Source organism: Hakea prostrata, chromosome 2 (genome assembly GCF_041222555.1).
Source record: "Hakea prostrata isolate BN-2017 chromosome 2, UWA_Hpros_2, whole genome shotgun sequence".
Taxonomy (NCBI): domain Eukaryota; kingdom Viridiplantae; phylum Streptophyta; class Magnoliopsida; order Proteales; family Proteaceae; genus Hakea; species Hakea prostrata.
In genome coordinates this window covers 20,876,008-20,948,096 of record NC_142601.1, presented here as the reverse complement: position 1 = coordinate 20,948,096, position 72,089 = coordinate 20,876,008, and the positions used below count along the sequence as shown (strand labels likewise).

At 39.0% G+C, this 72,089-nt stretch overlaps 2 protein-coding genes across 2 annotated transcripts; one reads left to right on the top strand and one right to left on the bottom strand.

The window, feature by feature from the left end:
- Nucleotides 1-44,665: 44,665 nt before the first annotated feature.
- LOC149024007 (uncharacterized) lies at nucleotides 44,666-47,059 on the top strand. Its single transcript, XM_089144413.1, has 3 exons — nucleotides 44,666-45,912; nucleotides 46,594-46,766; nucleotides 46,859-47,059. The coding sequence occupies exons 1-3, from the start codon at nucleotides 45,058-45,060 to the stop codon at nucleotides 46,962-46,964; spliced, it is 1,134 nt and encodes a 377-aa protein (XP_089000539.1). The 5' UTR covers nucleotides 44,666-45,057; the 3' UTR covers nucleotides 46,965-47,059.
- On the bottom strand, nucleotides 46,993-63,382 carry LOC149024006 (Nuclear transport factor 2 (NTF2) family protein with RNA binding (RRM-RBD-RNP motifs) domain-containing protein). Its single transcript, XM_089144412.1, has 10 exons — nucleotides 63,230-63,382; nucleotides 62,922-63,064; nucleotides 62,702-62,836; nucleotides 59,844-60,150; nucleotides 58,862-59,124; nucleotides 58,503-58,749; nucleotides 56,166-56,287; nucleotides 55,999-56,064; nucleotides 49,848-49,929; nucleotides 46,993-47,721 (listed from the first exon to the last, which is right to left on the bottom strand). Exons 2-10 carry the CDS (start codon nucleotides 62,958-62,960, stop codon nucleotides 47,534-47,536), a joined length of 1,449 nt encoding a protein of 482 aa, XP_089000538.1. The 5' UTR covers nucleotides 62,961-63,064; nucleotides 63,230-63,382; the 3' UTR covers nucleotides 46,993-47,533.
- Between the last annotated feature and the right edge of the window lie 8,707 nt (nucleotides 63,383-72,089).

The following is a 72,089-nucleotide window of genomic DNA, read 5'->3' as shown; positions in this document are numbered from 1 at the left end:
GTCCAAGAACCCAAAGTATCGGAAGAAGACACTTTGGTCTATCCGAGTCGAGGCTGTGGATTCGGTGTCACATCCCCCCAAGTGGTATCCATTTACCCGAGCACCCTAGGGTGTGATCCACAGCCCCATAAATCATGTTTAAAACAATCACCAACCATTCCACACAATAGTCCAATCATAAGTAAGAAAAAATCAATGTAATAATATTAATAAATAAATAAATCAAGTATTAAGGATCTCAAAAGGTTCTCAAAATAGAATCAGAAGGCAGAAGTGATGTCAAATCTAAAGTAATCAATTGGAAAGGAATAAAGATAAGTCAAAACATCTAGTGTTTTGCCTTCTTCTCTGAATGCTTGTATACTAGCAACTTAGGACCAATTTCCAACTCGTAGTCCCACTAGCGAATGAGGCATCTCCTATCATTATAGACTAGAGTCATAATAATACTCAATTTCGATACAGGGGTCATACCACGAGCTACAGTCAGCTCCCATTGTTTCCTCAACTGAGTAATATAGGGAAGTGTCTTCAAACCGGAGCTCAGGATCTCTTATTCGCCTGCATAATCATCTAAAACAACAATTTCCCGAAGGGTTAGCTCAAAAGAACTCAGCGAATAGGTCACAAACAAATAACCAATATCATAGTCCAAATCAATACAACACATGGTGCAATATGACATGAGGCAAAATGCAAGTGATGAGCACATTTATGTGTGACATCTTAGGGCATAAAGTATGCATTTTACACACTTAGAGTGCAACGACCTTGGGTTTTATGTTGTTTTTACAGATTTTAGGACTTTTCAATATTTAAGCAAATATTTGGAGTTTTGAGTATGAATCATGCAAATTTACACGTCAAGAGATCCATTCAAATTCTCAAATGCGAAAATGGGCCTGATCTGGAGCATGATGGGCTAGAGATGTGATTATGGGCCAACTCCAAAATATTTAAGAGATAAAGAAGGCAAATTTGATCTACAGCTAAGATTAAAATTATCAATCAAATCTACAGACATATTATTGAGAGAGTCCAAATAGAGAAAAGAGTCCTTGCATACCTCAATATCTTATTTCATATTTGTGATTTGATTAAAGAAAGAGAAAGAGGAAGATAAGGAAGAAGGAAAAATCCCGTTTTTGAATGTCTCTGTTCAATTTCGATCAAGCCCTTCATCAAACGATCATCCGGTGTCCGATCGAGTTGATTTTTGGAGGGGAGCTTCACGACTTCTTGATCCTCAAATCCAACGGTGGAATTGTGAATTTGATCTCTCTAAGTCAGTGCAATTAGTACGTCAAAATCTTAATTGGTTGAGTCAGATAGAAACCCTGAGTTTGATTCAAATTCTGTCGACATTCTTATCCCATGTAAACTCTATAAAAAGAGAGCATACTCCATCAAGGGAAGAACGTGTTTTAAAGCTTAGCAGAAGCACTCTTTCTTCTCTCTTTAGTTTATTTAGGCTTTCTCTAGTTTTTTTTCTTGCATTTGTGAGATTTAAATTTCTAGATTGAATGTTTAGGTTTAATTTTTCTATGTAATGCAATTCAAGTTCAAGTTTCAAGTTTTAAGATTTATTTTTCTCTGTGTCTAGCAATTGCAGATCTAGATCATTCTAGATCTAGATTTAGTTGTTTGGGTTGGTTGAGACTCGAATCGTTTGTTCAATTCGCAAGTAAGTACCTTCTTCAATAATCTTCTCTCCTCCCTCCATTCCCGCTTCTATCTACCCCTCCATATTCTTAATTTAGGATTTACTTTCAGCATTTATTTATTGTTCACCCCTTCCCCTGGGTCCTTGATTAGAGATGCCTATAGTTGTGCATCTCTTTGGTTAAGGTTTCCCTTTCATTTTATTACTCTTTTATTTACTTTCTACAATTTACTTTCAACATTTATTTATTGTTCTCCCTTCCCCTGGGTCCTTGATCAGAGATGCCTACAATCATGTCTCTCTTTGGTTAAGGTTTCCCTTTCCTTTTATTGCTTTAATTATTTCTTTTCTGCAATTTCTTTTTCTCTAATATTTGTTCACCCGATCGGTGGACTGTAAGCTACGGCAAAGGGTCCACGGACAAAATCATTATAATTATACTCCCCTTCCCTAGATCCAGAGCTGACACTCAGATCACTTCCCTTTTATTTTTATTTATTTATTATTCGGATTTTTTCTGCCTTTATTAATTATGCGTTGATTATGTTTGCTTTAATTTTTGTTTCAATTTGATCGCATTAGATGTACGGATTAGGACCGTTCGCAATAGATTTGTTAGATATTAATTCTTTATGTAATAGTTTTTATTATTTATAATATATTATCTCTCCTTAGTCCAAAAAAAATCAATATTTTATTGAACTAAAAATGACTTTGTTAGAAAAATAAAAATTACCTTATAAATAATATAAAAAGTGAATTTATAGTCTAATATGATCAAAGTGACTAAATGTCAAAATCAAGACTAATATCAATGTTAGTATGAAGATCAGGGTAAAAATCTAGTACTGTAGTACATGATCATCGTCAAATTAATATTAAGATTAGAGCCAAAATTAGGGTCAGGATCAGGGCCAAAATCAAATAGATGCTTATTACATTGGTAATAAGGTTATAATTTATTTTTATTAATTTTCTACAAAACATGATCATGTTTCTAAAATTTGACACGTGTCAAGTATCCACCCATATGTATTACAATTAATTCCTCTCCATGTGGGTGGAGGGTCCTGAGTCTTTAGACTCAAATCAGGGCCAAGATCAGGGTCAAGATCAGGGCTAATATCAAGGCCAAGATCAGGGCCAGGATCAGGGCCAAAATTAGGTCCAGGATCAGGGCCAAGATCAGGGCCAAAAAGGGCCAAAAATCAAGGACGGGTAGGGATGGGCTGGGTGGGCCAGAGAGTAATCACAGGCCCGCCCTTGGCCCTAGTTCAGGGCCATAATATTTTGTCCCTAACCCGCCCTTAGGGCCAAAATCTTTAGCCCAAGCCCTATTTTGGCTCGGGCGGGTCCGGGGCCTCCAGGGCTAAACTTGCACCCTACCCCTGACTAACTCTTGCGGTACTGCAGAAGCCTTGCTGATAACTTCCACAAGCAAGTGGAATCAGCCTTTCGGCTTAGTAGCTTAAGTAGTGATCTTTCCCGGCTTCAAGAAAAATCCAAAGCTAAAGATGCTGAGATCGCTCGCCTTCGGGACAATCTTTGGGCCAAGATCGAGCGGCTTTCTTCGGATTTGGATGGTGTTAAGGAGCGCATCCGTAAGCTGGAGTGGGAAGTTGAGAGGCTTTCGGGAGAGCTGAAGGGATCCGGAGCAAAAGCTCATACGCCTCAAAGGCAAGCCATTACTTCTTTGCCCGAAACTCTCCCGACTGATGTTCGCAGGGCTTGCATCTTCAAATACTTGCAGATAAGCCATTTGTTGATATGCTGAATACCTATAATTTGCAGGCTTATCGAGACGGTGAGAACGAGGTCTGGAGTCGATCTTGAAAAGGAATCCTTACTTCAACACGGCTCCCCACCGTCAAAGTTGTCATCCCGAAGTGTTTGAAAAGCTGTGACTTCCTCTTCCTGCTTGGGCTAGAGATGTGGTGGATCAACCCGTTCCAGATCTGGATATAATTCATTATCTTGATAACTCTCTTCCCTTGTCCCCCCTCATAGGATTTAGCTATGAAGAGCTTGCCTTGAGTGCAGGTCTAACTAAAGGCCAGGCTTCTTCATCGGTCCAAAAGGGTTAGGAATCTTAGAGTTCCTTATTTTTCCCTGGAAAAGCCCAACAAAGGGTATGAAATTGCAGAGGATTTTGCCCTGTAGGTGGGAGCTTACGGAACTCTTCGCAATCGCCGAGGATAAGTGGGGTCGGTCAAATGATGAGGGGACCTATGTCTCCACGGCCAGCAGTTGAACTATGTCTTTCTGACTCTGTTTTAACATCTGGGAGCTGCTTCAATTTTTCTTCTTGACTCTACGCTGACAAAGGAAAGTTTACGGAACTCTTCGCAATCACCGATGATGATTGTCACATCCACCCAAGGGGTACCCTATCTGGATTACCCGGGGTAGTGATTCACGGTCCCGCCGATCAAGTTTAGGAACGATCATAGCCACTTAGCACAATAATATAATCAAAAGCAAGAACAAATCTTTGTATTCAATTAATTTAATAATACAAGTCAAGAAAGGATCTCATAAGGATCACAAAGGACATCAGAGTGCGAAAATGATACAAATAGGATAAATAGTCAAAGTGTGAAAAGGAGGGGGAAACCCATCGTATAATAATAGCAGAAGGTAGATCGACTAAAATAAGGGTTACAACCGGTTCCCAAAATGACAAGGGAACAAACTAAACTACAGTCTCAACGAATCAAATAAAAGGTTAAAAAAAGGGAATGAGACAATATCCCATCTCTAGCACACAAGTGCAAAATCGATCTGCTCCAGATAAGTCTCAATCTCGAACTGCTAGTCTTTATCAACGTGTTCACCGTAACTAGTGTGGTACGAATCATCAACTTGGTCTTCAGAGTGTTGACTGGCATAGTCAACAGTAGTAATACCTGCACTAGAGTCTAACAAAAGATGTTGCAAATGGAGTGAGTTCAAAAGAACTCAGCAAGGCAATTATTCCATAAAACATAAGTCATATGATACAAGCCATAACACGATGCAATATGATATGAAACACATGATGCAAGTATGATTCTAACTCTATGAATGCTAGTCTTTAAGGTAGACATGCTTTAAGTCATAGCACCATACTTCTGTAGGTAAGTCTCAGTCACTCAACACCGGGGGGGATTGGGTCCTGCATCCCTCTCGGACAATCCATGGCTGGGGTTTTGGTCACTGCTCTCTCACATCGCCATTTGGTCTAAGTATTGGCGCATGTCAAGGTAAAGCCTAGCCCAATGCAAATCATCTACTCAGCCATATCATGTCAGATCCAGATACGTCAATTCCTCCCATCCCGGGATCCTTTTAAGTATCCTTCACACTAGAGTCACGGATATTACCCACTGGACTCACCAACCCTATTGGTCATCCACAAATAGTAGACGGGAAGCTCTCACGTCCTCTCACGGATATGACCCACCGATCTTCGAGCGCCCATGAGCCCAAGTCTAGCTATTTGCAACCCTACCAATAAATGGCCCCTTTCAGATGGCCCCTTTCGGGTATCCGTAGTATGGTTTATGTCCTCTCACGGGTTGGTTACCGGTCTTGAGTGCCCATCAAACCATACCCTACCATAGGTCATTCGGTCTCAGTGCCCTTCCGATTCGGGTCTGATACGACAGGGACATCCTAGCCAAACACCACTAGACAAGCCCTATATATGTCATCCAATAATCCGGGAAAGCGTCAATGGGCATCTTCGGAGATCATCCCATACTATTCCCTCTGATGTCCAAGGACAGAAGTACCAGTAGGGCACTCCCCAATCCCAAATTATACCTAAGCAATCACATGCTCAAGTCCATCATACCATATACAAATGATAAATCATCATAATAGAAGTTAAGTCATAACATCGCAATGATTCATCATATATAAGTAACAAGAACGACTAAACATTATAACAAGAATATATATAAACACAATATTATTGTTCTAAAGCATGTACAATAGTCCTATGATATTCAAAAGTAATAAAGAAACTATATTCACTAAGTTATGAACATCAAGACATAATCACATAGCCTATGTGTTTATGGCGATAACCGTCCTTACCTTAAGTTGAGTTGATGATGATCCAAGAGTCACAAAAGAATGATCCAGTAATAGTGTTAAGACCCTAAACAAACATAAATAAAATATTAGAGAAGAAATCAAGAAAATCGAAAGTCGAATGGGTCAAAACTGGGTGAAGTTGCAATCAGCAACATGTTTGGTCGATGGCATCGACCAAAGAGGATCGACCAAGACAGTCTCGGGGCTGCATAGTGGATTTTGGGATTTTGGTCCGAAATCGGTCTTCCGGGGCTCAGATCGATCCGGAACTTAGAGGGATGATTAATAACAATATAAGAACACTATAAATCAAGAAATTAACACAATCTAAAGGTCTAATTAGAAAGCCCCAAATTGTACTACTAAGTTCTATAGACAAGAATCAAAGCATGGCTTGAAATCAAATGCATTTGCATTGGAAATGTATGAATTAGCTAGGGGAACTAATAGGAATTGGGTAAGAATCATATGTTAGCAATAAACATAAACATAACACACTATATACCTCAGTTTAGAACAAGAATGTATGAAGTTCAGAAGAGAATCAAAGGAATGCATATGCAAGGCTTGAAATGAAAGCGAAGCATCAATGGAGATGGAAGAGGATCATAGGTTAAGCAAGAGTGAACACTTGGAGTGATGGTTGCAAGGTTGCAGCATCAACTCCAAGGTTGCAACAGCAAAAAAAGGAATAGAAAAGAATAGAATAGAGAGTGAGAGTGATGAATCATACCTTGTAGATGATGATTAGAGAAGAGAGACAATGATTGCAATGATTGGGGGCAAGAATCCTTCACAAATACCAAGAGAGTGCCTTGGGAAGCTCCACTCTAGTTCTCAATGGCTTAGATGAGTGTAATAGGGTTCAAAACACGAAGCTAGCATATATAGATGAGAGAATATTCCAAAAAGCATATTTTACTCGAATCTGGGCAGCCTTGGTGGATGCTCCTTGGTCGATTGGATTGACCAAAGAGGATCGACCAAACAAGTTTTAGCAGAAAAATCAGCAATAGTTCAGCAACTTCGGACAGGGATTCGGAGGGCTATACGGGGTCAAATTGAGTGGGGTTTTCTCCTACAAGTCAATCAAGAAGTATAGTTTCGAGAAATACCTTCAGATTGAGTACGGGAGTTCATTTGGTACTTCAACTAATTCAACCCTCTTCGATGCGCAGAATTTCACTAAACACTGACAATGTACTCAATTAAGGGGCATCATCGTCAATGTCCATGGGTTTCGGGTCAAACACCATGTCTTCCATAAAGAGGGCCCACAAGGACTTCTTCCTTCACATCGGGACATGGATCTACACTAAGGGAAAGATCGGACATAACTTCCTAAGGCTTTCAAGGATAATAACACTGAAATCAAGGTCCAACTTCAAGGTCTAACATCAAACAAGTCTTTCCTAGCTAGGTTTAGGCTGGATTTCACAATGATACTTAGAATTCGCTGTTTTTCAACCGAATGAAGATTTAACCTCAACATGTGTTATCTTACATGTATTTTTTCTGAGAACTTTTTGATGTTGTAAAGGTTGGCCCCTTCTGGTCGTTTACAAAAATAAAGAATTAACTTTATCCTTATGCTTTGTCGACGAAGATATTTATTTATTCATCAAAGTCTTCTCCTGAGCAATTCCCTAGGAAGCCTTTACTTAGATATTTCCGGAGAATTCTTCTAAGCTTTTTCGGAGGTCCCACTCGGGTTTTAAACTGATGCCTCTATGACTACTAAGAGTTTCCTTAAAAATTCATCAAGCTTTCAAAGGTCTCACTTGAGTTTTAAACCAATGCCTTTACTTAGAGATTTCCGAAGAATTCTTCTAAGCTTTTTCGGAGGTCCCACTCGGGTTTTAAACCGATGCCTCTATGACTACTTAAGAATTTCCTTAGAAATTCATTAAGCTTTCGAAGGTTTCACTCAGGTTTTAAACCAATGCCTTTACTTAGAGATTTCCGAAGAATTCTTCTAAGCTTTTTCGGAGGTCCCACTCGGGTTTTAAACCGATGCCTCTATGACTACTTATGAATTTCTTTAGAAATTCATTAAGCTTTCGAAGGTCTCACTCGGGTTTTAAACCAATGCCTTTACTTAGAGATTTCCGAAGAATTCTTCTAAGCTGTCGGAGGTCCCACTCGGGTTTTAAACCAATGCCTCTATGACTACTTAAGAATTTCCTTAGAAATTCATTAAGCTTTCGAAGGTCTCACTCGGGTTTTAAACCAATGCCTTTACTTAGAGATTTACGAAGAATTCTTCTAAGCTGTTTCGGAGGTCCCATTCGGGTTTTAAACCGATGCCTCTATGACTACTTAAGAGTTTCCTTAGAAATTCATTAAGCTGTCAAAGGTCTCACTCAAGTTTTAAACCAATGCCTTTTGATTTTTCCTACTTTTGCTGGATGATGCGTGTAGCCCCCAATCAAAAGATATGGTGTTGAAAACCGGAAATTGCATTGATTGAGCTGAATTCTCTACATCGGGAATGAAAATTATAAACTTCTAGGGATAGTATTTCTTCAGGTGTCTTGCATTCCATGAACGATCCAGCTCTCGTTCCATTGCAATGTTCTTTAGCTTATACGCCCCCTTGCCGACTGGCTTAATTACTATATATGGTCCTTCCCATGAAGAATCTAGTTTCTTCTGATTATGTGGATCTGAAGCTAAAGTGTCCCTTAGAACCAGGTCTCCCAATCGGTATTGGCGATGCTTTACTCGGGAATTGTAGCGTGATGCTATCCTTCGCTGGTAATGTTGAGTTTGGGCAATTGCCTTCGTTTGAACTTCATCTAGTAGCTCAAGGCTATCTAGTAATCCTTGCTCGTTTGCTTTTTCCTCAAACTCTCTTTCTCGAAGTGTTCCATCCATTACTTTGACAGGTGCCAATGCTTCGGATCCATAGGCTAATTTAAATGGATTTTCTCCTGTGGGAGTCCGAACCGTAGTTCGATAAGCCCATAGAACATTGTGCAACTCTTCAACCCATAAGGCTTTGTCAAACTCGAGTCTTTTCTTTATTCCATCAAGTAGTGTTCGGTTCGTAACCTCCACTTGCCCGTTGCTCTGTGGGTATGCTACTGATGATATTCGATGTTCAATCAGGTAAGTGTTGCAGAACTACTCGAACTGTGGGTTGTCGAATTGTGTACCATGGTCAATTACAAGGATTTTTGGCATCCCGAACCGATAGATGATAGATTCCAACATGAATTTCTCCACCCTTCTTTCGGTGATGGTCGCCAGAGCTGTAGCTTCTACCCATTTCGTGAAGTAATCGATTGTTACGATGAGATACTGCCATCCGTCGGTGGTCTTGGTGAATTTTCCCATAATATCAATTTCCCACATTGCAAAGGGGATGGGGTCGAGAATTGAAGTTAGGGTTTCAGCTGGCCTTTTGGAGATTATGGCATGAATTTGACAGTTTTTGCAATGACGAACGTATTCCCTTGTTGTCTCTTGAAGTTTTGGCCAATATAAACCGAGTCTTAGGATTTTGTGGGCTAGAGCACGACCACTCATATGCGCCCCACAAATCCCTTCATGAACCTCTGCCAAAGCCGTATTCGATCCTTCGGGACCCAAGCATCTTAAGAGGGGTCCGGCATAAGACCTTCGGTACAATCTTCCATTCTGCATTATAAACCTTAATGCCCACACCTTTATTACTCTTGCCTCCTTTGGATCCTCTGGTAGCTTTTCATCTCTGAGATATTCTATGATTGGGTCCATCTAGTAATGTTCGGGTTCAATATAGGATATCTCATTTCCTTGAATGCTTGGGAGTGTTAATTCCTCAATGTAGACCGAAGGGTCGAGCGTCTTCTCCTTGGCGTTAGCCAATCTTGAAAGTTCATCTGCCATCGCATTTTCTTTTCTTGGAATTTGACATACTTTCATATTCTAGAATTCTTTCTGCAAAGCTTGCACGATTTCTTGATATTTCTGCAATCGGGGCTCCTTGATAGCATACTCCCCTTGCACTTGATTGACAATAAGCTATGAATCACTAAAGATAGTTACCTCCGCTACCGCCAAGGCCTTTGACAGGTGAAGTCCAACTATTAAGGCATCATATTCCGCCTCATTGTTGCTTGCTTCAAATGTGAACCTCAAAGCGTAGCGAATAATGAATCCTTCTGGGCTTTTCAAAAGGATCCCAGCGCTAGCTCCTTGCTTATTGCTCAAGCCATCCACTTATACCTCCCACATAGTTGGAATAATAGGTTCGGTCTCTTCTTTGGTTGGGGTAGCCGGGGTAGTGGTTTCTACCACGAAATCGGCCAATGCTTGGGCCTTGACTGCTATGCGTGGCTTAAAGCTCACATGGAACTCAACAAGCTAGACCGACCATGCCACCATTCGTCTAGACAAATCAGGTTTATGAAGGACTTTATTCAGAGGAAAAGTAGTCAATACCTCTATCGGATGTGCCTGAAAGTACGGCCTTAGCTTCCTGGCCGTCGTCATAAGAGCCAGGGCCTGCTTCTCGATCTAGGAATATCGCGTCTCTGCGTCAAGGGAGCACGTGACATAATAGATTGACCATTGCTTCTTTTCTTTTTCCCAAACAAGTACCGCACTTACCGCCGAAAGAGATGTTGCTAAATAAACTTGCAAAACTTCTCCCTTCTCTGGTCGGGATAAAAGTGGTGGCTTGCCGAGTGTTTCCTTCAAATTTTTGAACGCCTTTTGGCATTCTTCTAACCATCGAGCCTCCCTTCTACCCCTCAAATCCTTGAGTGCTTTTAAGAAAGGGAGGCATTTTTCTCCCGACTGCGAGATAAATCGGTTCAGCGCAACTACTCTTCCCATTAGGCATTGCACATCCCGAACGGTTCTGGGAGGTTCCATGTTAATCAAAGCCTATATTTTTGCCAGGTTTTCCTTGATACCTCTTTGAGATACCATGAAACCTAAGAATTTCCCTGATGATACCCCGAAGGCACATTTTTCTGGGTTTAGCCTCATCTGGTATTTTTGGAGCACCGAAAATACTTCTGCCAAATCTTCGACATGCTTTGTCCTTGATGTGCTTTTTATTAGCATATTGTCGACGTATGCTTCCATGTTTTTCCCAATCAGATCTCTGAATATTTTGTTTACTGCCCTCTGGTAAGTAGCTCCTGCGTTCTTCAGGCCAAACGGCATGACTTTGTAGTAGAAACTTTCATGATCGGTCATGAAAGTAGTTTTCTTTTCATCCTCTTGATTCATGAGGATCTGGTTGTACCCCGAGTATGCATCCATGAAACTTAACGTTTCGTATCCAGCGGTGGCATCTATTAAAAGATCAATCTGGGGCAACGGATAGCAGTCTTTCGGGTAGGCCTTGTTGAGAATCTTGAGATCCATGTAATCTATACACATTCTCCTTTTTCCATTCGCCTTCTTTACCATCACCACATTGGCCAGCCAGGTTGGGCATTCAATGGGTTCAATGAACCCTGAATTCTTCAGCTTTTCAACTTCACCCCTGATGGCCTCGTGCTTTTAGATCGAGAAGTTTCTCCTCTTCTAGATAATTGGTTTTACCTTTGGATCTATCCAAAGCTTGTGCCCCACTACTTGACGATCTATTCTCGGCATATCCTCTGCAAACCATGCGAACACATCTCTGTTTTCCCAAAGGAATAGCTTCAATTCTGTTTTGAACTCTTCCATTTGCTTGGATCCGATATGAGTAGTTCTTTTTTCATTGTCGGATCCAGCTGGATTTGTTTCAACTTTTCTACCGGCTCGGGTCTCTACATTTCTGCCTCATTCCAATCATCACGTACTTCTATTGGCAAGGCCGTGGCCTTCTTCGGGCCTCCTTTGTCTTTTAGATATGCCACGTAGCATTGTCAGGAGATTTCTTGGTCAGAGGAAACCTGACCGATTCCCATACTAGTTGGGGATTTTATCTTCAAGTGCTTAGTCGAAACTACAGCACCTAACTTTGTTAAAGACGACCTGCCAAGAATGACGTTATAAGCCGGAAGTTCCCGAACCACCAGGAAGCTCACCCGAATTGTAGCATCTTTGGGGAAGTTTCCAACTGATAGATCCAGTTGTACTGATCCTTCAGCTATAGCCGACGACTAGGCAAAACCATAAAGATGTGTGGATGAAAGGTCTGCAACAAATTCTGTGTCAACTAGCACTCTGTGTACTTCCCGACAGGCAATCTCCACCTTAATGACTATGGTGTCATCATGAGGCATATAGACGCCTCTTTCATCTTCTTCATTGAAGGTGATCAAACCCTCACCATTCGGTCTTTTTTGCTTCTGCGTTTCTTCAGTTCCAATGAAGTTAGATTTGGCCTTTAGCTTTCGGAGCGACTCAGGCTCGGGTCCCCCGAATATCGTCAATATTGGTGATCGGGTGGCATCGATCACTTCCTTGCCCTTCTTAGACTTAGGAGCTTCGGTTCACCGCTCCCGACTTACCGAACGCTCCCTTTTCTCTCCAATTGCTCGCGATTCTCCTTGTCTTCTCTTGATGAAACTGGAAAGCTGACCTTGAGATATCAATCTCTCGATATCGGCCTTCAGATGTCTACAATCATTGGTATAGTGATCTTAATCTTTATGAAAACGGCAATACCTTTCCATATTTCGCTCCCTAGGTTTTGTTGGAACCTTTGGTGACCATTTTAGGATTTTCCTTTTATGACATTCAAGATCTCTGACCGGGGGGTATTCAAGGGTGTATACTCGCTTTGATCAGGAGACCTGTGAAACCCAGCCCTAACCTTGACCCGGAAACCCTGTTGTTTGTAGGTCCGACAACCCGAAGTAAAGCAAGAAGTCAGCTTTGGGCCATCCCAGTGGAGGACTTGGTGTCTGGCTTTGAATCCATGAGTGTTGATGACAATGTGCTATTTATGGAAACTGAATCTTGATGAAGATCAGATTAGTTGATGGACTTGGAGTGCTCTCTATCATAGTTCGAAGGCATTTCTACCTATTAGGTAAGTCACTTGGTGTGTGTGCAAAACCCCTTTATGTTTGGATTTGTTCTGAGCCTTCAATTCCCTGTTTTGAACTTGCTGAACTAATTGGTCGACTCATTGGTCGACTAGACTAGTCGACCAATCCACTCGACCAATGGGTTCTGTCTTTGGTAATTAGGTCTTGCTTGCTCTATTTAAGTCCAATCTCGAGTCTACTTCGTATTTTCTGCCTCCAAACTCTTTGGAACGAACCAAAGACCTCTGCAAGTCATCTCCCTTGCGTCCTTGGTGTTTATCTTGGCGGATCTTCGTCAAAACTCGTGTTCTTACACAAAAAGGTATGTTTACACTCTCTTCTTCTTCTTCATCCTTGTTTTCTTTCCTTTTTGAGTTGAGACAGTAGAGGAGATGCTGCATTCTCTGTTGCAAACATCTGTGAACTTATCTCTCATGATCTTCCTAAGGATTAAAGGCTAAAGCAATGTCCGTAATCATGATCATTGCAAGCTTTTGAAGGAATCATGATCTAAATCATGATCTCGTCTTCGTTTATCTTTGATTTAAATTCTGATGTTCTTAGATCTATTATATTGATCATATTAGTAGTCGATCGCTGTGTTTTCTTTACATAATCCATGATCTATCAATCTCTAGTTGTTACTCCTCTATCATACCATGCTTTCTTCAAGAATCATGACTGATACATCTATGGTAAGTTTTGTTTCCTTATTTAGATTCATGTTCTTAGATCTATTTTCTTGAAGATCTAAGTATGCCTTCCATGATATCTTTATCAAAATCAATGATTCATTCTCCTATTGTTCTTGTCTATGATTTGTATCTTGAATTCTTCAAGAACCATGATTGATCTAATTATGGTAACTTTTTGTTTCCTAATTTGTAACTTGAAAACTTGATTCAATTAGTGTTTTGAGGTCCTCTATATGTTAGGATACTACTATTGTAGTTTACCCCTTGTTTAGTACCATTTTGAACCACCAAATTCGGTTCTTTATTCTTAAAACTCTGATTTTGTAGGCCACTGTCTCCATTGGTCGACTGAAACAGTAGACCAATCCAATCGACCAATGAGTACAGCAACTCCAGATTTGGTCTATTTTGGATGTTTTGATATCTTTTCTGTTAGGGATCTTTCCTAATATATTGTATACACTTGTTTAGGACCTTCTTCTCAAGTTTGTCAAGATCTTACTTGATTTCTTAAGATTCCTTTGCAAGTTATAAAAGGTAAGGATGGTTACTTCCTTAACAACATAAATTGCATATCTTAGTTTCTATATTTGAATCTTGCTAATTTATTTCTTTAATTAGATTCTTACAATGTTATACTACTGTGGTACTGTCTTGATATCAGTAGCATTACTTGTTTATATTAAATTGACTCATGTATGATTTACTTACCAGTTATACACAAGTTGAATGTAATTATTGATTTCTTTCCATATATGAAGTTACCATATATGTGATGTTATGGATTGATGCTTGTGTATGCTTAAGTATGGTTTGGAAAGGAGAGGTGTTCCTTTTGACACTTCTGTCCTAGGACTACTACGGGAATATTATGGGATGTTTCCGGAGATGCCCTTTGGACACCTTCCTAAACTGTTGGATGACATATTTAGGACTGTCTAGTAGTGTTTGGCTAGGATGTCCCGTTATGTCAGACCCTAATCGGAGGGGTATTGAGACCGAACGACCCGTGGTAGCAATGGGGATTCATGGGAGCTCAAGACCGGTAACCAACTCGTGAGAGGACAGGAATCACATTGTGGGGACCATTTATTGGTAGGGTTGCATATGGTTAGACTTGGGCTCACGGGCGCTTAAGACCGGTAACCAACCCGTGAGAGGACGTGAGAGCTTCCCGTTTACCATATGTGGATAACCAATAGGGTTGATGAGTCCTTAGTCAGGGACTATGAGGACTCTAGTGTGAAGGATACCGGAAAGGATCACCAGGGGCTAGGAATGGACGTATCTAGATCTGACTTGATGTAGCTGAGTAGAAGACTTGCATTTGGCTAGGCTTTAACCCTGACATGCGCCGATACTTAGACCAATGGTGATGTGAGAGAGTGGTGACCTATACCCCCAGCCATGGAATATCCTGAGGGATGAAGGACCCATTACCAACTGATGATGAGTGAATGAGACTTTCCTAAAGAAGTACGGTGCTATGACTTAAAGCATGTCTGCCAATAGAGACCAGCATACATAGAGTTAGATTCATACATTCATTGTTTGTCTCATACCATATTGCATTTATGTTTGTTTTGTAATCCTGCCATTTATGTTATTATGGATTTAACTGCCTTATTGAGTTTCTTTGAAACTCATTCCTTTTGTACAATGTTTGTTAGACTACTCTCTGAGTTCCGAGTATCATGATTGCTCGTATGAAGAAGCACAAGGAGAAGAGGCATATCTCCAGGAAAGTGATTGCGGTTACGACAATTACACTGAAGATTCCGCGAGTGGTTATGCTCCGTACGATGCTTAGTCCGACCATAGAGTGGAAGCGCCCTTGTGCCATTTATGAGATTTATACTTATAGGGATATTGTCTATAAGATTGAGAACAATTTAGTTACCTATTGTACCTGCTATTGGGATTAGATTTCATTCTGTTTCTTCTCTTTTAGAACTACATTTCCACTGGTTGTAGAGTGGGATTTCGCCTCACTTTACTTATTTGATTTAGACACTCTGATTATATTTAGTACTCTGATTTATATATGATTCATTCTTTCCTTATTTGGATCTATGGTTTATCTTTCGCACATCAATTATTATTGTTCATGATTATGTTATTGTTTATGTGGGAGGTTGATTACTCGATACCTGATCTTCGGGGCTGTGGATCACACTCTCGGGTATGCCAGTTAGGGTACCGGCTGGGAGGATGTGACAAGACCTTTGTCGCCACGCTGTACGAGGCCTTCCAACTCTATCTCGAGCTTGTTGTTTGGGCTTTTGCTTTTTCTCAGGAGCTTTTTGCTCTTTTGTAGAGGCCTTCATGTCTCCCTGACACGCATCCAGAATTTCTGTTACCTCTGCCTGCTTCTGACACCTTTGTACCAGTTCAGCATAGGTGGTAGGCATATCTTGGAGTAATAACTCCAAGAGTCTCCGGTTGGTGAGTCCAGTGAACAAAGCAGTTTTAGCTACCTTTTCATCTAAATTCTTGATTTCCATCGTGACCCTGTTGAATCTTTTTAGGTATTCCCGAATCGATTTGCTTTTCCCTTGCCTAATGGTAAACAAGGTTTCCTCGGTCTTCTTGATCTGAATTCCGCTTTGGAATCGACCGATGAATTTTCGCGCCAACTCCTCAAAATCTATGATTCTTCTCGAGGGAAGATTCGAGAACCATTTTTGTGTTGCTCCGGTTAATGATGAGCCGAACACCCTGCAAAGGATTTCATCTAAGTTACCAGCCACAGCCATTGTTTGCTGGTAGTAACTTATGTGAGCGATTGGATCTCCCGAACAGTCGAACGAAGAAAAAGTAGGTAACCGGAAATTTTGAGGAAATTGATATCCGGCTATTGCTTCAGAAAATGGGGTCTTCCTAATGACCAAATATATATCATCAGTCATTTTTCCTCTAGCCAGTTGCCCGAGCCTCTGATTAATATTAGCCAACTCTTGGCCAATACGCAGCGATTGTCCACCGGTGATACGGGCATTGTCCCGAACCGTACACTTGGAGGTTGGTGAATGAGTCCGCACTCCAACACCCAACCTTGTTGTTGAATGAGTTGTGCTTCCTTGCAGTCGTACAACTCGATCAGCTCTTCTGGGGAGTTCCCCAGTTCTTCTTGGTTCTCCACCTTGCCTCCAAGCGTCTTCCTGGAAATTCTAGCCAACATTCTGGCCTTCCGGTAACCTTCTTTCCCTCCTTGGGGAATGTCCTGGTGGAAGCGAGGCAAATATTTCCTCACCTTCTCTCACACGCCTTCTCGCTTCTCACTAATCAGGAGCCTGTGGCGCCACCACTTGCCTAACCAACGCACTAAGCGTCTGGTTCATCTCTAGAAATTGGAGCTGCATTTGATCCAACTGTTGTTGGAGAGGATTGGGAGGATGTTGTTGATCATTACCCCCTTGTCCTGCATCTTCTTGTACTTCATGAGCTCAACTTCCTTCAGGGATATCATTCGAGTTTTTTCCTTCAGGAACTGGAACGTCTGCGTCTCACTGAGCCGCAGTAGCCGCTACTGCTAACCTTGTCACATCCACCCAGCCAGTACGCTACCTGGCATACCCGAATGTGTGATCCACAGCCCCGATGATCAGGTATCGAGGTAATCAACCTCCCACATAGACAATAACATAATCATGAACATAAATAATCAATGTACAAAGTATAATCAAAAGATCCAAATAAGGGAAGAATAAATCACATATCATCAGAGTACGAAAGACAATCAAAATGTCTAAATCATAAAGTAAAGTGAGGCGGAATCTCACTCTACAGACAGCGGAAAAATAGTTCTAAAAAGAAAAGGAAAAGGGTTGAAAACTAATCCCAGTAGCAAGTACAATAAGTAACTAAATTGTTCTCAATCTTATAGATGACATACATCTCTATAAGTATAAATCTCAAAAATGGCACAAGGGCGCTTCCACTCTATGGTCGGACTAAGCATCGTACGCAGCATAACCACCCGCGGAATCTTCAGTGTAATTGTTGTAACCGCAATCACCTTCCTAGAGATATGTCTTCTCCTTGCGCTTCTTCATACGAGCAGTCATGATACTCAAAACCTGTAGAGAAATCTAACAATACATTGCACAAAAGGAATGAGTTTCAAAGAAACCCAGTAAGGCAGTTAATGCATAACAACATAAATGGCAGGATTTCAAAGCAGAGTAAAATGCTATATGATATGAAACACATGATGCAATATGATTCTAACTCTATGTATACTGGTCTCTATTGGCAGACATGCTTTAAGTCATAGCACCGTACTTCTTTAGGAAGGTCTCATCATACAACGCCTTTTGGTAGTGGGTCCGGCATCCCTCGGGACATTCCATGGCTGGGGGTCAAGTCACCGCTCTCTCACATCACCATTTGTCTAAGTACTGGCACATGTCAAGGTCAAAGCCTAGCCAAATTCAAGTCTCCTACTTAGTTACATCAAGTCAGATCCAGATACGTACATTCCTCGCCCCTGGCGATCCTTTCTGGTATCCGTCACACTAGAGTCCTCATAGTCCCTGACTACGGACTCATCAACCCTATTGGTTATCCACATATGGTAAATGGGAAGCTCTCACATCCTCTCACGAGTTGGTTACAGGTCTTAAGCGCCCATGAGCCCAAGTCTATCCATATGCAACCCTACCAACAAATGGCCTCTTTCGACTATCCACAATGTGATCCATGTCCTCTCACGAATTGGTTACCAGTCTTGAGCACCCATGAGTCCCCATTGCTACCACAGGTCGTTCGGTCTCAATACCCCTCCGATTAGGGTCTGACATAACAGGACATCCTAGCCAAACACTACTAGACAGCCCTAAATATGTCATCCAACAGTTTAGGAAGGTGTCCAAAGGGCATCTCCGGAAACATCCCATAATATTCCCGTAGTTGTCCAAGGACAGAAGTGTCAAAAGGACACATCTCCTTTCCAAACCATACTTAATCATTCACAAACATAAATCCATCATATCACATATATGGTAACTTCTTATATGGAAAGAAATCAATAACAACATCCAACTTGCATATAATTGGTAAGTAAATCATACATGAATTAATTAGCATAAACAAGTAATGCTACTGTAATCAAGGTAGTTGCATCAGTAGTATATCAATATAAGAATCTAATTAAAGAAAGTAAATCAAAGAGATTCAAAAATAGAAACTAGATCATACAATCTATATAATTAAGGAAATAACCATCCTTACCTTATATAACTCGCAAAGGATCTTGGGGAATCAAGTAAGATCTTGTCTAAACTTGGAAAGAAAGTCCTAAACAAATATATATATATATATATATATATATATATAACATATTAGGAAAGATACCTAAAAGGAAAGAAATCAAATCATCCAAAACAGACCAAGTATGAGGTTGCTGTCCTCATTGGTCGATTGATTGGTCTACTGCCTCAGTCGACCAATGAGTCGACCAGTGGCCTACAAAATCAGGAATTTTTTAATACAAAACCAAAATTGGTGGTTCAAAAGGGTACCAAACAAGAGGGAAACTACAAGGATAGTATGCTAGTATATAGAGGACTTCAAAACTCTAATCATATCAAGTCTTCAAGTTACAAATTAAGAAACAAGAACTTACCATAGTTAGATCAATCATGGTTCTTGAAGAATTCATAGCAAAATTCATGGACGAGAAACTATAGGATGATGGATTACTAATCTACTAAAGAATTCATGAAAAGCATGCATAGATTCTCTAGAAAAATAGATCTAAGACTGTAGAACATCAATCTAAATAAGGAAAGAGAATAGATACATGTTTTCCTTCAAAAGCGAGTGATGATCTTGATGAAGATCATCCACCAAGCATTAGATCCTTAGGAAAAGAGAGGGAATGAGTAAAGTGATAGTTGCAATAGGGATGCAACATCATCTCTACTATCCTCAATCAGAAAAGGAAAGAAAAGTAATGGAGAATCAACGACGAATCATAGAAGAGGATGATCACATACCTTTTTGTGTAAATGCAAGAGATTTGACGAAGATCCGTCAAGAGAATCACCAAGGATGCAGAGGGGATGACTTGCAGAGGGCTCTGGTTCGTACCAAAGAGTTTGGAGGCAGAAAATACGAAGTAGACTCAAAATTGGACTTAAATAGAGCAAGCAAAGACCTAATCAGCAAATCAGATCTCATTGGTCGATTGATTGGTCGACTGGCCCAGTCGACCAATGAGTCGACCAATCGAACAACAAGTCCAAAACAGGGAAATGAAGGCTCAGATCAAATCCAAACATAAAGGGGTTTTGCACACACACCAAGTGACTTACCTAGTAGGTAGAAATGCCTTCGAACCAAGTCAGTGAGTACTCCAAGTCCATCAACTAATTCATTCTTCATCAGGGTGCAGTTTCCATGTATGGAACATTGTCATCAACACTCATGGATTCTAAGCCAAACACCAAGTCTTCCACTGGGATGGCCCATAGTTGACTTCTTGCTTTACTTCGGGTTGTCGGACCTACAAACAACAGGCTTTCCGGGTCAAGGTTAGGGTTGGGTTTCACAAACCTAGTAACCATGACTTTCTGAAGCGTTTCCCACAAACGACGCCAGATGATGCGTCCAAAATCTGCTCAGCCCTTAGATCACTGAAGAATGACCTGCAAAAACAATCGTCAGATGTGGCTCAACAGTGGGGGTCGGGAGTCCACCTCCGAAGGCTAAGTTAGTTGATGAATTGATCACAAAGGCTCTGCTTGAGTACATAGCAAAAGTATGAATACGAATAATGGGAATACGATTCAGTTACCTATCTTGTACGTAGCTCATGTATTATATAGTGTTTACCTTCTAATCTCCTTCATTGGATTTATTTGAGCCTTCTTTGGATGACCGTCCGATCATAACGATTAGATCCGTTGGGGATAGATCCGTTTGTTGATGGGATAATGGATAACTTCCTTTGTTAGCATCATAGCTCGACAGTTATCCGAGTAAGCACGATCATTTGTCCTGTAAATGCCGTTAACCGTCTCCTTGACGATTCGTCCACTCCGAAGATTACGGATTCGGGCGTGCTTGTTGACTGAGTCAAGTTTCTTCCTCAACAAGTTATCTTTAAACCGGCTCGCTCAGATGCGAGTCGGTCCGTTTCTTCCCGATCGGGGTCGAAGGTTGAACCAAGGGCGGACCCGATTCGACAACAGTTTTTCCCGTATCAAATACCATTATAATAAATCAAAAAGTAGAGTGATGCAGAATATCACTCCACATATTATAGCGGAAATGTAGCTTGGAACTAAAAGAAAAGATTACAATTGATTCCCAAAATAAAGGAAAGAAAGAAGTAATCAAACTAAACTAGAGTTTCTATTTTATAAAGAACGTCTTCATAAACATAAACTTCAGAAATTAAGCACGGCCGCTTCCACTCCAAGGTGGGGCTAATCCTGGTACGTAGCATGATCACACGAGGAATTATCACCGAAATCTTCGTAACTGCTAGCACCCTGAGTGAAGTATGCTTTATCAGTTTGCGCTTCCTTGTACTGGCCATCATAGTCATCAACACCTGTAGAATAATCTAACAAAAGATATTTGCACGAAAGGAGTGAGTTCAAGAGAACTCAGCAAAGCAAGTTATTCCATAACAACATAAATAACATGATAGCAGAAACATAGCATGATGCAAAAGGATATGAGATAAACAATGCATGTACGACTCTAACTCTATGTATGCTGGTCTCTATAGGCAGACATGCTTTAAGTCATAGCACCACACTTCTTTGGGAAGGTCGTTCACTCTCCCTCAACCATCTTGGTATCCTTGGCTCTGCCAGTGGTAGTTGGGTCCTACATCCCTCGAAACATTCCATGGCTGGGGTTTAGGTCACCGCTCTCTCACATCACCATTGGTCTAAGTATTGGTGCATGTCAAGGTAAAGCCTAGCCAAATGCAAGTCATCTACTTGGCTATATCAACTTAGATCCAGATACGTCCACTCCTCGCCACGCGCGATCCTTTCTGGTATCCTTCACACTAGAGTCAGCGTATCATATGGCTACAACCAACTCGGACTACAGACTCATTAACCCTATTGGTCATCCATAAATATTAGACGAGAAACTCTCATGGCTACCAGTCTTGAGCGCCCATGAGCCCAAGTCTACTAAATGCGACCCTACCAATGAATGGCCTCTCACGAGTATCCACAATGTGATTCATGTCCTCTCACGGATATAAGTCACCAGTCTTGAGTGCCCATAAATCCCCATTGCTACCATGGGTTACTTGGTCTCAATGCCCTTCCGAATCGGGTCTGATATAATAAGGACATCCTAGCCAAACACTACTAGACAAGTCCTAGGTATGACAACCAATAATACAGGAAAGCGTCAAGGGCACTATCGAAAATATCACATACTCTTCCCACTGATGTCCAAGGACAGAAACATTCCCCAATCCCAAATCATACCTAATCAATCACAATCCCAATTTAGTCATAACGTACACAACTAATATCTCATCATATGAAAGAATACATAAAGACGAGATCAATTGGATATGCAACATATGTGAGTAAGAGTCCATACATGATCAAGTACATAAAGGAAATATAAAAGTAAAATCCTACTATACTTACAACAATCATATCATAATTAGAAACTACGATATCAGTAGTAAATCTATGTGTTTCCCAATTTAGAAACTAGGATTCACGCAATCTATGTTAATATGGAAACAACTGTCCTTACCTTAAATAGATTCGAAGATATTCCGGAAGAACAAGAGAATGGATCCAAAGTTAGCAAACAAACCCTAAACAAGCATTAAAGAATCATTAGGAAGCAATCCTAAAAGAATAGACATCAAACCGGATCAAGACGGACAAAGAAATCCCTTGCTGTCATGCTGGGAAGACTGGCTGGGTCGATTGGTCCAGTCGACCCAATGAATAGTACGCATCCAAAATCTAATTTTTTATCCGAAACCTATTCTACAAGATTCAAAACGCTACGAAACTTGGAGGGAAGCTCTAAAACTCACTAGTATAGATTAGACATCAAACAACGATTAAACCAATACTTACTAATTTAGAATCATAACTTTCTAATTTGATAAAATCATAGTTTTCAATGAAAACAAGCTATGAACTCAAAAGGAGAACTAAAGATGATGAGATCTCATTCTAGTAGATTAACACAGTAAATCAAGGATCTGAATAATCATGAAGATGCATCATGCTAGAGAAATCAAATCAAGAGTATGATCATAGTTTCATGAAGAAATCACAAGGATCATGGTTAAGATCAATATGAAGATCATAGCATATAAGAATGAATGGAGATTGAAGAAGAGATGATTGCAAAGATGCAACATCTTCTTCATAATCTCAGTAAAGAGATAGATCATAGTAAGAGTAGATCAATACCAAGTAAGAGAGATTAATAACCTTTGATTGAAGGAACAAAAAAGGAAACTTAAGAATTTGCAAGAGTTCTTCACCAACACCAAGGAGAGGCTTTGAGAGGAGTTCTCCACGTTCTCTAGGGGTTTTAGAAACAAAGGAGGCTAAGAAACACAAAGTTCTATTATATAGAGCATCATAAACCTAAATAGAGGATCTTGCACAGATTCTGTCTCTATGGGTCGATTGGCCCAGTCGACCCAAGCTGTCAGCATAGCCTGAACTAGGGAATTGAAGGTCCAACTCTTATCAAAATAAAATGGGCTTCTCACAACACATCCTACAACTCACCTGGCATGGAGGAATGCCTTCAAATCATGTCCAACCAAGCTCTAAGATCATCAACCATGCTTCTCTTCATCAAGGCGTAGTCTCTTTTCCAATTCCATCAAGGTCTCCAAGTATGGGGCATCATCATCAATCTCCATGGGTTCGGAGTCGAACACCATGTCTTCCACTGATATGGCCCATAGTTGACTTCCACTTCTACTTCGGGTCTTCAAACCTACAAACCACAGAGTTTTCGGGTTAAGGTTAGGGCCGGGTTTCACATAGCCAGTCCATAAGGAATAACATTCCTAGGTGGAGAAGGATATGCAGACCAACAGGGCACTAGGCATGAGGGAAGGTATTTGAACCACATGTAATGTGAAATGTATATGACCTTGCATTGGGCTAGACGTATTCCTGACACAAGCCAGTACTCATACCAATAGTATGGTAAGAGAGTGGTGATGTGAAATCCCATAGAATTCTAGTTCGATTAACTTTCATTTCAGATCCACAAACCCAGAGTGCCAGTAGAAAATAGATGTGGGCCATTCAAGTTGAGGTCATGGGTCCAAAAGTTGAACTAATTAACACAGATAACAAAGAAGATGATAAGGCCACCATAATTGATTTTGGAAGGAGAGAGAAAACCAACCTGGATGAATTAAAATGGTAATTTTGGCATTAGGGGTGTCAATTTGCAACCCGAACCGTTAAACCAAACCGAACCGGCCCGTTATAGCTCGAACCAGCCCAAACCAATCCTTAATGGGCCGTAATTGGGCTGAGGGTGGCAGAACCTACACCAACCCGAACCCAAACCACCACCCGTTATAACCCGTTATATAATTTAACATTAAATATTATTTGAATAATCATATTACCATTAGGTAGTTGATATAGACTATCTGAAAAATTGAGCATAAATTCAAAGATCAAATAGTCATTCTACTACTTGTAACAGACAATTAGAAGGATTAAGTATGAATGTCCAATTGAATGTACAAAGTTTGTTTAAATTAAGTAAATATTTTTCTTGCATATCATAAATTATTAGCCCAAACCATTAGTCAACCCAAGTATAAACTGTTAGGCCAAACTGTTAGTTAGCCTGAACCCAAACTGCACCAAACTGAAACCGGCCCAAAACCGTTATTTTGCTAACGGGGCTGTGTTTGGGCTAAGTGTTTTTTAACCCGAAACCGTTAGGCCCCCGCCCCAAACCGCCCCGTTGACATCCCTATTTGGCATGGATAGAAACTAAGGCTAGAAGATCCCCCCCCCCCCCCAATGCCAAGGTAAATGTTTGCAAAATAAAAGTAATTGCAAGTGCACAATATTGTGTAGCTAACGGGTCAATCTCAAGGAGATAAGTCACTTTAGAATTTAACCTCTTAATGTAACGGGAGAGTGCAATGATTCAAAATTTTTAACTAATTAATTAAACTAAATGAAGGGTCCTAACACATATATCTAATGCGATTGAATTGAGACTTAAAAAAAACAAACATAGCCTAACCATTTATCATCTAATAAATAAATAAATAATGCATAAATAAAAGGCAAGACTAAAACAAATGCCAACAATAAATAAAAGGGAAGTGATCTGAGTGTCAGCTCTAGATCTAGGGAAGGGGAGTATAATTATGATGACTTTGACCGTGGACTCTCTATCGTAACTTACAGTCCACCGATCAAGGGAACGGATACTAAAGAAAAAATATGCAGAAGGTAAATACCAAAACAAATAACAAAGCAATAAAAGGGAAAGGGAAACCTTAACCAAAAAGAGGCATGACTATAGGCATCTTTGATCAAGGACCAGGGGGAAAGGAAAATAATAAATAAATGTCGTGAAATAAATCCTAAGTTAAGAATATGGAGGGGTAGACAGAAGGGGGAGAGAAGATTATTGATGAAGCCTACTTACTTACATCTTTGAATCTTGAATGAAAAATATAATCCTTGAACAATAGATTCGAATCTCAACCAACCCTAACAACCAGATCTAGAATGATCCAAATCTGCAATTGCTATACCTAGAGAAAAACGAATCCTCTTAAAAATTGAAACTCGAAACTTGAAGCTTGAACTCTGTTGATACGGAATCTCGCTCGTCCTTCCCTGTCACGAACCTGCAAGATACGAGCTCGACCTAGGGGGGTCGAGGTACATCTCCGACAAACAAGTCAGTACCAATAATATGATCTCAACTACTCAATGGAGAATTCAAGTAATTGATCACACAACGTATGAATACCTACCTCATAGTGTTTACCTGAGGTCTTTATATAGTGTATGGTAATGGAGTTATATTCGGAATATGACTCTAATATGAGTTGCTTTAGGAGAGTAACTCTTTAGGAGAGTTCTTTTACCTAGCTGACTCTCTTCTCCAGTTGTTAGTCGGTAGGACTCTACCTTGTGAGGTTTCGTCATTCTGCTAGGCAGATGCTGTTTATCACTATGGTCGGTCCTACCTTGAACCGCTTGGTCGAACATACTAGGTATCGAACCTGGTCAGATCATACAACTTCTGGTTCAGACCAGGAGATATAGAATGACCATTTTAGTCATTAACATAAGCCCCCTAGTCCATTGTGGTCGAGCAGTGTATGCTCAATTCAAGGGAGTATATTATTCCCGCCCATGGAGTCCTTGGTCGGAACGATCAAAACCCTCTATCTCGAAATCTGTAATGTCCCACTCATGAGTAGCTGCCGATTTTGTGCACGAAGATCAATGCACATCCTTCGAGGCTCGTACGTGGTTGACACGTGTCATTGCTGTCACTTCTCAATAAATGCTCGTCATCATGATGAAGAGACTTTTCATCTCCTACCATCCAGCTATGCATTGCCTTAGCCGTTGGATGTGGATATTTGAAACTGGTGAAGAGACTCTTTATCTTCCTTGAATTTGCACCGTTGATGAGGCATTTATTCCAGCCTTTAGATTGGCATCTAAAGCTTTATATATATCATCCTTATGTTTTCTCTTCTTCTCATTTCTGTTCCTAAATATCACTTTGTCTCTACGAATTTTTCCTCTGTTGGGGACTCATTGCTTTCGTTTTCAAGCTTTGGTTTTTCTTTGGAGGAGGGCTATCAAGCTTATTCCCTCTTCATCGTACGATCACTAACAAGTAAGTCCTTTGTCCTCTATTTTTGTTTTATTTTCTTCAGATGTTATGTCTAGCCTTTCAACAAAAACCTTATAAGTTTTTCTGTCTCTGTCTTCTTTGTTTTTCTCTGTTTGTTTTTCCTTGTCTTTGTCTACACTTTCCGTCCTATTTTTTCTTTTTTAGAAAAATATGGTAATAGTGAAGAAAAGGGGTGTTGTAAAACATAGGAAAAACTTAGAAGAGGATCCTTCAGTCTCTGTTACGAGTGAAAATCCCGAACAGAGTCCAGATGGTAGGTCCGAAGCCACTGGTAATGATAATGAGGTAGAGTCCCGACCAAGGACAGTAGGCCAAAGTGCCCGAGCTCGCTTCAAAGCTGAGAGGCAACGTTGGAAAGATAGTTTATCCCTAGCAGAATATACCCTGGAGAAGAACAAGGACCTTACTCCCGATCATATAGATTATGATCCTTATTCATCCGGTCCTGACTTTCTTCCTTCATTGATGACTGAGGATAGGTTAGAGTACTTGCACTAGAAGTATGAAATACCGTCCAACCATGTTCTCCGCGTTCCGAGCCCCAACGAGAGGGCTAACTCTCCTCGGCCCAGGGAGTTTGCCTTTTATGAAGATGCATTAAAAAGTGGCTTTCACTTTCCCATTCACCCCCTTTTTAGGGATATTATGATCCATTTTGGGATGTGTCCTGGCATGTTTGTCCCGAATAGTTGGAGGAATGTGATCTGTTTCTGGGGTTTTTGTCAGGATAAAAAGGTAAATGTCCTACCATCCCTTGCCCTTTTTCTTACATTTTTTATGGCGAAGAAGCAAGAACAAGATGGATGGTTCTATTTATCCAAGAGAACCGTAACTCAGTGTGGTTGGGATGGGAATTTTGTCGGGACTGGTGCTCTCCCGTCCAACACTAGAGGTTGGCACCCAAAACATTTTTTTGTCCGTCCTCCTTCCAAGCCTTCCTTCCCTATTTACTGGGTCCAAGGACCAATTCAGGGGTCAAATGACTTCCCCTCACTAACTGATGCCGAGGAGCGTGCTAGGGAGAAGATTTGTCATCTTTCTTCCGAGGACAGAAATATGTTTGCCGTTCATGGATACTGTCCGGAATATCCCAATGTTCTGCGGCATTGGGGATTCCTTCTTGGTAAGTTATCTTTCTATTTTCCTGATTTATAGAAAGTTACTTTGTCCGGGATTAACAATGTGTTGTTGTTGGTGCAGTGAAGCTTAATCCAAAAGATACCGAGCAGGCTGTTGAAGTTGATGCTGCAGATGCCGAAGGAAGGGTTCCGACCAAATCTGACCGGATTCGTTCCAAAGGCAAGCAGGGCTCTGTTTCTGCAGCTCAAAAGAGGCCTACTAGTTCTACCGAACTTCCTCCTTGGGCAAACAAAAAGAAAGGTCCCATGTCTTTTATAGCTGGGTTGTTGGAGGAGAATATATTACCTTCTACTCCTCTTCCTGATTCTTCAGTCGGCCCCTCTTCGGTGCTTATACCTTCGTGGTCGTTGAACTCTTCTTCACACATCATCAGTAATAAAGTAGACGGGACTGAGGTGTCGAAGGAGTGGTTATCATGAGTAACTCTTCCTGCCGATCAGAAGTTTTTGTTGGAAATTGGCTCTTCTCGTACACAGGAAATGATGACGAGGTAAACTCTTTCCCGAGTATTTTAGCACTTATCTTTATTGATTTTGTGGTTTTTTGATTGCTCTGTTTTTCATTAGGTTGGTGTGTGCCCTAACACAAGCTTGGGCTGGCAATTTGGAGGTTGCTCGGCGAGATGTGTCCACCATCCATATGTTGGAAGATAAGGTCAAAAATCTGAGTCTTCAGGTGGATAAATTGGCCGGTGAGAAGGTTGAAGCAAATGCTCAGGTTATGTCAGCTGAACAGCAGGTGTCTTCCTACAAATCCGAGGTTGATAACCTGAAAGCTTCTTTGGAAAGTAAAGATCTATGTCTAGCATCCACCGAGCAAGAAAAGCTTGAGAATGATCAGTTTATTAAGGATTTGACTGTCCAACTGGCTCAGTCCTCCCCGGCCACATTTCAAGATTTGTCAAATGAACTGCGTCATGAAGTAATCCGTAGATGGGTCCGGACCAAGGGTTGTTAGCAATTTGTAGCCAAGGTTGCTGCTCCCGGGTTTAGATATGGTCGGCGTGCTGCTTTTTTAAGCATTATTGGAGAATTTCGGAATCTTGATCTTCAAAAGTTTGAGAAGTACGTCGATCCAAGCATATACGTTGATTTGAAGATCCCTCGGGCGGCCTGGGCTGTAGGGAAAGAATCCTTTGGGCTGCCTAAAGATGTAGCCATCCAGGATTTTCTTGATTTCGACTGGGAGCCGGCCCCTGAGGAGGAAGATGAAGCCGGCCCATCATCGACCACTCACTCCGCCGACCACATAGACTCGGATGATGTAGTTACTGAGTAGTTTTATTTTGATCAACCTTTTTTGTTGCTATTATTGACAGCTTTTAAACAATGATAATTTTGTAAGTGATATTCCTTATTTATCATAGTAGATTTTTCATGTGGTAGACCTTTGTTCGTCATTGTTTGTCAATGGTATTTTTTCCTCCCTTGTACCAAGTATACTTGGTCGGTGGAATACCATTGTTCAGCATATTTCCCTCCTTTGTACCAAGTATACTTGGTCGGTGGGATACCATTGTTCAGCATATTTCCTTCCTTTGCCAAGTATACTTGGTCGGTGGGATACTATTGTTCAGCATATTTCCCTCCTTTGTACCAAGTATACTTGGTCGGTGGGATACCATTGTTCGTTTATGGCATGCATGCGTATTTCTATCATTCCAAGCCATGCTGTTCGGTATAGTAAGGTTTGCTCGGTCATGGACTAAGTAGCTGTTCGTCAACGACTGCTCGTTCATAACCCCTACCTCCCGGGCATGATAACTTGGTATGACTTTGAAGTTTTCGTGCCTAAGGAATGTTAGGTCTTTATTGCCTATTGAGTGTAGGTCTTTTCTGCCTAAGTAGTATCTTAGGTCTTTTATGCCTTAAGATTCGTAGGGCCTTCCTAGGAATCTCAGGTCTTTTTTGCCTAGGTCTTTTCTGCCTAAGAGTTTCAGGTATTTTCTACCTAAGAATTTTAGGTCTTTTCTGCCTAAGAGTTTCAGGTCTTTTCTGCCTAAGAGTTTCAGGTCTTTTCTGAGCGTCTTGTTGAAGTTGAGTAGTAATTTGTACGAATGTCTTTATTTATATATAAAAACTAATCCGACTCCTTGGGATTATGGATCTCCCATGTTGTCTACATACTGAAATAAATAGCAAGACTGAAATAGGAAAGAAAAAAAAAACAAAATTTGTCGTGTTCACGACTTTCTCAGATACTGTTCTTATTGATAGTATTTCCTGAGATTGTTTGAATTCCATGATCGAGGGATCTTGTTGCTTGTTTCTGGATCTTGTAAATGATATGCTCCGGGGGTGACTTGTCATATGATTATGTATGGTCCGTCCCAATTTGGGGATAATTTCCCTTGATTGGTTGGATCTGATGCAGCTGTTCGGCGAAGCACCAGTTCACCGGGTAAGTATTGTTCATTCCAAACTTTGGCATTATAGTATGTCGCTATCCTTCGTTGATATTCTTCAAGTCGGAATTGGGCTTTGTCTCTTACCTCGTCAATCAGATCCAGGTTGTTTTGCATTCCTTCGATGTTTGCCTCTTCTTCGAATTCTATTTCTCGAAGTGATCCAACTTGAATTTCTATTGGGACTCTAGCCTCTGCTCCATATGCTAGTCAGAATGGGGATTCTCCGGTGGTTGTCCTGGGAGTTGTTCGGTGTGACCACATTACACTAGGTAGTTCATCTACCCATCTCCCTTTGAGCTGGTCGAGCCTCTTCTTGAGTCCGTCAAGCATGGTTCTATTAGTAACCTCGACCTGGCCGTTACTTTGGGGATATGCTACTGAAGAAAATCTGTGTTCGATCCGTTGTTCTTTGCAGAATGTTGAGAATGCTGCATTCTCGAATTGTTTTCCATGGTCGGTTACTAATATTTTTGGAACTCCATATCTGTACGATATGTTATGCTTGACAAAGCGCTTCATCTGCTTGGTATTGATAGTTGCAAGGGGTTCAGCTTCTACCCACTTTGTAAAGTAGTCTACTGCCACTACCAAGTATTCTCTCCCTCCCGACGCTTTAGGTAACTTCCCTACCAAGTCTATTCCCCACCTTGCGAAAGGTATTGGGGATAGAGTTGATGTCAAAGGAACTGCGGGGATATGGGAGATCTTTGCGTGTGCCTGGCACTTGTCACACTTCTTAACGAAGTTTTTGGCATCTTCTTCTAAGGTCGGCCAATAGAATCCTTGGCGTATAATTGTATTAGAGAGTGTTCGGGATCCTATGTGAGATCCGCAGGTCCCTTCGTGTACTTCTCTTAAAACATTTGTAGCTTCTAATGGTCCCAAGCATCTTAGAAGTGGTCGGGTGAAGGATCTTTTGTATAATAGTCCGTCCCTGATCGTGAACCTAGCTGCTCTTTGCCTTATTGCCCGAGCAATTTTTTGGTCTTCCAGGAGCTGGTCGTTCTCAAGATAATGTATGATCGGCTCCATCCATCCCAGCTTTGTTGAAATTTGCATGTGGTCCACCTTGTTTATGCTAGGGCTATCAAGCTCTTCAAGGTAGATCACTAGTGCTTGGACATCCATTCCTTCCGTAGCCAAGCGAGATAATGAATCAGCCTGGTCGTTCTCAACCCTTGGTACTTGAGTTATTTCTAGCTCTTTAAAGTATTGTTTGTAATTGTTGACCAGGTTCAAGTATTTCTCCATCCCTCTTTCTTTGTCTCCATAAACTCCCTTCACCTGATTTACAATTAGCTGTGAGTCACTTTTGATTTCTAGATGTTGAATGCTTAGAGCTTTGGCCATTCTGAGTCCTGCTAACATGGCTTCATATTCAGCCTCATTGTTGGATGCTTTAAACTTGAAGTGAAGGGCATATTTTATTTCAAATCCCCCAGGACTTTTCATCAATAGGCATGCTCCGCTTCCTTGCAAATTGCTCGATCCGTCCATGAACAAAGTCCATCTTTTGATTGATTCTACCCCTTGCCCGTCCTCCTCTTGACTTGTTTCTTGTTTTTCAACAATGAAATCTGCCAGGGATTGAGCTTTGATGCTTGGTCGGGGTTTGAATTCTATTTGATGTTCGCTCAATTCCACCGCCCATGTCACCATTCTTCCGGCCAGGTCTGGTCGGTGAAGGATCTTTTTGAGTGGTAAATTCGTCATCACTGTAATGGGATGAGATTGGAAATATGGACGGAGTTTCCTGGCTGCTATAACCAGTGCCAGGGCTTGTTTGTCCACTTCCGAGTAGCGAGTCTCAGCATCATTCAGGACATGACTGTCATAGTAGACAGGTTGTTGTATATTACCCTCTTCTTGCACGAGAACCGCACTAACCGCCACCGACGAAGCGGATAAATATAGTTGTAGCTCCTTCTTTCTGGTCGGCATCATGAGCAAAGGTGGTCGGGATAGTTTTTCTTTTAGCTCTTCAAATGCTCCCTGACATTCATCATTCCAGATGTTTCCTTTTTGACTTGCTACCTGCTTTAAAACTTTAAAGAATGGTAGGCATTTTTCCCCTGATCTAGAAATAAATCTATTTAGTGCAGCCACCCAATCAGTCAGACATTGGACTTCTCTGATGGTTATGGGTGCTTTCATGTCTAAGATTGCTTTGATTTTCTCAGGATTGGCTTCGATTCCTCTTTGAGACACCATGAATCTGAGGAATTTTCCCGAAGACACCCCGAAAGCGCACTTTTCAGGATTAAGCTTCATCTTGTATTTTCGAAGCACTTTGAATACTTCTGCCAGGTCAGTTAGATGATCTTCTTTTGAGATGCTTTTTACCAGCATGTCATCCACATATACCTCCATGTTTCGGCCAATTTGATGTGTGAAGATTTTATTTACCGCCTTTTTGAGATGCTTTTTACCAGCATGTCATCCACATATACCTCCATGTTTCGGCCAATTTGATGTGTGAAGATTTTATTTACCGCCTTTTGGTATGTTGCTCCCGCATTTTTTAGACCGAAAGGCATTACTTTGTAATAATAGTTGTCCCTGTCAGTCATGAATGTTGTATGCTTTTCATCTTCAGGGTGCATAAGGATCTGATTGTATCCTGAATATGCATTCATGAAACTAAGCATTTCATGTCCAGCTGTTGCATCTATGAGAAGATCGATTCTTGGAAGTGGGTAGTGGTCCTTCGGGCAAGCTTTGTTGAGGTCTGTGTAATCAGTACACATCCGCCACTTCCCATTTGCTTTTTTGACCATCACTACATTAGCCAGCCATTGCGGGTGGTCAGTGCGCTTTATGAAGCCAGACTGTCTTAGCTTTTGTACTTCTGTTCGAATGGCTTCATGCTTTTCAATGGCGAAATTTCTTCTTTTCTGAACCATCGGAATTGCCTGTGGATCAATACAGATTTTATGCTTGGCGACCTCCCTGTCGATCCCTGGCATGTCTTCTGCCGACCAAGCGAATACATCAGAATTTTTCTTTAGAAACTCAGTGAGCTCTAATTTGAAGCCTGCTTCTTGCTCGGAACCTATCATGGTACCCTGGTCAGTATTGAAGTGGATTCTTTCTAGCTTTTCCATTGGTTCGGCTCTTTGCAACGTTTCTTCATCGCGGTCGTCCTGGACTTCAATAGTCATGGTCGAGTTTGTCCTTCTCTTCTTCCGCATGTAGCTGTTGTAACTTTGCCGGCTACTTTTCTGGTCGGCTACACATTCTCCAATTCCCTCTGTGGTCGGGAATTTCATCTTCATGTGTAGCGAGGGAGACCACTGCTCGAGTGCGCAGAGGGCTAGTCGTCCTATAATAGCATTGTATGCCGATAAGTCTGGTACGACCATAAAATTGGTTTGTACGATCCTATCTCTTGGGTGTTCTCCGATCTGTAGCTCTAATCGGATCATTCCTTCTGCTCGGGTGGATGATCCTGTGAAACCATAAAGCGGGGTTTCAGATGGAACGAGCATGTTTTCTTTTAACTTCATCTTTTTGAACGCCTCCAAAGATAATATGTCTGCTGAGGATCCAGTATCCACTAGAACTCTATGGACTTCAGTTCCTTCTAGGAGAACTTTAACTACTAAGGCATCATCATGAGGGATAGTGATGTCCCGTAGATCCTTGGAAGAAAAAGTTATTGGCTTAGTAGATATATTTTTATTGGTTTCTGTATTCCCAATATATCGTACTTTTCTCTTTGTCTGCCGGTTTGATTCTTCCGTCGGGCCACCAAACACAGTATATACTGGACTCCTTTTTTCTTGATTTTGGCCCACCTCAGGTCGGCGTTTGGCCGGACTTCTTCTTTCTTCCCTGTAGACCGATCTTTCTCTCTTCGGAGTAGATTTGTCTTGTGGTCGGCCTTCTTGCTTAGGTTGGATGTACCTCTTCAAGTGTCCTCGAGAGATTAAATTTTCTATCTCCATCTTTAGATTTTAGCAATCGTCCGTCTAATGGCCGTGATCCTTATGATATTCACAATACTTTTGCTTATCACGTTTTCCCGGTGGTGCTCGGATTTTATCTGGCCACTTTAGAAGTCCTTGATTTTTTATTTGCATCAAGATTTCAGATATTCTTGTATTCAGTGGGAGATTACCGGTCTCTTGCTTCTTTGGGGATTCTACTCGAGCTTTCTTGGTCGAGCTTATCCCTAGCATCCTGGTCGGTGGTGCCCGTTCTCGACTGCTCCTTCTTTCGGCTCTTGGTTCTCTCTTTCGAGATTCTATGGTTTCTGAAATTTCTGCTTGTTTATGACATCTTTCGTTCAATTCCGCATATGTTTTTGGCATATCTTGGAGTAGTCGCTCTAGCAATCCTTCATGAGTAATTCCCTGGTACAACGCATGAAAGGCAATTTTCTCATCCATGCTTTCAATTTGCATGGTAAGATTATTGAATCTTTGAAGGAAACTTCGGATAGATTCCGTTCTACCTTGTTTTATAGCAAACAAAGTATCTTCTCTTTTCTTCAATCCGACTCCTCCCTGGAAGCGCAGCACAAACACTCGACCTAGTTGATCGAAACTCTTAATCGAGCCGCTTGGTAACGCCAAGAACCAGTCCAATGCGGAACCGGTTAAAGAGGCAGCAAAACTTTGGCACATGGCTGCCTCATTATGCTTATAGATTGACCTGGTCGACCTGTAACGAGTGATGTGATGTTTTGGACATTGCGATCCGTCTAACAATGTAAAAGTAGGGCATTTGAAGCTTTTTGGTATTTCCGCCTCAGAGATAGCTTGGATGAAAGGATCCTCCTTTAGAAAAGCATATAGCTCATCTTTGTTTGGATCGTTTAACTTATTTAGCTTCTCGTCCAATTCTTTGATTTGTTTGCTCATGCGTTCTTCTCGTTTGCTCGGTCCGGGCTCGCTTCTTTTGTCTTTTGCTTCTTTGAGCGGATTGTTGCTGCTTCCTCGGTCGTCATCTTTGTCGATCAGAGGGTCCTTACTTGGAACTTCTTTCTCATATGCTAGGGACTTCTCGCCTACCTTCTCTTTTAACTTTAGCCCGTTTTCTAGAGATGGTCGAGGCGTTTGATCGGGAATGACCAGGTGGTTATTGCAGCACTTTCTGAGTGTTTTTAGGATCTGCATTCGGGGCAATTATATGTCCCATGGCCATCCTCACTAGTTCATTCAAGGAGGAAATCTCCTCTCGAAGCTTTATATGTTCCTTCTGGAGTGTCTCAACTTGGTTTGCTAATGCTCCTTGCTTCAGATTTTTTGGGGTTTTTCTCCCCTTGGTCGGGAATGATCTCCACTTGGTCGGGATTGATCTCCACCTGCTCGGGAATTTCTGAATTTTCAAGTGGAGGATTTCCCTTCGAAGCATCATCCTGCACCTCCTTCTGGCTTGTAATTTTCACTTTTGATCGCACCATGACTTTATGATGCAATTCCCACAGATGGCGCCAATTGTTGATACGGAATCTCGCTCGTCCTTCCCTGTCACGAACCTGCAAGATACGAGCTCGACCTTGGGGGGTCGAGGTACGTCTCCGATGAACAAGTCAGTACCAATAATATGATCTCAACTACTCAATGGAGAATTCAAGTAATTGATCACACAACGTATGAATACCTACCTCATAGTGTTTACCTTAGGTCTTTATATAGTGTATGGTAATGTAGTTATATTCGGAATATGACTCTAATATGAGTTGCTTTAGGAGAGTAACTCTTTAGGAGAGTTCTTGTCACACCCCACCCGCCGGTCTCGTTTACCCGCCCGACAACCCGTGGGTGCGATCCGTCACAAGATCCAAGGTTTTAGTCTATCAACAATATTAAATACAAATAAAGATAATCAAGAGCAACAAATGTTCAATAAATGAATTAAATGAATTACAGGAGTCCAAATACTCCAATAACAATAATAAAGGAAAGAAATAATGAATAAAAATGAATAAAGGTTCAGCGGAAGTAAACAAAAGAGTTATATCAATTTCTTCCCAGTTTCCTTTTCTAAGTTTAAAAAGTGTTTTTCATGAATCTCAAGGTAGGGTGTCCTCCAGTTCTTCTCTATTCGCTGAGCGAACTTTCTGACCACCTTCCATCTCTAATCGTCAATAGGTGCGATAAGCGCACTCCATGCTGCTGCAGGAGCTCCCGCACATGCTATTTCCATCTCCCACTGACGGTGCCACATCTTCTTCATACGGGATGGTTCCTTCATAGGAAACCAGTCCATCTTCTTGTATAATTCCTTCTTCTGTGCAGGCTAATAAACATATACAAAATAAAGACGTGAGTTCTAAAGAACTCAGTAAGAAACAATCATAATTCCCATCAATTATCCAGCAATGCCAAGATGTACAAATAATAAGAATGAATGCAATGTATGAATGATACTATGATTTCTAACTATGCAGGTCTCTAATAGTTGACATTTTTTAAGTTATACACCAGCCCTCCTCTAGGTAAGTCTTATCACTCTGATTCGGCAAGGAGTGGCTACCTCTGTAGGGATCCTGGGAAAAAGGGAAAGTCCACACCTGGCTCTCATTTCCATGGCTGGGGTTAAGTCAACACTCTCTCACCACGACCATTGATAATGAGTACTGGCGCATGTCGGGGTTTCTAATCCAATGCAAGGTCATACTGGTTACATGTCTACATGAAGTCCAGATACATCCCCTATGGGACCAACCAACTCGGTTCAGTATCCTTCGCAACCTAGGAGAGAGAATCCTCAGTGACTAGCTACCGCTGTTGGACTCCACTCCTTAACCCTATGGTCATCCACATATTATTGGGGCGGATGCTCTCATGATTCCGCACGACACCCGGTCCGATCCTTGGACATCCATGAGCCCAACCCTACCATTTACATGACTAACAGTGGACCAATGTCACCTCACTGTCATCACGGGTCACTCGGTTTCAATCCCCCTACCGAAAGGGTAGTAGCATGTGGGGTACCTAGCCATGCAATTCTAGACTCTACCTAATAATGCCATCAAATAGTAAAGACAGTGCTAGAGACATCAACAGGCATGTGTCCCATTCCACAGCCTTCTGATATCCCTAGCTAAGATATCCCAAAAATAGATACCTCATCCATCATAACCATATACCAACTATCATCAATACATAACATTCATAATCAACACAGTATGTATGTAAGTAAGACAAACAGCATTGAAGTAACATGATTTATATTTAAGACATAAATACAGCAGCATATATAAAGAAATACAATTTCAAATAGACACTAGATTAACATATTACAAGTCTATTCAAGAGATAGGATGAATTGTCCTTACCTGCATATAAGTAAAACTGTCCGTAAAAAGAGATCCGTTAACTATTACAAGTCTTTCTTTTCAAACAGAGTATACCTAAACACAGTGTTACAATATTATATAAGTTAAATGAATCAAAGAGAATCAGAACCAAAAGTCATTTGGTCTCTGTTTACCAACCGGTCGCTTAAGTTGAGCGACCGCCACTAGTGACCGCCCCAAAAACAGAGAGTTTCAATCCGAAACTCAGGCTTATGATTACTCGTTTTCAATCCGGATTTCGAGTAACCATGACCTAAGTCTCAAATCTAATACTCCCTAAGCCAAAGGGTGAAGGAAATCCTAGTAATTACCATCATTGGGTTACCCAGAACTCTCCCCTTGACTGGATTATCCTTCTCACGAAAATAGGGTTTCGTTTACGGGTAATTCATCTCAAATAGATTGGAAAGAGAGCCACAATGATGAAAGGGGGTAACCACAAAGATGAGGGGATGGGTGAACACTAAATTAACAGACAAAGAGAGTAAAGAACAAAGGATAAATTCATTACCTCACGTTAGAAAGCCAGAAAAAAGGAAGGACTGATCTCCAAGTCACTGCCAGCACTCCAGATCAACTTTCGGAACTTCTCTGCAGCCGTCTAACCTCCAAATTTAGCAACCACGAATAAAATATTCGTTACTTTGACGAGGGTTGCCTTTTATTGAAGTCAGGGGGCAAAATAAGGCAAAATCCCCAAAAACAGACCGGGCGGTCGCTCTAGGAGGTCGCTTGGTTTAATCGACCGCCACTAGCAACCACCCCCATGTAATTTGCCATACAAGGGTGCTTTTGCTAGGGGGTTGATACCCAAGGCCAACCTAGCCCTAAAGAAGAGATGGGGGAGATCTTACCTTCATTCCGGACATCTCCAAACAACTCTTGACTTCCAGAATTCCAAATACCAAGCAAGGCAGGCTCTTCAGACAAAGGATCCAGATCCATGGGTTCAGGGTATGGATCATGGACTTCTATCTGGACACTCCACAAATTTATCTGACTAGACCTTCGGGTTCTCGGACCTGAAATACGGATCTCGGGTTAGAAATACAGGGGTTGTTACAATTCTTTTACCTAGCTGACTCTCTTCTCCAGTTGTTAGTCAGTAGGACTCTACCTTGTGAGGTTTCGTCATTCTGCCAGGTAGATGCTGTTTATCACTATGGTCGGTCCTACCTTGAACCGCCTGGTTGAACATACTGGGTATCGAACCTGGTCGGATCGTACAACTGCTGGTTCAGACCGGGAGATATAGAATGACCATTTTAGTCATTAACAAACTTGAAATTGAAATTGCATTGCTCAAAAGAAAGGAAATACACTTGCATAAAATAAACTAAACAATTTCAATATTCCTTGCATTACATAGAAACATTAAACCTAAACATTCAATCTAGAAACTAGAATCCAACAAAGTAATCAAAGAACTAAAAAAGACCTGAACAAGCTAAAGAGAATAGAAGGTGTAAGGCTTAAATAAACTAAAAAGCAAGAAAGTGTAAGGTTTAAATAAACTAAGAGAAAGAAAGTGTAAGGCTTAAATAAATTAAAGAAAAAGAAAGTGTAAAACTAGGTCTAAGAGGGGAGGGTATATTTATAGAAGATGGGGAATGATTTACAAATAAGGAACTAAAATAATAATAATAATAAGCCAAATGGGAAAAAGAAAAAAAAAACCATAAAGAAAACATAATTTCGTTGGAAAATCAAAGGAATAGAGAGAGAGAGAGAGAGAGAGAGAGAGAGAGAGAGAGAGAGAGAATAAGTGGAGAAAAAGACCCAAAAAAATATTAAAAAAATATAGTAACACAAACGTGGAGAAGAAAGTGGAGAAGAGAGAAAAAAAAATATATTTTAAGAAAATCGATGTGACTTAATTAAAGAAAAAATAAAATAGTAAAGTAAAAGAAATAGATAGTGGAGAGAGAGAGAGAGAGAGAGAGAGAGAGAGAGAGAGAGAGAGAAATAATGAGGGAAGTAATAAAATCTTCTAGAAAATCTATAGAAAATCTTAATCTTTGACTACTTGTGGGCCCCATACATTTTTCAATTACAATAAAGTAAAAATAAAATAAAAATCCTAAATAATCTCAGCCGTAGATCAAAACTGGCTTCTTTATTTCTAAAAGTAAACGAATTGCACAAACAACTTCCAAACTACAGGGAAACATGAATAAAACCAATTGCAAGTATTCAACGCATTCAGTATACCCCAACTACCGAAATCTATCATTTATTATGAAGAAAACATCATAAACCTAGGTTTAGAGAAGAGAAGTTAAAGAATACTCACCTTTCTCAACGATTCCGTGATGATCAAAGTCTCAAAGCATCTTCATGTGGATGGAATCTGAGATTCTTCTAGGTTTCTCCTCCTCTTCAAGCATCAACCCCACTATAGCATTAGAAAATGCGTGTAAAGGCGAATAGAGGCTTAAAATAGGGTTTAAACCCAGAATCCCGAAATTGCCCCGAAACTGGGGATGGGTAGTTGAGCCAGACCAGTCCATCAGTCTGATCGACTGGCCCTTCGTTGACCCTCAACCAAGGTCCAATTCCAGTGATTTTCAGCTTAAATGAAAGTCTTTTCAAATATCTACGTTTGGGTATATTTACCTCATCATTTAGATTCTCCATCATCGGTTTTCGGACGTGCCAGTATCGTCTTTTAATCCCTTCATAATTGACCTTCTCTCTCCTCTTAAATTCTAGGAAAGGTGTCGAGTCATCACTAGGGTCATTCACTAGCATTGGGTCCATCTCCGAACCTTCAGGCTCAACTCAAATGGCCCATAGTTGTCGCCGACTCAAGTTCTGGGTTCACGATCCTGAAAGTATAGGTTAAAGGGTTAGAAATCTAAAAGGATTTACAAAACCCATATCATGCCATCACCCTTTCGGAAAAGGTATTAAAGTCGAGTGACACGTGATAGCAGTGCTGTGTGTGGTCGCCCAATAGCCTATTGTAGTAGATGAGGGGACATAATAGACCACATGTCGTTCATAGTAGAGTTGCATATGGATGAGGGAAGTGTAGTCTGAGCTAGTTGGTGCCATAGGATACGACCTAGCCCATTATATGTGGATGACTATAGGATTAAGGGAGTCGTGGTTTGAGCTAGTTGGAGCCATAGGATGCGACCATTCCCAAATAAGTGAGGATATCGGACCGAGCTGGTTGGTGTCATAGGAAGGACATTCAAACCTAGTATGATGTGATGACATAGATGACTTTTTGAATTGGATTAGGAAGTTCAGTGACACACACCAGATCTCATGCCCAATGGCCATGGTGAGAGAGAGTGGCCCTATTCCCCAGCCATGGTCGATGATTAGACTATTATCCTTATACCTCAGTTGTGATGCCCAATTTGGTTGGAGTCATTGGGGTCTGTTTGAGACTTCTCAAAAGAGGCTGGTGCTATGTCTTAATGTGCATCTACCTATAGAAACTAACATGGTTAGATTCATAAGAGCATACTCACATTCACATTATATCTATACATTTCATTTGCATTTCGTAATACTACATGTGTTAAATGCATAGGATATTGTTGACTTCATTGAGTTCGTTGGAACTCATCCCGTGTGGAAAAATTTTCTTTTAGAATCTTATACAGGTTATGAGGGCACCATATTCCCATAGAGTTTCCTGCCGATGGAATCCTTTAAGATAACGGTAGGAGAGAACACCGAGACACACAGAGAGTCCTACCCCTACCAGGACTACTCCTATGGAATCTATCTATTTTGATAGCTTGGGGAATATGTTTTTGAACGTGGATATCTTGATTGCGATCAGTTATATTCTTTATCTATTTGTTAGGCAAGAGCATTACCTACCCTTTTAAACAATTCATGATAATACTCTTGCGTTTCAGGTTCTCAAACATATAAGACGGTTTCGGATGAGGATCCTAAGGAATTTCACATCAACAATTCCCCTTGGCATATAGGTAACCTGAAGATTTTTTTTTCCATGAATGAGAACTTTCTTCATAGCTCCACAAACGGACTTCAGATCTCTCCCTCTCTAGATCTCTTCTAAAGCTTCCCCTTGAGCTCTAGAACAAGAAGTGCCTCAATCAAGTTGGGTCGATACTGGGTAACCCCTCCTCCAGTAGGACCAATGTATACTTATAATGGAGCGCCTCTCTTTCGATAAGATTTGTGTGGATATTCCTAGATCTATCCCTTTTCCCTCCTCAGTTGCAATCAAAGAGGAAGCCAAGATTTCTTTGAGCAACATTTGGTGTTCAAACAATTTCTAACTTGTGCACGCTTTGTAGATCCTTTGGGCACTCTACCACTTCTTGCCCTAAAAAGTCTCCTCCCTACGCTGCAACTTCAACCCTTTGGAAGGAAGCACTTCTGTTGCAGTTGCTATTATTGCCATTGCCCCTATTGTTTACTTCTAGCGTCACAGCAACACCATGCTCTCAAAGCCACGATGGCAAGTCCGATTGGGCAAACCAAGGTGGATCAGAATTGGTTTAACACCTTGCCAAATGATGTCAACCCTTCAATTACAGATCCTGCCTCTGCACTAGCAAATCCCCCAATAGCCCGAATTCTCACTGTTGTTTTGGTCTCCAATCTTTTCATTGTTCCAACCCTTATTAGCCTATAGTTTGCCACCTGTTTCTTATTAAAAATCCTCAGCCTATCCTCCCGATCTTCTCCTCTACTACTCCTCTTCGTCCTACGACTGTCCCCTGCCTCTAAATCATGACTATTCCCTTCCTCTTACCTCCCCTCCATCTCACCCTACCACCCCTTCCATCTTTGGTCACAGCCTTTGGCACCTTATCCCTTTGTATTTGTTTGCTTTGTTTACGGCCATTTTAGCTTCAAGGGGCTCTTCCTTTTGATCTTATATTGTACTCATTCCCGCCCCTTTCTCTCCTTTTGGTTAATGAAGTTTTTATTCATTGAAGAAAAATACCCCCTACATAAAATGTTACTAAGATGTCTTTTTTTCTCCCTCTCTAAGATACGATAGGATTAGTAAAAGGCATCTCATTTTTTCTTTTTTAATTTATTGGTCACGCATTAAGAATAGCTAGTGAAAAGGAGGAGTTTTGTAGCCTAAGCTTTGAGGTATAGAACTCATGTAGCCTGGGAATGGAGAGTGGTCAGGCTATCTTACATATCATTGATGGGGCCTTGTTTATCAACTATGTTATTAACCTCCCTCAAGAAATACTTTTATTTATCCTTCTAAGGGTAGAGGGAATATGGGTTCCAATCACTATAGGCAAAGTTGGTAAAAGAAATTTTCAATTTAAGATAAATGAAGAATGCCATGAATGATTACAAAATCCCAAAGGGAGATGACAATAAAGTTAAGTAAAGAAAGAAAAAACTACAAGCCTATAGAAGCTTACTTGTGAGGTGTTGGTCTTTGCTAACTGAGCCAACCATTTGATGTTGGAGAGTTCGGATCACTTTCCCAATCAAGAGAGAGGTATATGCCCCCTAACACTTATCCACCACACAATAGAAATAGGGCAATCTGAATACTAATAAAATGAGTCAAAGGAGGGACCTTGCTTCGAAACTCATGACCCACAACTCCTGACTGTGGCTTTCAAAACTATACAAGAATCTCTACTGCTTCCTTTGCCATAGACGCCTCAGGTTTAAGGTCCAGGGCTGGACATCATTTGGCCATTAGTGATTGTGATGCTAGGTAAAGTGCTATTAGTGAGACTCAATAAACCCAGCTTCCATCTAAGTGGTGCTCCTTCTGGCTCCGTTGTCCCATCCCTGTAACTGGCTTGCTAACTGAGAGAAAAGAGTGAACAACAACCTATGGGAGCTTTTGCCTTTCCTCCTCCTCCCTCTCTAGCTGGCTTAACCCTTGACTCCACTACCCAAAAAGCAAACGCCCTTGTGTCCCTTGCGGGGTGATGCTTTGGCTTGATCGACCATCTCTGAAGTTGCAGCCTTTTCCGGTTCTACTTCCACTCTACCAGCCATCTAGTGGCAATTGATCTTCACCCAGCTAGGATTCCAACTCTCGAACAAGAAAACGCATCTAAACAGATTACCCAGCCTCTAAGATCGTTTTAGGCCCAAGGATTCGACATATTATCGGATATGGATATGGATTTTGAGTTTCACCTACCAAGAGACGCTACCTACTGAGAATTAGGCTCTGGTAAAAGAAAAAGGAGAGAAAGAGCTTCCGATAGCCCAACTTTATCGTTCTTCTATGGGTAGTCGAGAGACGATCCAAATATAGTTAGATAAGTACTACTGTTAACTACATAGATAATTATATTATCGTAGTTCTTCCTTAGTTATACATCCCTATTTCCACTCATAATGGTTCCTGAACATGAATAGACCAACCAGGAGAGAGGGAAGGGACTTACTGATGGCGTAAATTAAGCTCTCTCTTTATCTTGCACAGATATACAAAACAGAGCAAAGAAACGAATGGGGTGTAATCAGCAAATAAACATATAAAAAGATTACGTGATTAGTCCTCAAAGACATGATCAGACAGGCAAGTCTATCTCACAAGCAATTATTGGAGCTTTTAATAAGCTCTTTTGATCAATGCTCAGTAACCCATATCAAAGGGTTGGATTCCCACATGCAGTACAACTTAGACGAGTTTTGCTTGGAGTCCTGATTAAGAGGCCAATCAAAGAGCTTTCTTTGATGTGAAAACTTAACTTTTTGATGAGTTAGTAGATCGGAGTAAGAGCATCATAGAAACAAAAGAAGAGTAGCTAAACCAAGCTTAGAAAGAGGTGTTAAACTAGGAAAGGAAAATTCTAACAAACTAAAATTACAATATTGTGCGTTTCACATGGACTTTACATTTATTTGTGTAGTTAAAAAACGTCAGAAAAACACATATCTCTCTCCTGATAGAGAGCTAATCTAACTAGAATGTTAGAACCTATAAGACTTCCTTTAATTTACTATCTCCACATAGCAAGTTGTCGTCTTTGGGCCAAAAGTGTATCCACAAATTTTATTATGAAATGTTTATCTTTACGAGTAAACTTGAAATTATTACCATTTCTTCACTTTCTACCTAGGTAACTCTTTTTTTTTCCTTTTTTTTTCTTTCTTTTTTCTTTTTCTTTTTCTTTTTCTTTTCCTCCTTTTTTCTTTCTTCTTCTTTTTTTTTTTTTTTTTTTTTTTTTTGTTTTTGCTTTTTACTTTTTACTTTTTACATTTTACATTTTACAATTTAAATTTTACTTTTTACTTTTTCCTTTTTCCCTTACCAACTGCATTGACCGTTCTTTTATTATGACCCAACAAGGTAGATGGGCAGACTTGAATGCTGCCCATTAAATGCACAACACCTACGCCAACGGTTGTGATGAGACTCAATCATCTGTCTCACATGTGGTTGAAAGCGAGATGGACGGTCATGATCGATTGTTGTCAGTACGTTGTCAGTACAGTAATGCACAGTACTGAAGGGTTTTTTTTTTATATTTATTTATTATTATTTTGGGAGTAAGAACACAGTACAGAAGTTGAACCACCACTTTCCTTGGAAACGGACGAAATGAACACCAGCATTTTTCATATGATTTCGTATTCCATGCATGAAATTGGAAGTTTGTTTCTTACGGACAGAAATGGGAAGCCCATCACCCTCGGAATCACTTCAGTCGTCACCTCTGTTGGTTGAGATGGAGATGGAGATGGAGATATTTCTCCTTCCTCCAACGGACATGGAATCTCGCTCCACCACAGAAATGGTGAAACTCAAATAATCAAAATCCAAAGAGGCAGAGAGGTAGAGGAAAAGAAAAAGCCTTTTCCATCCTCTCTTTTTTCGTTTCTTTTTGTGGAACTTTTTCTTCCTCTTAAGAAAGCTTTCTGATTTTGGTTAGGTCGCTCAGGGACGACCATTAACGTTATACAAAATGCTTATGAGAAGCTCTTCTACCCCTGTTCTTGGTTCCCTGCTCTCTCACTCTGAAACCCCCAACAGGGATTTCGACAATAACTCCAGCAACAACAACAAACACCTATCGGGCTCTGATCATTCTCTGAAGAAGATCTCGTTCTCTCATGGTGGGCACCCCCACTTCAGCGCCTTCTCCTGCAGCTCATCTCCAATTTCTCACCCTGTTGTGACCTTCTCTGACCTCGACCGTGAACCCGGAAGCGCTAACTCGAGAAGCTTTCGAAGGGCTCGATCTGATAGCAACTTAGAAGGACTTGCTGCTGCCTCCTGCGATTTAGATGATCACAAAACGAAGCCACTGAGTAGAGCTTCACGAAGGCCGAGTATGTCAGTTCTGGAAACGATTCCAAGCTACTCTGTATACAGTTCTAGAGATGGGTCTGAAATCGAAGACGAAGAAGAAGAAGAGAAAGAAGAAGATATTGCAAACCCAGATGAGCTGTTGGGGATGGGGAGGTCTATTACGATTGGTGACTTCATCGCTGCTGTAGGAAGTGGTGAATTCTCTTTTGGGAGGAACAGTAACATGGATTTGATTGAGGAAGAAGAGGCTGGTCTTGAGGTTGGAGATGAAAAGAAGTTGGTGAACCCACCTCTCTATCTGGCAAGAGGAATTGGAATTGATGTGGGTGGTCTTGGTGGTGGTGCTGGTGGTGGAGGTCGCTACGGTGCTGGTGGATTTCGTCCAGATCGGTTCGGCGAGGGTGGTCGCAAAGAAGAATCCCAAATTGAGGAGTATTATAAGAAGAGGGTTGAAGAAAATCCTTGCAGCCCTTTGTTCTTAAGGAACTACGCTCAGTTTCTGTATCAGGTTCGATCAACTTATCCATATTCTCTTTCTCTGACCTCGAATATCTTTTTTTTCTTGTCATTAGCAATGCGGGTTCTGTGATTTGATCCAAGAAATATTGGCATTCATAGTCCTTGCAGGTTAACTGTTAGGTGGGCAGTTTCAAATTTTCCAGTTTTATTTCCTGCTAAGCAACAGACTTCTTAAAAGTCTCCACCAGTTGAATATGTTTCCCGTTTCATTCCATAGGTTTATTTTCATGGTGAAATCTGTTGATATTCCCCCTTTGAGATGGGTTTTGGAACAAATCCCCCAAAGAAGATGCAGAACAAAACCCCCAAAGAAGATGCAATCTCTCAAGTCATCCGTGCTGTGTGTTATTACATTTGTGTGGTATCCCATCCAAAATCTTTGTTAAGACATGTTCATGGTCATCAAACCTGTCTGCAGGGTGCATCTTAGAAGCAAGGAAAACATGATCACTTCACGTGAGGAATGTGAAAACCTCCAAGTTGAAATGTCCCAAACCCAGTTAGACATTATCTTACCTTCAACACTGAGTTGTCACCCAGATGGACAACGTCCAATGCCAGTGTTTCTTGGGTTCCATGAATAAAATGACTAGAACTCAAAATTCTCTGGACCTGGTGATCTGTTTGACGCTGTTCATTAATCTCGCCTTCTGTATGTATTTCTGTGTAGTCTAAAGGAGACCTGCAAGGAGCTGAGGAATACTACTCGCGTGCCATACTAGTTGACCCAACAGATGGGGAGATCATGTCCCAGTATGCTGAACTGTTGTGGAAGCTCTACCATGACAAAGAGAGAGCTTCTAGTTACTTTGAACGTGCAGTTCAAACTGCACCTGAAGATAAGTATGTGTCTGAAGCTCTGTATGCTTTTAGTTTTTTCATCAGCATCTGATAAACCACATCTTATAATGAAAATTTACCCTTCTTCATGGCAGCCATGTGCTTGCAGCATATGCTAACTTCTTGTGGGAAACAGAGGATGAGGAACAAGAGAGCCTGCAACAGGATTTTGCTGACATGCCTGCGTACCATGTGGTATAGTGGCCTCTACAATTGCTTCAAAGTGGTATTCACCGCTAGAAAGACATTAAAAGTTCTGTTGGATGAGAAATTCTAACTCAGAAGTATATATTTTATCATATGGGATACTGAAGGGAATTGAAGTAGTATGTGGACACATTTGGCCACAAATTTAAAATTTCCTACTGCAATTGTAATTGTAAAATGTTATCTTTCATTTTTCTCCTCTATATTTTCAAACACAAACAAGGGAACTGGAAGCTTCCACGATTGAAAAGCTATAGATGGAAAAGACAGAAATTTCACTCAAAAAAAAAGAAATATGAAATATGATTGCATTCTCTCTAATCTAGTTCAAGTTAAAAGAGGAATGATGGGAAAAACATTGGGGAATAAAATGCCCACATTCAAAAATAGTGGCGCTTCCACTTTGACACCTCAACTAATAAATTTCAAAATGAAAACTCCATAGGAATATCAACATATACTTTACGCTAGAACCATGAGAGGGATGTTACTATCAGAAGAATACCACCTCTCCACCAAGGAAAATTAGCTAAATTCACTCTGATGGGTTCTATTAGCTAAATTCACTCTGATGGGTTCTGTCCATTCCTTGACACTGGTCTAGTGCCCCGCTGGAGAAACCCATTCCCTCGAGATCTGCTGTTATAGTCCCTGTCAGAACCATCTTGACCACTTCCCCTGCCAAAATTTCGGCCACCAAAACGCCCCCTCGGAGCATCTGTCTGATAGCTGCTTCTCCCTCTACCCCTTCCTGTCCAACAATTAAAGATCACTCAACCAAAGAAATAAAGCAAACGATAGAAAAAAGATTTTCTAAAAGTAAGCTGCACAAAAACTTTATGAACATTCTCTAAATAGCTCAAAATCCAAAATGGGATAATATTTGCTACATAGAATAGCACAAAAGCTTCTCATATACTCATCCACACATATAAACGGCTACCTCTTTCTGACATTTGCGTCAACTGAGGGTCATCAGTGTAGATTTCCTATCATAGAAAAACTTATATACATTGTTGAGAAGTATCCAGTTGGCAATTTTTCTCTCTGATCCTTCTCTTCACCCCATATTCTCCTCTTCTTCTTCCTCATATATTTTATCCATCACAGATTATTCAAAGCTGCCCAACTAAGAACTACTCAACTCAATATATATCAACAGTGAGAAGTACAACTGCTAACGAAAAAACCAAAAAGGAAAAGGTTTAAACAGCAGGAACCTTTCAACAGCTATTTTTAAGGATATGTTTAGATAGTATGTCTGACAAATTTTCTATAGCTAAGAGCAGAAGGCATGGTAAATGTCTAATGTCACAGGGGGGTTCTAAGGGAGTCTCACTTGACTAGTTGGACCAGCATGATAGCCATTGGAAACTCAAAGGTAGTTGGATCTGGTCCAACAGGTTTTTCATCCACCAAGGGTTGAAAGCAATTTATGTGAACTCTTTTCATCTGTTTAAATAGGAGTTGGATAGAGTTTGAATTGCAAAATGCAGGTTAATCTCACTTTCTGAGCCGAACTAAGTTTTTTTTTTTTTTTTTTTTTTTTTGGGGGGGGGGGGGGGGGGAGGAGGAGATTAGAGAGAGAAAATGTATAAAGAACGCTTGAACCCCTCAAATAAAGTGAGGTAGGACTCTTCACAAGGAAGGCATTCCCTCCTAACCAGTGCCCCAGAAGGTAAATAACATGCAATCACACCCTGTAAAACACAAGAGTTTGTGTCCACACTCCACACAAGTTGCCCATTACCAAAACAACAGCATCTAAGGAAATCTGCTAGATGATTCTGGTCTAACTAGGACTCTTTGATTTTGTCTTTGGTGTTTTCCTTTTCAGAAACTAGTATTGTAACCAACATAAACCAGAGGTTGAATAATCAATGTTGAAATTGTTGGTGCTCAACAGGACAAAACACTGTTCAGCTTACCATTCAAATCAACAGTGTCAGAGCTCTATATTTGGCTTAGTGGGAATATTCCTAGAAGATCTTTAGGGCCTAAGACCAGATTACATGAAAATTATTATTTTGGGGAGATTTAGAAGCTTAGTCTAGTTTATATTGTAGTAAATCAAATTTCCATTGTTCTAGCAGAGGAAATCTAAATCACACTTTCTGCTGAGTTCTAAAGCATAGATTCTATTTTAGAAAGTTTCTATTTTTGCTCCAATATTAGAAAAGATCCATCCCTCAAGAAAGTACATTCTGTTTCTTTAGCCAAGCTATAAATAGGCCGTCTCATAGAAGATTAGAATTTTTCAAGAAATTGAACATGTTGTCTAAGCCTCATTTATGGAGTAAAATCCACGTTCAACAGCTGAGGGTGAGAGACCCAGGGTTGAGATAGCCCATTACCTACCCCATTTCTTCTATCTATCCTTCTCATTCTTAAACCCACCCACCCACTCACCCATTTCCCCCCCCCCCCCCCCAAAAAAAAAAAAAAAAAAAAAAAAGAAAGAGAGCAAAGGAAATTCTAGTTATTTGATTTTGTATTCATTATTGTATTGATCCTGGTTGTAATCAATCTCCCGCAGGTTCTCATGTTCAAGGTTGATTTTTGCGTACTCATCCTTATTGGTCCTCCACTAAGCAGACAGTAACTAAAAAAGCATTAGTTGATGCTAAACTCCATCACAGTGTTCTTATAACGTGAATGCCATTAGTCAGCATTTCTTAGGCAGATAAACCTGGTGACCTAAAAGTGTATAGTGGAAACAAATTTATATGAGCCCCATCAGAAAGCATGTGATATCCAGATTTCATATTCATCAGAATCGGTGATATAATTATAAAGATGAAGGATCATTCTTCCACTCATCATAGCTTTAAGATGATATCAAGTAAACAATGCAAAGGATATTGCTAAGGAACATACTTCCTCCTCGAGATGTGATACTGCTGCTTGCTCTCCGCCCCTCAATGTGCACTTGCCTCCCACCAAGCTGTATTGGAGATGCCTACAGAAAACAAGAACCAAATAAAACTAACAAGAAGCGTAAAAATCCACCGATGAAATTAGCACTTTTCACTCCAGAATGATGGAACACAAAATTCGTGTAGCGAAACCTATTTAGTTGGTAAAGGCTTAGTTGAGTGGAGTAGGCAACTCCAAAGTACTTAGGTAATGAAATAAGACAGATTCTTTTCACCTGGCAAAGCAAGAAATCAAATAAAAAAACTCAACTTGACCTATTTATAAACAATGGATCCAAAAAAAGAGTAACCAACACAAAATTAAACATTTATCAGACTTCCTGAGGTAGCTCAACCAGCAGGAACATGGTCCAACTTCCGATTTTCTTCAAATCCATTCACTTGTGCCCCAAAGAGAGGTTCACTTCATTGATTTACTTCCAGAATTTAAGAGAAGATTGATCAGTTAGTTACAGAGATATTCTAGATCCTATTCCCTGTGATATCGAGCAGTTTGTCTCCAGCACATTATGAGATATCGTTCAGGTCTATAGGGAGGATATTTTCTGATAAGTGGTCCCAGAGCGAGCTAGCTAGTGATTACAAATTGAAGACTCAATTGAGAGTAGAGGATTCCTACCGTTATATTACTTTCCTAAGATAGGCTTCTATTGAGGAATTGTTTCTATTTGGTTTTATTAGTAGCAACATGTAATCTGAAATTAAAAGATAAGTCAGATCTAATCTCTTGAAAAGATAAGAGACTCTACGGGTTTTAATTTAACTATATTTGTCAAAAACATTAGCTGGGAACATTTGAGATGGTGAACATTGAAGCTTTTTCCTTCATGAAGCAATTAATCATTTTTTTGGAGGGTCAAAATGCACTAAAGCAAGTTCAGCTCCTAAAACCAGTTTCAGAAGTACTTATTATTCCCTACACCAGCAAAATTAGGAGGTACTTGCTCTCATGAAGAGACCTACAAGCAAGTTGAAGCAGGAACTTCTAATTTGATTCCTCAGTTTCACTCCTTATGGTTATGGATTAATGGTAGTTCTCAGGGGCCTCCAACTTGACCCTTCTATAGTTCAGGGTGCCACTGGTAATTTTCTGATGGAGACTATGCCATCAGAGAGGAGGTTCTAGAGTTTAATGGTTAAAAGGTCTGACTCGCTTAGGTTGAAAGGATCCTAGCTTATAAATCCGTTCCAGAAGAGAAGAAATGTGATCTCATCCTCACCAAACTTATTAGGCATGCATTTTCATGGTTGGTAGTTTACTAACTCTGAGGCTAATCAAGAACCTCGGATCAAGGTCATGAAGTGTATCCAGAACAACAAATTCATTACTTCTAATTATAATGTGTTATTTCAGAAGCTGCTGAATTTTCAACTAGCCATCCAGGATGAGGACACCTACACTAGGGTAGCCTTAGTAGGACTAAGGACCAATGCAACAAGATCTCAAGCAGAACCAGTACAATTTGGGCAACTATGAGTAGAGTTTGCAAAAATCAGTTAAGTTGTAATTAGAACTAGAATTAAAGTTCAAGGTTACCTTCACATAAACAGGAACTTAAGATTTCATGTTGGAAATGCAACTTCAAATATTGACTAAAACAAGTAATAGGCTAACTAAAAGTCAAAATTAGTTAAAGTTATGCTCAAGATTTTCAGTCTGGTGCAGGGAGGGGTTCCCTACTCCATACAGTGCAGGCGTGGGGATTAATTCATGCATCTGAGGCTGTTTTAAGGCCAGCCAAACTGAATCATACACCCTACACTTCTAAAAAGCATCTTCAAGGTGCCAACTCCAGGAAAATGACCAACAGTGGGTTATGACTTATGAGTTATACCAGTGGGTTGAACACAGAGATCCGATTAGAGTTGGTCAAAACAAATTTCAGGTTCATTGATGTGGCAACTGCCTATGCCACAGCTGGAAAGGAATTTAGTCGTAAGAAGACTTCGGTATCACAGTTGAAAGAAAAGAAGCCAACATATAACATGGACAACGCTCAGCTAAAGACATTGGATGCCATAGTGGTGGTGAGAAGGGTCATTCGGCAATAAATGTGCCTCATACATGTATCAAAGAAGCAGCAAGTAGAGAAAAATGATGATGATGGGTGAAGGCTTAATTTAACAGCTTGGTTTAGGGCCTGTTTGGTTACGCGAATCCAGAGATTTCAAATCTCTGGATTCACAAATGGGAGATTTTTACCTGTTTGGTTGTGTGAATCCCTAGATTCATGAAATCTAGAGATTCACATTTTTACACTAAAAACGTGAATCTGTAGATTTATGGGTATGAGGTGAAATCCAGAGATTTCACCCATACTATCAAAGCGTTAAAGATTTGAACCATAATTCAATAAATATTTTTTTAAGATAAATCTAGAAATTTCATTCCAAAAATTCAAACTAACCAAACAGTTAATTTTACGAATCATGACTCTAGAGATTTGAAGTCTGTAGATTTGAAATCTCTAAATTTTTGAAATCTACAGACTCAAGTAACCAAACAGACCCTTAGGGTACCTTAAAATGTTACTAGTCTCTTATTTAATTCATGTTTGGAGTCGTGATCTCAATTAAAATTTGACAGTGAGTCTTAGTCGGGGATCTTAGTTTATGTTTCAGTCCTACTTCAAATTCAAGTGCTTAGTCAATTATTGTGACCATAGATAGAGTAGCAAACTAGCAATTGCTCATGGGCCCCATGATTAATATAATAAAGAATTTCCCTCTCAGCCATTGCTGCCGCTTGAGAGTCATTCCATTCCCAATCCCTTCTACCATATGCTTCAAACAACCTTCAACGCCTACAATATTCCATCCTTTAAAGTCTGTCAAATTGCTAGAATGGCCAACATGCTCAAGGACATCTCCACCATCCAAGATAGTTGGTCTTTCCCCCCAACACTAAGTTTTCCCATTTTGCTTTTCAATTTCCCCAACACCCAAATCCTGTCCAGACTTATCCACCCAGCCATGAAATCCCCGGATTGAGTACTCCCCTGTCCCTTAGAGAAGTCAATCCAAGCTCAGTCCATTCCATCCATTGAAACCCTAAAACCTACATCTCTAGTCCTAAATTGAAGAGAGATCAACTAGGAGCTGTTTCTTCCATGATCTAATATCAACAAATAGTTTGAATGAGTCAAATTTTGGGTTTCCCTTGGTTAGGTGGAAATTAGGGTTGAGATGCGTCAAATGAATATGTAAAAGTTTTAGAAATTTGGAAATCATCCCTAGAGATGGTTGGGATGTTGTAAGCTAGATAGCTGTTAGTTTATCGAGACATTTGGGGGATGGGTGGAAAGTTTGTTTTTAATAAGGATCAAGAGACGTTGCATACTAACTTGAAATTCAGGATGGGTTAAACTTACAGGTGAGGAATCTTTGTTTGAATGTAGAAACTTGAACTTAGATTGAATCTTGATCATAGTAGTCAAAAATCCCTAGGCAGTCCAAAATGTTGGTGAGTGTCGAAAATCAAGTCAACACCAATAAAGTAACCAAGCCGCCTAGGCTGTTCCTTGAATACTATGATCATGGATTCTTGATATTAAGAACTTGAACCTGAAAGAGATCTTCCTGAACTAGAAAGAAATCTTCATTTCAAATCCCTTAGGGTTATCACCCACCAGCCCTCAGATACTAGTCAAAAAGCTTTACTAGAGAATAAGAAAAGAGCAGCTAAAGCTTTTTCATAAATCAAGTTCATGCCCAACACTTGCTCGCATTACAGCCTTATACAAAAGGCTAAAAATTAAACTCCTATACTAAAAAGTAAAGGTTCGACCCAATCGCAGGGGCGGAGCAATGTTTCAACATGGGGGGCCAAATAATGAGTCTGGATCACTTCCCCATCAAGGGAGCACTGTCACTTTTTCACCATACATATTGTGTGGGCCCTTGTGGGACCCACTGGGTGTCTCACCTCTGAATTATTTTATCATATTTAGACATGAGCCCACATATTGTGTGGGGGCGCCCACCTATTAAAAATATAGGTAAATCATTGAGATAGGTATTCATGAGTTAGTTTCTAATTGGGATTTAACAGCCTCTTCCTTAAAAATAAGGTTTTAATTGGATAATTATTGAGAAAGATATTTTTACCCATTATCTTTACTTTTAAAAATTATTTCTAATACTGGAAGGCCGGTCAAATAATGATATTTGATATTTCACATGTGAGAAGAGAAAAAGAAAAAAAGGAAGAAATAAAGAAACTATGAAGATTTTCTAGAATATTGGGGGGAGGGGCGGATCTATTAGGTAACTTGTTGACTAGTAGCGGAAATAAACTCAAGACAAGTAATCATCCAGCACACATGAACACTTCAAATAAAACAGAGAATATTGACTAAGCCAAAAAGGGAATATCCTAAAACAACTGAAATTGAACCCCTGGTTTAAGACACCATAACCGGATTCAAGTTAAATATCAAAATAAACAATGAAAATAAAATAAATAATCCCACATATAACCTAACCTATTTTAGGTCCTTCTACTTATAGAGGCAGAGCTTCATAGGAGGACCCCCCCCCCCCGGATTTTTAAATTCTTCTTAGTTTCTTTATTTCTTTCCCTTTTTTCTCTTCCCATATGTGAAATATCATTATTTGACCCATCCCCCCAATACTGGAAATAATTTTAAAAGTAAAAATAATGGATAAATATTGTAATTCCCAATAATTATCCAAGGGTTACAATAAATACCTTATTTTTAAGGAAGAAACAATTAAATCCCTATTAGAAACTAACTCGTGAATCCCTAAAATTTCTCCTTATTTATTGTCTCCTCTTTCCTTACCTATTTCTCCTCTCCTCTCTTCTTTCCTCACACGCGCCTTAGGGAAAACTTGGAAAAGCTAGAGGCTAGGAGTTCATTCCCAAATCTTCTCCATAATCAAGTATTCTCTCTCTCTCTTTTTCTCGATTTTTTTGTTATCCTTTTTACTTAATCTTATATTGTCGCTCTTTCTCAATTTTATTGTTTCCCTTATTCTTTTTATTTGATTTTATATTGTGAATGGAATACCTTTAATTTGTAGGGTAACTAACTACCATGATTTGTTTACATCTAACCTTTTATTGTTGAAATCAGACGCCTTTGTTGGTGATCCTCATGCTTTAATTTACCTATATTTTGAAAAGGCAAAATGCCATTCTCAATAATTTACTTATATTTTTAATATGTAGGCTCACATCTAAATATGATAAAATAACTCAGAGGTGAGACCCCCCAATGGCACAATATGTGTGGGGAAAAGGCATCAATGCTCACCCGATGAGGAGGTGATCCGGACCCTCATTTTTTGCCCCCCCCCCCTCATGTTGAATCTTAGCTCCACCTCTAACTACATAGTAGAACCTTGGGACCAAAGGCCCACACCCAACCCTGGACTTATTGACTTATTCCTGCTAAAACAATCCTACTTCAGTGACTTCTCTTTTCAGATCATACCATGATACCAACAATCAATTTTGTCTTGAATTTGGGTTTAATCTACCTCTCCCTACGCTGAGAAACTGACCCAAGTTGCAGCCCCAAGCTCCCACTATAAACCCTGAACTTTTTCAAGGATTCTTTTTAAAAACCCAAAAACCAAATCCTAATTTGGTGGTTCTTAACGTCTAGCATATACCATCAAAACACTATCAAACTTTCACTAATGGACTACCCTACACTCACTTTGGCAACACCACTCTATCAAACCAAAACACTAGGTCTGATCTAAAACCTTATTTTGACCTAACCAAATTTACTAGTTCATTCCAGATCCAGGATGTTCACTTCAAGTTGGTCACCAATCTAGAAATATATTGGAGAGATTGAGAAGCTAAATCCAAATCTATCCTTCTACCTATCTTCTACCGTTCTCAAATGATCAATTTGTGAGAAATATGTCCAGTATCTCTAAAGAGGTGGTTTTGATTGCTGGGAAGTGCTAATGCTGATATCTTAGTTAGCCTACTGGGGAACCAATTCCCAGTAGGAGACTCATTCTAGGGTACTTCCGCTTGGGAATTAAGGATGCACAAAAGAACATAAATATTAAACTGATAAATAAGATTTTCTTTAGGAGAAGCTGCTTACCTCAATCGCATTTTGAACACCTTGGACGTCTTCGAATTCGACAAATGCATAGCAGACACCAATTTCCTGCATGTCAATGTGAAAGCATCCACAGATACAGATGTTAGCTCCATTTATCAAGGTTCACATGAAGGCAAACAATAGAAAATTAAGCAACAAGAATGGACCTTGCGGTGTCTGATGGCCACACCATCAGGTATGATTCTGCCAAAGTTCTTAAATTCCTGCTCAATCTCAAAAGAAGAAATGGCAGTGGGCAAGTTCCTCACATAGACAGATCTCACTTCACCTGCAAAGGTTCACAAATGATTCTGAAAAGTTAAAAAAGTAGCGCTTATTTCATCCAATTTTTCAGAAGAAGGTGAGTAAATCTTTCATATAATTGTTTTGGGAAGTGAGTAAATCTATCATTTATTATTTTAACATCTACAAATGACAAGAGGAAGCAATGTGAAAATTAAAAGGAAATTGCCACATGGCAGATGACATAAAGAATCTTACTAACCCTTCGACTAAACACCACCTCAACAGGATTCCAACTTGTTTCAACAATTTAGAACAGTACAAGATTTTACTGATACTGTGTATACAAACTTGAATATAACCACTGGAAATGGTACCTAGAATTCAAATAAATAAAGCAAATTGCAATAATCCAGATTTATGCATCAAGAAATGAGGATACAAGAGAACCAAAAGAAAAAGAAAATCAAACTCTAATTTACAAGGAAAATTTTCATTTTTCACAGAAGGAGAAAACAACTCACTCTATTCCACAGATTCTGAAATAGTAGAAGATTTCAGTGAAAAGAAGGAAACATTGGATAACCAACCAATAGGGCTTTGAACAGTCAAATACCAAGTGAATAATGACAACATTAGAAATTCAACCAATAGGGCTTTAAACGGTCAAATACAAAGAGAATAAAGAAGAACCCATATTTATACCAAGTATGTGATTAATTATAAAAAGCATCTAAAACACAAAACCAAGTCTTTGTCAGGTTTAAGCTATTTCTTTGTATTAAAATAAATTAAAAAAAAAACCAGTGAACTACAGAATTTTTAATGATTACTTAAGTTCGATGATGAAACATATCAATATGCTTCACCTCCTGTAGTAGGTCAACAAATGCTCCACCAGCACAAACTTCTAAAATAATTGAATGGACAACAATTCTGAGGCCATTATGATAGTCAAAATGGGTCAATTTTTGGCACTAGCATGCTTTATCTAGGCCCAACAGTGGATTCTACAGACATTAGGCTTCTTATTTTTAGGTTTACTAATGCAATGGGCCAGATTTATAAACCCAAAAAGTGGAGGTTGATGGTAATACACGGGATTAGTAATCAAATTCAATATCTGAGTCAGCATTTGAGTATGATTAGGAAACTTAATAGTAGATAGAATGAGTTTCTTATTTTATGTACTCTATTGAATCTTTAGAGTGATTAGGAGTTGATGCAGGAAAACAGCCTTTGCTGCAAAACTAACAGGGTTTGCCAGCCAAGATGAACTGGGTACAGCTTGAATCATAGTTCCAGTAGAATTTCAGGAATTTGTACCTTTTGGAAAGTAATGTCTTTCTTACATTAGCTGAGTAAGATATTTGATTCCTACTTCCATTTAGTTTCCTTATTTGAATTGATCCTAGTTAGAAGGTTAGTTTAAATTGAAAAATATGATTTTGCATTTATGTTAGTAAGAGCTTGTGTGGCCGCTGTTTGTGTGTGTAAGCACAATTATCCCCTTTCCTAATTTTTATTATTCGATTCCCTTGCCCCTTCTTCCTATTCCCCTACTTTTTCACTATTAAGCGGACAACAGCAGGCCATTCTCAGGTCTGCATTAGGAATTTAGAAGGACTACCTATATGTAATTCATCCCCCCATCAATTAGAGATAATTTGCTTGATTAATATATATTCTTGATAAGATATTTGATGCTCTAGAGTCTAGAGCAATGCACATGGGATTGCTACCCAATTCCAGTTTCTTCCCTCTTCTTCTCTTTTTTCCCCAAGAGCTTCTTCTATCATTCAAGCTGCTGTTCCAGAAAATATTCGACAACAGTAAGTTGAATTATCCCTAATCCCAATTCTTCCTCTGATCTTATAATTTCCTACAACTTATTTCCCCTTATTTCTGTACTTTCATTTTCCCAATAAGCCCTAATTTGTAACCTAAATTCTACGCATTCTGACTATTAGAACTTTCCCAAATTCATACCAACTACACCTTATACCTATCCTGGAGCCCCATCTAACCACTAAAATCTATGTTCTTGGATACCCCAATCAACTCCCCAAAAAATCCTAACGCCCTAACTTTTTGAATTGAGAACCTGGCAGATTGTCCCCCAGTTGACCATCTTCAATCAGGGGCTAAATCAAATTTGATCCTATCTCATGCAATCAAAGGGCTTCTTAATAACATTTCATTCACTTGAAACAAAGTACTATCAAATAGAACAAAAAAATGGAGGTGGAGGGGAAGATAACCTTCTTCTTCTAAGGCTGTCACTTCATCTGTTGCTTCACCACCAGACTTTTCAGGAACACTCGTTGAAGAATAGGACTGTATAGGATTGGGCCATCCTGCACCAGACTTTTCAGGATTTGACGACGCATAGGACTGGGAAGGATTAGGCCATCCTGTAGAATTCCAATCCGACAAAGGTGCCACACCCTTGTTGGAAGATTGCTGAGGAGCTACCGATGACACAGATTGCCCTCTAGCAACCCTCAACTAACAATTACAATAAAGCCGTCAGGAGACAGAATAGATCAGAAAGTTAAGCAGGAATGCAAACAAAAATAAATTTAGCAACAGCAATCGCAACATTTAGAGTGGAGCATACAATTGAGGCATAAGTATGCTTTGGAGGCTCTCCAACAGGTTCCTCAACAGGTGCAGGAGCCTCTTGGACTGGGGTCATTCCACTTTGAAATGCAGCTGTCATCTCTTCCACAGAAGTTTCATCCACTATGTTTTCCTCTACAGCAGGTTCTTCCACAGAATTTTCAAATTCATCACCTTCTTCCAGATGACCAGACGGCACAAAATTTGTGGCCTCGATTTCTTCAACAGCTGCTTCAAATGGATCACTTTCTTCCAGATGACCTGACAGAAAACACATTATTGACAGAAGGGAATCATGAATCGACTCTAACAGTCCATGTTTAAAATACAAGCAAGTTCTCTGTTCATATTGGAAAGCAGTTTGTGAAGTATCACAGACAAGCAAACTTTCAAATTATAATCCAGACACAATAGACACCAAATATAAAGGACATGTTCAATGCATGAGGTTGTAGCTACTGGGAGGTCTCTGAAGCGCCATAATGTACTCAACCTTAACCCTGTTTTGAAGAGGGCTGTTTTCAGACTTGAAAACCTGGAACTACTTGTTCACAATGAAGCAAGCTTACTGTTGCACCAAGGCCCACCCTCAACATAGGAAACATGATTCTCCAAATTTTAATGGAATTATCCATACATGTTACTTCGTGCCTTAGAATTACTACTTAATTTCTAGTTTTTTCCCTTTCTTTTCTTAAGGCGGTTGGAAGATAATTGCTTGGCTAAAAATCTTTTAACTTTGATTCTGTACAACAATCAGCATCCGCTGGAACATAGGATCACTATTTTTCAATAGATCAGAAGTCTAACAAACCTTATAGCCACTCCTACAAATAAGATCTAGTCTCCCACCTGCTAAAATTCAGATAGCACACTTATGCAGTGAATGCAAGGTCCCAAACATTCAACAGCCGATAAATGACATTGAAATTCTACATAGTCATACAAACTAGTCATGAGTCCTCTGATATTCAAAATACCTGGTTCTGGCATAGGACTAGATGCATTTACATTAGAATCAAAATTTCTTTGTGCCAGTATAGCTGCTGGATGCTGGTGAATCTGTTCCTCATCAAGGAAGAGAAATATATCATTAAGAACAAAGAAACCTTTCTCTTGAGGAGCAAGGAAAAATGTCTGCACAAATTTCCTCCTGCCATTGAAATCCTTTGTTCGAACAAAACCTGAAACCTTCACGAGAACTCCACCATCCAGTGAGTTCAGAGAATGAACTGTTTTTATTTCAATTTCAGTAAAACTGAGTGACAGGATAAGTGAATGGATTTGCTGCAAAGAGAAAAAAACAGCATTACACGGGTTAGTCCTGCAGAAGTTGCAAAAGAGATAAGCAAAATGGCACGATAATGGACAAAGGATGACTTGGAGACAGAAAAATTATTCCCATTCTGGGGGGGGGGGGTGTCGGGACCAGGAGGGTACATCAGTAGCTAAAAACAAATAATTAGAACGGTAAAGATCGCAAAATATCAAAGCAAAGAAATATTATTATAGCAAGACATTATGCAAATATAAAATATATATTCAGCACTTTCAAAACTACCAAAAGGAGAAACGTAAAAAATTATTATTCATTAGAATTTTATTGTATTTTAATTTGCAGGGTAATAGGGGGAAGTTACAGAAGGAAGGTGAAAAATGTAACATCAAATATGTAGATTGTTCACTTTATGAGTGACAGCATCTCTTCATTGAAAAGCTAGCAAAACTGTAATAGGCACACAGAACTTGGTCCAATCTGTCTCCCACCATCACAATGTAAATCTCACTTTTGGGGGAAAAAGAAGGAATAAAGCTTTTGTCAAAGTACCTCACCCATCCTCTCACTGCCACCAAGCAACACAAAGTTCTGTTGGATGGATAAGATTCATGCACAAGTGTTTCTGGATACATGCATAAACAGATTTTATCCTCTAAGTTCATGCTTTAAAGGTCCATAACGTGGCTGCTTCACCACTTCAATCCGGGGAGAGATATTATGTATGTAGTCTTACCCCCTACTTTAGCAGAGACAGATTCCACACTTCAACCTGTGACCACGTGGTCTCAATGGAGCAACCTCAACTGTTGTACCAGGCTACTGTATGATGTTTTATATTTCCTTATGTGTAAGATTATTATTCTTGAAATTAGGAATACCATTTATGATCCAACTCCTTTCAATTCATTTTCTCGTGTTGTATATCAATAAAACAGAGCAACTCAACAACAACAACAAAAAAATTAATTGTAGAAGGATACTGACCATCATCCACATTTAGAAAAAGAATAGATTTTATGAATATGGATGCTGGAGGCACAATCTAATTGTCCCTCTGCCAACCCCCCCCCCAAAAAAAATCATGATAAATAAGAATACAAAATTGTGCAGATGTATATGGAGACAAGGTGCAAAATATCGGTGAAACTCGCCATTTCTCCCTCTAAAGAAAGCATCGAAACGGCGAATTTCGCCGATATTTCAGACGAAATTCAAGCAAAAAATTTTCAAAAATCCAGCTATGGCACCTTTACCCAAAACCCACTTTATCTATCAACGTAACGTGTATTCATTTGTTTTTATCTTTAAGCATGCTCATTGGAAACAAAGCCTTATATTTTTCTTCTTTGAGCAGCTCAAGTTACAAGAAATGAACAGTGTTTCATCTTCTATCTCTCCTTCAGTTGTCTTCTATCTCTCCAGCGATTGATTTTTTTCTTTTCTTTTGTGGTAAATTTGCTTATTTTCATATATACAAACCAGAAGAACTTATTGTTGGAGAAGTGCAATTTTTTGTGGTCCTCTATCTAAGGAGCTTCTGCTAAAGCCTAAGTTGTATTTCAAGGTTTCTGTAAATGAAAATGGCAGCCAGATTCTCCTCCGCCTCCGTTGCTGCACAAAGTAGCCCATTGCATCGGAGAAATAGAAGAGAGAAGGAGAAGAAAAGTATAAAGCAGCAGCGGCAGGGATTTCTCAACAGCGAAGCTCAGGTTCGGTGAAGTATCGGCAGTATTCCCCCATTATTTCGCTGATTCAGCGGAAAAGTGCCGAAAATCACCAATTTTCTGGCGCCTTGGAGCAGATATAGTTTTTCCCTTTGTTTTGTTTCGCCACTCACCAAACCGACCAAAATATGGCATATTTCGGTCGAATTTCAGTGATATAATTTACCTTGTATTGAGACCAATCTGTTTCTTTTTTAATATACCAGGGTTAGTTAAGCAAGCTCTCATTAGCATTCCCAAGGTAAGGGTATACTTTGAGAGGGAGAGGGAGAGAGAAAGAGCCCATCCACGATGACATAAGTAATGAAGAATTGGGCATTCAAAGTCCAAAATTGCATGGTCAAAAGGTTCAGGATGAGAGAAGTCAAATAGAAAAAATCAAATGCAAAAAGAACAGTTTTTCTTTCTGCTAAAATTATTTCCAATTAACTAAACAGAAATGCTTATAAAATAACAATGTGACATCAAGTGGGAGATACTAAGGAGCTACCAGAGAGAAAATCAAAAGTATAAAACAATGAAAATAGAATAAACTTTAACGAGAATACATTTTGCATGTAAATCGCTACAGTGGGAATCAAATGGATTCCTGAAAGAGTGTGACAAATAAGGAACCAGCTTACGAACCAGAAAGTCCAAGTTCCATGCATCATCAGCAAAACGATATTATATCAAATCTACTATTCTCAATAAGATATTGTTGTCATCCATTAAGCGGGATAACTCAAACCCACTCGTCATGATTAACACATCCGGACTGATACCGATAACTAAAAATTAATGAGAATTACAATTATAAGCGTACAGTAAAGAATTCCAAAAATGACAACATTACCATCACTGTTGTCGCCATCTCGCTATTATTCCCATCGACGCGAAGTACTGAACTTGCATCGGTGTAGAACTGATGAACAAAATCCGGTGTTTGTTGAAGGACTTGATAATACTGCCCAACGAAGTAAGAACCAACCTGAAACACCGTGCAGAAGCGTGAGTGTCAATTAGCGACTAAGAAACTCACACATAAAGTAATTAACCTAGTTTGATGGATTGACCTGAGCAGCACTGACTGTAGTTTGATGTAAAGTCGCCATTGTCGCTATCTACGGAACATGCAGCGAAAAAAAAAAGGGATCTTGAAACCCTAACAGCCCCGAAAAAGCTCCGAGCAAAACCTAGATCTGCATCTTTAGATGATCTGTAAAACCACAAAATAACAGATTTTCACGGCTCATCAAAAAAAATGAAAAAAAAAAAAATTTCTCTGTTTCTTCATCATTGCTTCTCTGCAATTTTATCTTAGCAAACATCTTGAAATGAAGATCTAAGTTAGAACAAGAGAAGAAGAATTTTATATAGAAACCTATAGAAAGCGAGGTAAAACAGAGAAGCTGAAACGGCCCAGGAGTATCAGATTAGATTTCAGAAAAAACTTTGTCTTGGCTTCTGCTCTTCTCTCCACTGGTTTTTGTTTTTTTCCGACTTCCTTTGTTCTATCGCCGCAATGTCTTAAAACCGGGCGCACGTTATTAAGAAACACATCCCTTAGTCATCGCTCTTGCTAACGTGCGCTAGGGATATTTGTGTTCCTCTTCATTTTAGATTTTGAAATGTTTGAGTGGATCTAGCGATTTGTCCGTACCAAAGAAAAAAGCTCTGGCGATGTGTTTAACATATCGGGGACACGTGGGGGAAGGAAAGCGATGTGAGACTTAAGCTCTACCGGTGGATCCATTTGTTGACCGAAGCAATTTATACTGGTGCACAAATAATTACGGTATCATTTCATACTCCACTTAGTCCGAACCGCTCCGTTTGATCTCCTCCTGTGGTCGAACCGGATCGTATTGCCAAGATGAAATTCATGTTTTAGACCGGCTGGATACGAGATGATGTATGAAAACTGCAAAAGATAGCATAGCCCTAACCGGCAAAGTAACGGTCAGCGCAAGATAGCAAGGTTTCGAGTTTTCCGGCTATAGCAAAAAAAAGTTAATGACACGTGGTTTGTTTCTTAAGGCAGGTCTGTCGGAAAAGCCGACGTGTGATGGATTCTATGTTAACGGCTCATAATGGATGAAAAAAGGGGTATAAGATGGAAAGGGAAAAAGAAAGCAATGACGCTTTTTAACAAACAATATGCTTAGGCCATATAAGGGAAATTTTGAATAAAGAATAAATCTTTTTCCGTACGAAAAAATAATAATTTAGAGTGTTATTGATAATTCATCAATAAATAGTTTTTTCTGTTTGAACTTTGAAGGAATGAGAAATCGGTCCAAAACCTTTTTGATACTGATTTTTGAAACACAATAAACAAATTTGATGCAACAATAATTATTTTTCAAAGTGAAAATTAGGATGGGCTCGATTTAAAGGAAACCATTTTAAATAAGAGTATTTGTATAATTTAGCATCCTAAACATAAGAACCCTGCTAAAATCAATCATTCATTGTTTTTTTTAACCCAAATGGATATAGATTTCTTAGTTCTTCATCTTCTTTGTCTTCGTTGAAAACCTAGTATATACTTTTACGAAAAGTTCCTTCTTCATCTTCTATGTCATCCCTTAACAGTCTACTTAAAACTACCATTAGGGCAACCAAATGCATTGAAGTCTACACAAGAAAAGGGCATAAATGAACACTCTGATCATGTAAATGGGAACACTATCATGTTCAAAGTCTCTTTGTTTGAATTAAAATAATTTTCATTTTAGTTTAGTTGAGCTCACATATAACAACATTTTTTTTCTTTTTTTGGGTACAAAAGCTGGGTCATAGAGACCCAAGGTGAGGAAACACAACTAAGAAGAGAGACTATCAAGATCTACCTTAAGGATCCCCTTTAAGAGGTTCCTAAAGAAACAACCACTAGTTTGATGGATCCAGTTTCGCCATGTACGCCCAGTCCAAGACCCTATTTGCATCTCTCCACACATGACCAAACCATCTCACTCTATAGCGTCCCAACTATTATTCAACCACAAATGGATCTTCAAAATGGGTCGCAAATAGAGGATCAACCAAATGAATATCAGTTAGCAAGCCAAATAAAAAGCAACAAATTTTAAACAAATATAATGGAGGGAAAGGATTTAGAAACCCTATATGAAATAGCTTTATTAATGGCCTGTTTGGTTATCTGAATCCAAAGACTTATACCTGTTTGGCTGTAAAACATCTCTGGATTCATGAAATCCATAAATTTCACTTCTTTTTTTTTTTCTTCCTAAAAATGTGAATTAAGTCATTCTTGGGCATTAGGTGAAATCCATAGTTTTTACTATAAGTATAAAATTGATGAAATTTGATGATTCACTCGGATTAACCCAATGGAACTTCATGAACTTCGATAGATTTGAAACTAACAAAGCAATTAATTTTTTGAATCATGAATCCGTAGATTTGAAATATCATTCCATTTCAAATCCCTGAATTCATGTAACCAAACAGGCCCTAAAAGCGTGACTTGGTTCCAAATGGAGGATTAGGTGTATCCCTTAAGAAAGGGAAAATTTGCTATCTCTCCTGTATTTAGTCTCTATTTACTCTTACGTCTTATCCCCCTACCCTCAAAAGTTTCACCTGTGATTCTTCCAAAAAAAAGTGAACTCTTATCTCTCATTAGTCCTCTCTTTATCATAGTAGTATACTATCATACTACTATTATAAATTATAAACTTATCAACAAAAAAAATGGTGAAATTACCTTTTATTTTTATCTCTCTTTAGTCGATTAAAAAAAAAAATCTATTTTTTATCAATTCCCCCCCCCCTCTTTTCCATAATTACATGTAATTAGGTGTGTGTTTCCACTTTATTCTTCCCCCATTTTTATTGAAGATTTTATTTTAATTTTTACTTAAATGAATTAATATAAGGGAAGGAGAAATTTGGAAGAAAAATAAATAAAAAAAATTGGACAAATGAAAAGGTACATCTAACCATGCTTAATGGATTTGGATAAAAGATGGAGTAAGAAAAAAGAAAGCAAAAAAAAACACATCGAGTTACATCTAATGGATTCTTACAAAAAGAGGGAGATATTAACCCAATATATATATATATATATAATAGAAAAAAATTATACATGTAAAAAAACAAAAACATTTAGAGATGGACACTTGCAAAGAGGGAGAAAAATAATTGAAAATAATCATAAATGTTATAAAATAAAGAGAAAATATATTAGATACAAAGAAGAAAGACAAGATGAGTTCAATTAGAACTAATTCATTCAGTTGAATGCTTTACATATTTATAGTAGAAGGAGCATCTACTCTTATATGGAAATACAATATATGATTTTTTCACACAATAAGATATTCTTGATATGGAAAGATAGATTGTCGCCCAAGATAGAAGGTGCATAGAATGGAAATATCGACTGCCAATATTGTGTAATGAGATGGTTGTGATCTTCACCAATATTGCATCCTGAGGTAATTGAGATCTTCAATTGGAAATACAATCTCTTTGGGGTAATGGACATCCATAATAAATATTATTTATAACACTCCCCCTTGGATGTCCATCAATAGATAATGTACCTCGTTAAAACCTTACTAAGAAAAACCCTGTGGGAAAAAAATCTTAGTGAAGGAAAAAGAGTATACATATCTAAATAATACGTATTGGTAGCTGCCTCATTAAAAACCTTACCGGGGAAAAACCAAGTGGGACAAAACCTTGGTTAAGGGAAAAAGAGTGCAAGCACGTATTTTACTCCCCCGATGATAACATCATTGAGTATCTTTGAATACGTACATTCCATTATCATATACCAACTTCTCAACATTTGAAGTAGGCAACGCCTCAATAAATAAACCTGTCAAGTTATCACTTGAACGAATTCAATGAACATATATTTCACCATTTCATTGAAGATCAAGAGTGAAGAAAAAATTTGATGAAATATGCTTCGTTCTATCTTCTTTGATGTATCATCCCTTCAATTGAGCTTTGCATGCAGAATCTTCATATAATATTGTCGAAATTCATTTTTCTAGTAGAAGACTGCATGCTTCATGAATGTGTTGTATCATTGATCTTAACCAAATATAAAATAACTAACATTCACTTGAAAATAAATAGCATGTTTGAGATCTAGTTTTATGTAGATCAGATAAATATCCTGCATCTGCAAAACTAGTAAGTTGACATCCACATTCATAAAATAATATCATGTCAATAATTTCTCAAATATACTGAAATATATGTTTTATAATATTTCATTGTCTTCGTATTGGAGAATAAATAAATCTTGTTAATACACTTATAGAAAATGCTACATCCGATTGTGTATTATCAGCAAGATACATTAATGCCCCAATTGCACTAAGATATGGTACTTCAGGACCAATAAATTCTCCACAGTTTTTTTGGGGTCGAAATGAATATTTCTTTATATTGAGCGATCTCACAACAATTGGGGTACTCAATGGATGTATTTTATCTAAATAAAATCTCTTCAAAATATTCTCTATATAACTTGATTGATGAACGAACATTTCATTCGTCAAATGCTCAATTTACAAATCAAGACAAAACATTGTCTTTTCAAGATTTTCATTTCAACTTTCTTAAAATAATCCACTGCTTTTGGAAACTTTTCAGGAGTTTCGATGATATTTAAATCATCATCATATATACTTACTAAAATTAGATCCATATCCTTTAATAAAGGCACAATAATAAATTGGATCATTTTTATGCTTTTCATTTAGTAAATATCCACTAAGGAGAATACCATATATGCCTTGATAATCTTTGAAGCATTATTGAACAAACTTCCTAGGAATTTTTTTATATGCTTCAGTCATTTTGAATCCTTCAGGGATTTTCATATATATATTTCACACTCGAGTGAGCCATATAAATAGGCTGTAATACTATCCATTAGACGCATGTTAAAATTTTCATATACTGCCAGATTAATAAGATATCTGAAGGTGATTGCATCCACCACAAGAGAACATGTTTCCATGTAATCAATGACAGGCATCTGCGAAAATTATTGTGCCATAATTCATGCTTTATATATCACGATTTCATTATTTTTCTCATTTCATTTTTCGCAGAAAACTCAATTGTACCCCACTGGCTTTATACCTTCAAATGTTGGACTACAGGTCCAAAAACTTTAATTTTTAAACGAATTCAATTCTGCTTGAATTGCGTCTCTACATTTTGGCCAATCATTTCTTGATTTATATTCATCAACAAATTTATGTTCAATATCCTCGTCTTGTTGTATTATTTCAACAATAACATAATATGCAAAAATGTTGTCGACAACTTTATCTTTTCGGTTCCATCTTTTTCTTGCAATGACATAACTAATCGAGATCTCTTCATTATTTTTAGGTACCTGAACCTTTTCTGGGGTTTATAGAAAGTTATGTCTTCAGGATCTTCATAATCAATTGTCTCCATATTATGACCATCTTGATCATTTGCTCATTTCCTTTTATAGGATTTTATCCTTGAAACCGATTGATCTTCCACGTTTTAAACGTGGTTTAATTTCATTTGCACTGATAGATTGTCCTGCTGGGACATCAATTCTAATTGGAGCACTTACAGCTGGAATATGAGATTTAGTAACTCTTAGCAGGTCATCAAATCTGGCAGTTGATTCATAATATTTATTGCATTATCCTTTGAACTTCAAGTTCACAGTGCTCAATGCGAGGATCTAATGAGATAATGATAATGCATACAATCAATCTCTTTTTCCAACTGTTTATTCTCTCCCCCTCATGTTGGAAAAACTAATTCATCAAAATAATACTCAGCAAGTATTGCATTAAATAAATCTCCTATCCTTAGCAATATATTGAATTATATAAGGAGATTTGTATCCAACATATATTCCCAACTTTATTTTGAGACTCATCTTTGTGCGCTGTGGTGGAGCAATTGGAACGTAAGCCGTACATCCAAAAATTTTAAGATGGGAAATATTTGGCTTCTGACTATAAGCCAATTGTAATAGGGAGAATTTATGACAACCTTTTGGCCTGATGCGTACAAATGATGCTTTGTTCTCATAACCAATGGTTTAGCTATTAATTGGAGACATTTAATAAATGATTTTGCTAAACCATTTTGGATATAAACATAAACAACAGGCTATTCAACTGTGATCTCAGTTGTTATACAATAATCATAAAGCCTGAGATGTAAATTCACCAGCATTATCAAGACAAAACTGACTTTATCTTATAATTCATAAATTATGCTCTTAATCTCATTATTTGAGCAAACAATCTCGCAAACATCAAATTGCGAGTTCACGATGAACATACATGTGACCACTTTATAGATGCATCTACTAAAATCATATATTATCTGAATGGTCCACATGATGGGTGAATGGGCCCATATATTTCACCCTCTATACGTTTCAAAAACGTATAATGTTCAATCTCAACTTTAGCTGGTGAATATTTAATATAAATTTTTTATTGAGAACAAGCAATATAAGAAAATTCACATAATTGAAGAATCTTCTGGTTCTTCAATGGATGACAATTGAATTTTCAATAATTTTTCGCATCATACTTGATCCGGGATGGTCCAACCGGTCATGCCAAATAATAAAATTATTGGAATCAATGTTCATTTGATTTACCCAGGCATGTGTTTCAACCATGCGATATTCGTGTAGTACAAATTGGGAAAAATATCTAATACCTTTGTATAGATATTTACTTATACCATTATTTGTAGTCTCAATCTAATAATCATTTTGGCAAATAGCTTTGAAACTTAATAAGTTTCTTTGAGACTTACTACAAAATAATGAATTATTCATAGCCAATTTTATCTCCCAGATAATAATAGATTAGTTCTTCCGGAGCTTCCAATCAATGTTGTACTAACAATTCTTGTATGAACATTGGCTTCCGTGTCATCAAATAAAATAACCATAACCAAATATTCAACTATTATCTTCAAAGGAGTTTGCAGCATCTAGATGTGTAGTATCTATGAAGCCATTAAAATCATCATTTTTTTATAGGCAAAAATTGCTCAAGTATCATGATTTTGGAAAATCCAATTTATCTCCACATTATTTTTATTTCTTTAATTAAGGCTTGACAAAGCTTAATTAAATATTGTGGAGTACGACAAATACATGTCTAATGGCTTCCATATCACATCGGTAATAAATATTATTTTCACTCCTTGAATTGTTATATTGAGAATCCTTATTATTCTCTTATTTATTTCCATAATAATGACGGTAATTATTCCGTCTTTTGTCTCATCCTCTTCCACAGTCATGACCATAATTTTAATTTTGCCTTCTTTCAGGCATATCATGAATTGTTGGATTCACTTCAGGGAATGGAACAGAACCAATAAGACGAGCTTCATGACTTTTCATTAATAGTCCATTATTTTACTCAGCCACAAATAGGCATGATATCATTCGGAGTATTTCTTAAAACTCCTTTTACAATATTACTATTGTAACAACAAATCTGAAACTTGAAAATTTGCTGGGATATTTTCATAAATAATATTTTCTCCTTATAATTTCAAAAAACTACGAACTGTATTTATTTACAGTTTCAAATCTTGTAGTTTCAAATCTTGCAACTTCATGTGCATCTGCAGAACTGTATTTATATACAGTTTCAAATCTTGCAACTTCATGTGCATCTGCAGAACTATATTTATATACAGTTTCAAATCTTGCAACTTCATGTGCATCTCAGAAACTGTATTCATTTACAGTTTCAAATTTTGCAACTTCAAGTACATCTCAGAATCTGTATTTATTTACGTTTCAAATCTTGCAACTTCATGTGCATCGTAGAACCGTATTCATTTACAGTTTCAAATCTTGCAACTTCAGGTGCATTTAACAATATTTGTGGTGCAAAGCTAGCAACCACTATATACAATAAATAAAACCACAATTGTTAAAGCAACATAATATCTTATTATTTAATTGATTCTTAGATTCAACAAAACACATACATTTTTATCATGATGCACTTACATTTCAAAATGGACAAGGTAAACTCCATTGTTTACAAAAACGTGCGAGGAGGTCCATCATTCTTTTCACTTTGGAATAGAAAATATAATGATACATAGTCTGCTGTCTTTCTTCTCAAAACGCAATACTTCGAGCGGATTCGTTCTTCGAGCGAAATCGTGCTGATAACGTGTTATAAAATAAAGAGAAAATATATTAGATACAAAGAAGAAAGACAAGATGAGTTCAATTAGAACTAATTCATTCAGTTGAATGCTTTACATATTTATAGTAGAAGGAGCATCTACTCTTATATGGAAATACAATATATGATTTTTTCACACAATAAGATATTCTTGATATGGAAAGATAGATTGTCGCCCAAGATAGAAGGTGCATAGAATGGAAATATCGACTGCCAATATTGTGTAATGAGATGGTTGTGATCTTCACCAATATTGCATCCTGAGGTAATTGAGATCTTCAATTGGAAATACAATCTCTTTGGGGTAATGGACATCCATAATAAATATTATTTATAACAATAAAAGATTAAAGAAACCAAGGATAATTTGGCTATTGACAAATATCATGGAATGAGGAGAGGGGAAAGTTCACATTGTTTGGGAAACCAAAGGTGAAAAAATAAAGCATAAGCATAGGGGAGACAATTTTCCCTTATAACATAAATTATCAAACGCCAATTTGTTCTACAACCGTTCCCAAAACTTTTGAGCACAAGTTTACCAAATAGCCAATATTGTGGTCAAGCCCACCATTTCTTGAAATACCATTACCAAATGCATTCTAAAGATTCATTTTTGTTTTTCGTTTTCATTTTGTTCTTTCACTTTAGAATCGCTATAAGATTATAGATAATAATAAATAAATAAATAAATAATGATTTATATAGGGGCTACAATTTACATGGATTAACAATCTTTTAAAGATCGTACATTGAATCTCCCACAACTCTCTCCGAGCTTGATACACCAATGTCCAAATTGAAGTAAAATTCCACCTGATATTTAGTTTCCTTATCCAATTGATACTCTCCTTAGCAGATGCGCATCGTATATGCTAGCGTTATCCCAAGAATCCGGATTCCATGGGGCACGATTTTCACTCCCATATTCTTTGCTACGGTCTCATGCTCTTGCCTTTTGTATCCTGTTGACCTTGTCTCATTTCCAACCTCATACCATTTTTTCCAAAGGACACGGAG

Bases quoted from the DNA above. Each gene is read 5' to 3' on its own strand.
- LOC149024007 (XM_089144413.1), top strand. From the start codon at position 45,058: ATGCTTATGAGAAGCTCTTCTACCCCTGTTCTTGGTTCCCTGCTCTCT. The intron at 45,913-46,593 runs GTTCGATCAACT...ATTTCTGTGTAG, and splicing joins ACGCTCAGTTTCTGTATCAG to TCTAAAGGAGACCTGCAAGG. The intron at 46,767-46,858 runs GTATGTGTCTGA...TCTTCATGGCAG, and splicing joins CAAACTGCACCTGAAGATAA to CCATGTGCTTGCAGCATATG.
- LOC149024006 (XM_089144412.1), bottom strand. From the start codon at position 62,960: ATGGCGACTTTACATCAAACTACAGTCAGTGCTGCTCAG. The intron at 62,837-62,921 runs GTCAATCCATCA...ACGGTGTTTCAG, and splicing joins CTACAGTCAGTGCTGCTCAG to GTTGGTTCTTACTTCGTTGG. The intron at 47,722-49,847 runs GTATGTTCCTTA...ATTGTTGGACAG, and splicing joins TATCACATCTCGAGGAGGAA to GAAGGGGTAGAGGGAGAAGC.